The following is a 72,089-nucleotide window of genomic DNA, read 5'->3' as shown; positions in this document are numbered from 1 at the left end:
CCGCCGAGCTGCGCCGCTTCGACGGCGTCCAGGACCCGCGCATCCTCATGGCCATCAACGGCAAGGTGTTCGACGTGACCAAAGGCCGCAAGTTCTATGGGCCTGGTAAGGTGGTCGGCCCCCTGGGCCTGGAAACAAAAGAAGGGGGCCTGGCGCGGGGATGAACCCGGGACCGGGAGGGGCGAGGGGAAAGCGGGGCGCCCCCGGGGAGGAATGGCGACCGAGTCCGTGAGGGCGGGCAGGCGGAGAGGCGGGCGGCCGTGGGGGAGGGGGGGGGGGCTGAGCGGCTTCCCCTGGCTGTGGGGGGGGGAGGGTCGAGAGGTACTCTAGGGCTGCGGGCCTGTGGGGGCCAGATTCCCCGCCCCTGACAACGCCCGGGTAGGGGTGTGTGGAGAGTCTGACGCGCTTAACCTGGGGGGGGGGGGGGCCGGCAAAATTGGGGGGGGGGGCTGGAAAGGGTGTGGGGGGCACAGAACAGAACTAGTGTTAAGGGAGTTTTGAAGGTATTGGATTTGGAGATTCCTTGAAGAAGGGGACGGTGTTGTCTTAAGGGTAGCATGGGGGGTGGGGCAGTGGGAGGAGGGACGCCCGGCCTTGTACAGAATGTGAAGGCCGTTGATGCCAGGAGTAGCCATGGTGGAATGTGAGGGTGTGGGAGACTGAAAGGGAGATGGGATTAGCAGCAGGTAGAAGCTTCGTGCGTGGGGGTGTGATGTGAGTGTGCAGTGTGTGTGCATAATCAGTGTATGTGGCTTGTCCGGAGTGTGTGTGTGTGTGTGTGTGTGTGTGTGTGTGTGGGCGCGTGTGGACGCTTGGAATATGCATGTGTCAGGTATGTTTGTGCATGTGTTTGGTATGTGTGCGCACGCTGTGCTTAGCGGACAGGAAAAGGCTGGAAATGAACAAGGGAGGTTCGTTAGGAAGAAGGGAGCTGGGTGAGGGAGGAATAAAGGCTAAATGTGGTGGACAATGGGAACGTAGTAAGATGAGAAGGTAATATCGTAATCTATAGCAGGAGAGAAAGGACTAGAAGCCAAAAAAAAAAAAAATTAAAAATGGAGGGAGGGAGAAGTGGGAGGATCCTGGGAAACAAAGGGGGTAGGGCTATGAAGGCTACTGGGTGTGGGGATCCAGGAAAAGCCAACCAGAAGAGAAATGAGGGTGGAAGACGGCAGAGCTGTTTTAAGTGGCAGGCTTGAAGGGGCCTTAGAAGTGAGGCTTTTCAAGCCCAGTTGGATCAGAATCACCTGATGAGCCTGAGGAAAAATATGGATTTCTGACCTAATCACCATAACAATGAAAGGTCCCCCAGGAATCTGCATTTAACAGGCTACTTCTCCAGGCCAATTGGAGATTCAGCCTGGTTTTATAGAATACATATTTGCAGTGGAGGAAGAAGAGATTTTAGCTCCTCCAATATGGCCTCCTCTCAAACCAAGGAGCTCTGATATACACACTGAGCACACGCTCTTTCTTGCTGCCCAGGAGAGAGAAGAGTACAGAAGGCAGCAATCTGGCCATCTCCAGTCCCACTTTGTTTTACTCTCCCAGTTCAACTAATCAAAATCAGATGTGTTAAAATTCTTAAGGAAATCTCCCATTTAGCAGTTTTTCCTTGTGGGTCATTTAGATCTACTTTCTGCAGACATGTAACTATCAAAATAATTTGAAGACCACACCTATATTATTTGTCACTTATGATGGCACACCTAGAGGCATTATCAATAAACATAATCATGTACAGAACTGTTATTAATGAGCTGCACCATAAAGCAGTCAAAACACAAGCATGTGGGGCATCATCATACGATTTTAGTTTGCAAAATCATTGAGAGGAATGTAGGCCTGTACAGAAAGCACAAAACTAGGAGTCGAGCAACCTGGGTTTGAGACCTGGTTGGGTCAGCTGTGTGACCAAGTGTCAGGCATTGTTCTCTCTGGGCCTTAATTGTCCCTCTTTAAAATGATGGCCCCTGTGAGATCTCCACATCTCTACCCTGCACTGTCATCCTGTAAGTCCATGAATATGTGACATTGTGTGGAAAGGATACTTCATATTACAAAGGTTTCCTAGGAATTATTCATTCTAGCGCCTCGGCTATGCATGGCACTTTTGTAGGTGCTGGGACTATGGCAGTGAACACACATGCACACACACACGCACACGCACACATGGACACACATACACATAAACACTCCCACAAATTTCTGCTCGTGGAGCTTACATTCTAGTTAATACACGTTTTTCAGAGTTCTTTAATGCTCCTCTCAGACTGTGGTTAAATTTTCTGTGAATTTCTGAAATGGTGAGGTCCAAACCAGTACAATTGGCCTCTTTTTAACCACTAGGTGCTACTATTCCCATTAGAAAACTATGAAGGTTTTTTTTTTTTTTTTTTTTACCTTCTCTGGTGGAAATAGTAGCATATGATCATGATTTAAAATATGAATCTTATTTGCATTTCAAAGTTAACCATAAATTTCACCTAATTTGTAAAAAAAAAAAAAAAAAAAAAATCCTGGTGGATTGAGGTTTCAGCTGACCAGGCCATATTGAAACTTAACCCATACTTCTACAAACTTTAATGTCAGGTTTGCTACTCAATCAACTTTGTGAAAACATATTGTTTAAAGTACACTGGATTCTTTTCATTTATTTGTACAATATTTAAACAAGTCTAAATATCCACTTTAAGTACCTACACAATGATTCACTACTCTCTTAGATGGAATTATTTTGAGGTATTGATTCCGTCTCTATTTTCCATGAAAGTTTTAGGATTTTTAATCTTCCTTCAAACCCACCAAAAACAGAGTGACAGAGAATTATCTCTGTTCTATTGCATCTTTATTGACAGTGAAGATTATGTAACATGTGGATAGATTTCTGAACCCCTGATAATCTCATAAAAGAATTTATCCTGCAGATGCCACATGTTAATGTTTAATACATTCTTGTAACCAAAGATCTCTGTCGACATTTATAAGGATACGTTCTCATTTACTAAAACCTTAGTGTTCATTATCTTAAGAAACCATTACTTTCACTGGTGTAACTCTGGTGCCTAGAACAGAGCCAGGATCCGTTTTCAATATCCTAAAGCTGAATTATGACCCGTGTATCATCTCGTATTAGTCCCTACCAGGCCCCCCCCCCCTCGGAGGTCATCATTTATGGCTTTTTTATTAGCTATTTGAAATTCACAGGAAATGGATGATAATGTATAATATTTTAATTGTTTTACTTAAATAAGTTTAATAACAACAGGCCTTGTAGTATCCACTACATAATGATCAAAGTATCAACATCACTTACCGTTTCCAAATGAAATTGGATATCCCAAAAAGGTGCTTTCTATGTTGATGGGTAAGGAAACCATTTTCTGTGTATGAACCACAGAGAAATTGACTGTCTAATAAAGATTCTATCTTTTGTTCTGTTTTTAAAGAGGGGCCATATGGGGTCTTTGCCGGAAGAGATGCATCCAGGGGCCTCGCCACATTTTGCCTGGATAAGGAAGCTCTGAAGGATGAGTATGATGACCTTTCTGATCTCACTCCTGCCCAGCAGGAGACCCTGAGTGACTGGGACTCTCAGTTCACTTGTAAGCATTTTTTTTTTTAAACTTGTGGCTGGATCAAATTTCGAACAGTAATGGGATTCACAGCAGTCCAATAGTTATTACTAAATAACCTGAAACTTGGGAGCATTTTGATAGGCTCCTGAATCTTGGGCAGATCAGGTTCATGGCTTGAAGTAAATTCAGTAGTGCTGAGTCACTTGCCATGACTGCATACCAATTTTTAGCTTGTTCTCTATGGAATCTCGGGTTTCTGGTTTTTTTAGTTTTTGAAAGGTTTGCACAGATTCCACACTACGATTTGGTGACTGATAGGAGGGGAAAGGAGAGCGGCCATCATGGCTACAGAAAAAGGAGTTTTCATAAGCCCTCTCTCATAGAACTTGCTGTTTAAAAGCAATCCACATTTCTGCTGAAGAATAGGAGACTTGTATTCTATAAAACAGCTTCTCTTTGAATCTAACAGCCTAAATATAGGCTTCATCTACAAATAAAAGATGCTTATAATGTGCCCAGCAACAATGGTGTCTGCATTTTTAAAAAGAATAAAAAGCAGACACTTGTTTCCTGGCTTCTGCTATGGGCTGGGGTCTTTGGGGAAGAAGTAAGTTTGGAGGCTAAGTTCAAATCTTAAGCACTGAGAAATTGGTTTTTGTCAAACTTAAGTGTTTAAAGCTACCTTTAGCAATATTTCATTGCTAAGAATTTGATAATAATCTTTCCCAGCTTTGAAAGAGTATATAAAGACCATGATCATTTCTTTAAGGAAATTTTTTTTTTCATTTAAAATGTGATTTCCTATTTGCTGTTCCCTATATTCAGCTAAATATTACTGATTACATTGCTTTCTTTCCCTAAATCCAACATTTTCTTTGAAACTAATGCTGACTTCAGAGAGAGAGTTCTTCGTTAATAATTAGTCAGATAAGGTTCTACCTTTAGAGTTTGGATCCCAGTCAGATTAAGCATAGCTTTCAAGGCTAGAGGCATTAGAAAACATAATTCAGCTATCTAACATAGTCCTTCATTTTTTGCATCCTCAAGATGCCTTTGTAACAATAGATTCTTCTATATGAAACCAATGAGCTGTAATTTATAACTTACAAAGCTCTATTTTGTAGGGCTTGCCTTCATCAGTAGGATAAAAAGTGTGGTTCCCATCCCCCCTTGAACTAAGCTTAGTCCCAATTGCTGTTGTGAAACCAGCTATACTCGGGGTTGCTGTGTATTCCCCTTAAGGCATGTTTCTCAAGCACCCGCAGCTTTTATTTGTCTTGCACAGTCCCAAGCACCCTAGGAACCTTTATATGTTCAGATAGGGAAGTTCCAGTTGATCCTGGTGATTATTTCACACAAAAGCAGCTCGGATTACCTGGTTAGACAGGTTGGTACTCCTTTAATTCCTACCCATATTCGTAAAGAGGAGGCTCTGTCCTCTTACCCTCTGACATTGAGATGATTAACCCTGTGTTAGCTTGGCCACAAGGAACCAGCCATTATGGTGGTGGTGTGCCAACTCTATCTCTTCCCAAGTCTTTTATATTCCAGTTTATCCTCTTAAATCTGTTTTCTCCAACATCCCCAGCGCTATGCCTTCTTTACCACTTGCTTTAACATTATATAGCTTTTTCTTCATGCTGGGGAAAATTTTCATCTCCTGCTCTCATCTCCATCCATTAGATATTATCATTCATTCCCTCCACTGTCAACCAGTGGTTGTTCCTAAGCACTGCTTCATTTCCTCTATGTATCTCCTTATTCCCTACAATATGCTTTCTATCTCCACAATTTGATTGAACTTTATCAGAGGTTTCCAAGGATCTACTTACCAATACTATTAATAATTTATCCAGTCCTTTTAATAAATCCATCATGTTCCCCTCCCAAGTCCCCATTTCGGTCCATGGAATCTCCAATTTTCACTTCATTAACTCATGTTTGCAGTTATCCTTTAAATTGCCACATGTTCTTCCCTTTCTCCTGTCACACCAACATCCCCCTACTCCTGACTCTTGATCCTGCGCATGCTTGCCGGCCTCTTGGTCACCCTGTTTCTGGTCTCTCCTTTACTGTCATCTCCCCTCAACATGACAGTGATACCACTGCTGCCAAGGCACTATTTTCCCTTGTCAGACTTTTGTCATAAACCTGCAGTGCCCTTTGCCACATATAGGATAAGTCCAAACTCGTCAGCTGGCTTTCCACATCCTTTATAATATTCCCCCACACTGCTTAGACAACCTTGCTCCTACTCTACTCCTACCAACTTGGTCTCTTTATTGCTTCCCAGATATGTTCAGTCTCACCTGCATGCTTTTGTCTGTGGTGTTCTCATTTTCTGGAAATCCCTACCCAAATCCTTCTGCACATTTTCTAAAGCATATTCTAACTAATTCATAATGAGCCTTCTAAACATTCGTACATTCATTTGTATATTCATTGCACACTCTGTCAGACGTTGCTATCTGTTTTATATTTGTCTTCTGAACAAACCTCTAAGAAGCCCAACACATTGCTAAGTAGATTGTAGGCCTCTAATCAATACTTTACCATGAAATGTGGTAGTGATTTGACCATTTGTGTTTTTTCTATCCAGTCAAGTATCATCACGTGGGCAAACTGCTGAAGGAGGGGGAGGAGCCCACTGTGTACTCAGATGATGAAGAACCAAAAGATGAGAATGCTCGGAAAAACGATTAAAGCATTCCTGGATGTATATCTATTTTTGTATTTTGCAGAATCATTTGTAACATTCCAGTCTGTCTTTAAAATGTGGTGATTTCAATATTTAGAAAAGTTTTGAACTTGCTGTAAAATTTTTTAATTAACATCACTAGTGACACTGAAAAAATTAACTTCTTAGAGTGCATGTTTATGTGTCATAATTGCAGAAAGTGAACTGCAGTGCTGTAATACAGATGCTAGTACTGTTTTTCTTCTATCTGTAGTTAGTACAGGCTGAATTTAAATTTGTTATTCCTAAAAGATAGGTAAGAGTTGGGTATTGCCCCCAAACACGTAGAAATGCAAAATGTGCAAAGTTCTTCAAGCACTAAGAACAAAGGATCAACTTTTAGTCATGATGTTCTCTAAAGACAGCAAATTCCTTAATTGGCTTAACTGCATGGATTCCATCTCTAAGGCAAATTTGCAGTGTCCCAAAGGCTTTGATATTTATTAAAGAGAGTTGTACAGTAAGAAAATGAAATCTCAAAGCTGGGCTTAGTTGGAAGAAATACATAGTTTCTAGACAGCATCGTTTTCCTTCAGACACTTGGACACCCTCACTAACTGTTCTCTACAGTGAGGGTTAAAACATGATCTGAACATTCAGAAAGCAGCTTTGAGGAAAATCATCTGGCTTGCCTAAAAATATAAATACATGAAGAACATTATAGGGCTATCTTTCTAATCTCTATGTTCATGGTGAACCAATGGTTATTTTACATGATTTGACATGAGGGGCATGTAGGTCAGACCTTTGCTCTACTAAGAGCCTGATGAGAAAACAGTGCACATCTCTAGCCAAGTGGTTTTTGAAGTGAAGTATATTCATAAAGTGGTAACAGTTAACTCTTTTGTCACAAAACTAGAGCCACTGCAAGAGTAGTAAAGTGTCTAGGTCTTTGATATTGGTCTTATGGTTAACAGTAAACTTAGCTAAGTAGACTATACAGTTGTCTGGATTTGTAAGTGTTATGTGAACAACTAGTGAAGTTTTAAACTCTTGTAATTGTAGTTGAATAGTATTTTCCTTGTATTTTCTTGTGAACCATGTTTAATGGTTTTACCTCAAATCAAAAAAAAAAAAAAAAATGAAGTGCTTTAGTCAGTTAATAAAATAGTTTTACCCAATATGGTGTGGTGGGTTGTTTTATTTTTAAAAAAAACAAAACACAAATGTAATGAACCAGATTAATCACTTTACTTTAGCTTAAATATTAAGAGTTTCACTTTTGAGTGATTTTTGTTTTGTTTTGTATTTCAGAAGAAACAAAGGAGCAAAATATAGAAACTTCCCACTACATACCAAATATCAGCTGTTAAGAAATAGTAGATTGAATTGATTTCTTGTGACTTGTCACATTCTGCCTTTAAGAACTTTCTAAACTCAAAGGCAGACCTCTGCCTTAGGTCTATGTATAGCAAGGATATAAAGGGATAATTTTATTGAAGGGATTGCTATCAAATGCCAAGACAGACTTTTGAGGTTTTTAAAATCGATTTTTTTGTTCTACTTATTTATGAATTCATCAGTCACTCCTTGTGTGTGCCCAGACTAGGGATCAAACCAGCAAGTTTGGGGTATCGGGATGATGCTCTAACCCACTGAGCTATCCAACCAGGCAGTTTCGTTTTAATGTACCATCTGATCAGTTAAGTATCAAGAATCCTTAGAGTAGCAAAGTTCATTCACTTCATGTCAAAAAGGGGATATTAGATTTGCATATACACTGAGTGGCCGGATTATTATGATCTCTGAACAAAAGTAATCTGACCACTCAGTGTATAGCCTATATCAGGGGTCCTCAAACTTTTTAAAGTGGGGGCCAGATCACGGTCCCTCAGAGAGCTGGAGGGCCGGACTATATGAACTACTAATTCCTACTGTAACACCTCGGCTGCGCTCACTGCCCAAAAAACCTGGCGGGCCAGATCAGACTCCTCTGCGGGCCGCATGTGGCCTGCGGGCCGTAGTTTGAAGACCCCTGGCCTATATAATAAAAAGCTAATATTCAAATTGTCTCCTCGACCAGGAATTCGACCAGCAGGCAGGCTGGCCAACTGCCCATGTCTCCTCCCCCTGGCCAGGCTGGTCAGACCCCATTCTTGCACCAAGCCTCTAATATATACACATGCGCACACACACACACATGCACTGAGTGGCCAGATTATTATGCGTTCAGATAAATAATAATCTGGTCACTCAGTGTAAAATCAGTTGTATTAATGTACACAACTAATTACTCTGCATATTAGTGTTTTGGCCTTTTAATGTTTAATGTTAGCAGTTTTCTTATAAGAGATGTACTCCCTGAATGAAAGAAGATTCACAGCTTTGCATGTTTTTGTTATTAAACCATATTATTACCTGGTTTTTTATTTAAATGTGCCCTTTTCCCCAACTAGATTCATACAACAAATAAATTGCCCGTTTTGTGCCAAGCAACCTATTTTACCACTGTATGCTTTGGAGGAGTGAGTGGGAGACAAACTTGGGCCGCCTTTGCAGCCTGAAATCTCATTTAGATGTTAAGATTAGGCTACTCATTTTACAAAGTTAAATGGGTTTGTCTAATGCCAGGTTAAAGCTTCAATCCCAAATAGCCTTATTTCCCTTCATTCACAACTAAATCAACATTGTATTGACAACATGTAAAAGGATATTGTAAGTTAGGACTTGAATCTAAAGACATTACACATCCAGTTCACATATTCATAAGCCATTTTATGTAAAAGGCAATTCAAGATGAGAGAACCACTGTGGGCCAGCGGGGAAAGTGTCAGGAGAACATGTTTGCTCTCCACCTGCCTTGGTCCAACTCCTACAGAAACACTGTTCTCACAATCAGCATCTCTGGGTCTGAAGCAGCATCTTCTAAATGTTTTCACTATCTACACAAATTTATGACTTCTCTACATAGTGTCACATTCACCTTACCTCAGAGGGCAAATTTGAGATCCAGAAAAACCATCCATACAGTCCTTGCTGTTTCAGAAAGAGCTCTTGGAACCCAAAAAGGACCCTTTTAGCTCTCAAGTGCCCAGATTGGACACTCTGCCTTCCTTATATAAATAACTAGAGGCCTGGTGCACAATTCATGCATAGGTGGGGTCCCTTGGGGTGGCCTGTGGGAATTGGGCCTCAGCTCGCACCTCCAGCTTTGCAGCCCTGCAGCCCCACCTGGCACCCCACCTTGGCATGGTGCCACCCCCTCACCTGCACAACCATCCTACCTGCAGGGCAATCCATCTGGGCCAGGGCCCCCCTGCCGGGGTCCTTCAGTGCCTGGGAGCCAGGCAGCAGCCCCACCCCATGCCACTACCGCTGGTCACCATCGGGCCCTGCTTGCACCCACCTTGGCCTGGCGCTGCCCGCTCACCTGCTCCACCATCCCATCTGCTCCACCATCCCATCGGGGTCCCACTCTCATTGGGGCTCATCAGGCTGGCAATGCCTCCACTGCCACCCACTGCCAACACCATTTTGCTGACACCTACTGGTGGTCAGTGCACATCATAGCAAACGGTCAAACTCCTGGTGGCTGGAGGGGACAATTTTCATAGTATGCTTTTATTATATAGGATACTTAGAAGCAGTTTGCTTTACATTTCATGTGAAAGAACAGTTAATTCATGAATGGTCAAGGACTGATTACTAAGGGCCCAGCTTACACCCACACCTGTTTTGGGATACCGCATAACTGTCTAGACTTCGCACCAAACTAAACACCCAGCCCACACCCACACTTGTTTTTCAACATTGTATAACTTTAATACTTCCACCAACAGCTGAAGGGATGAGATGAGATTTCATGAAGTCCTTTTGCTACCTTTCCCCATCACTGGTAAAACTTTTGTTGAAGGGAGAAGAATCATAAGTTCCAATATCCCAATTTCAATTTATCCAAAAATGAAAATAAAACTGATTTCATGATCTCTGAAAGTCAATTTCCATTAACTAGCATCATAAAGGGAAAAGTTGCATAAAAACAATATTGAAACTAGAGATGTATATTTTCATAGAAAATGTTATTATAGTGTCCTGGCCAGTGAGGCTCTATTTGTTGGGTATTGTCCCATGCACCCCGAGGTCACTTGTTCAATTCCTGGTCAGAGCACATTCCTCAGTTTCAAACTTGATCCCCAGTAGGGAACATGCAGGAGGCAGCCAATCAATGTTTTTCTCTCTCCCTCTCTCTTCCTCTCTTTCTAAAATCAATAAAAACATTCGAAAAGAAGAAAATGTTATTGTAGATGTCCAACATTGCAGCCAATAATATGATAAATGAACCAAGATTCTATTCACTATAACAATTTTATTTTTAATCTATCTGAAAATTGAATGTGTATTATTTCTTTAACATTACAGATGGTTAGCAATATTAATGCAAGGCAGCATTCTATAGGTAGAAACTAACATGGAATTATCAGCATTTATTTAAAAGTTAACATTTAAACTGTATTGTAATAAATACAAATACATTTATTTGGTTCATATTTTCAAAATTACATGGCCCTCTACCTGAGCAATTCAAAGAAACTGACAAAAATACATTGACAAATTTTGAGTTTTCTTAAAACACTATCAGAAGTACATACAAAGAAAAATAGAACAGTTTTAAAGTTCAGGCCCTTCATAGGACATAGAAAAAAAGATATGAGAAAACACTTTTGTCCCAGTTAAAGAATATCACAATAAAGAATAACAATGTTAATTAGTATAAAGTAATAATAGTATTTTCAGTTCTGTTCCATTCCCTACTAAATCATTCAGTTGAAAAGTACAAATTATCTTCCACATTTAAGTCCTACACAAAAAAAGAGGTTTAGTCAAATCTAGAATGTTATAACAAGACATAAAAACCCAAGGTTGTTCCAAAGTAAACATAAAACCAGCATTTTTATTTTCTTCTAGGCCCCAGGATGGTATTTAGTTAGCAAACAAAACAAAACAAGACAGAAATTATTACACAGACCTAACTTAGCACCAGCTCTGTTATACAAAAAAATGCACATGCTGTTTTAAACATTTTTTTTATTGTTTTATGTCTTTATGAGTAGCAAATTATTTCCATGACTAAAATCTCTACAAAGAAAAATGATCAAATAACAAATTGGTGTGTGTTTTCTTTGCTTTTTTTCAGGAACATAATCTGCTTCCCATTATAAACCCATAACCTTGTTTCAATGGCATGGAACATGAGAAAATAAACAGGCAGGGTCTCATTGAAAGAGAATAATACCTGGTTGCAGAAAGTTGTCTGGCAAAATACAAGCCGTTAATAGTTTTAAAGGGCTGCTTGGACAACAGTACTTTGAACATTAATAGTCAATGCCAGTCTTCATAAGAGAAAAGGCATTCTCCACATGAGCAATTTTTCAGATCTGACAAGCCAAACCTAGTTTTGATGGTAGAATGACTGGCTTAAAAGTGAAATTGAAGAAAAGAAGACAAAACAAATAATTTGTTGGTTATCTTAATAGTAAACAACCTGCTTTGCTACATTCACTTCTGAACTTTTGCATGTACTAGCATACTTCTAATGAATGTGATTAGAAGACATCAATGAAACAACACGTGGCTCTCACTTTAGATAAATGAGATTTTCCAGCCCCTTCAGATATCAGGTTGCTCAAGAGGCTGGTTATGAACACACGATGTGCCTGATCACTCTGGGCAACCAATTGATTGGCATCCTACCTTGGCACCAGCTGGTACTGTTCTATCAAGTTAGGACTATTGCAAATGGTATGAAAATGTTGCCTTCTAATACTTCTGCAGATTAAAATCACCATTTTTCTGCTGCTGGTAGTCTGATCCTATCGATGTCTTCAGGTGCTGAGTCAAGTATAGTTTTGTTGGAGATAAAAGGTCACCTACTGGCCCTGAGGTTCTATATCCAACATAAGGCAGAATGAATCAGGTAAGCTTTCAACAGAACATGCACATTAAGATGTAAGTCTTTACGAATCTGTAAAATATCTCAATGTAAAAAAAGCATGTTCAAGAACTCCAAAAACAGTCGATGAAAGATAAATTGCTTAAGAGTTTACAAATCTGGTACACGTATTTCTACTTTCCCAGGTAGAAAACTATAGGCATTGCCATTGACTCTTCCTGACTCCTTGGCATTATTGAAGATTGAGGAGTCACTTGTTACTGTTTTTTAAAAGTCATTTTGGAGCTATCCAGTGGCTTTTTATAAATTGATATCATCCAACCCTGAAAGGATTCTGTAACCTGAAATGAAATACTGTCATGTCTTCTCTTCTCAATATCATAAGGTTCTTCAAAAAACAACTCTGCTAATAGTCCACTGTCCCTTTAAGCCTAAAGGACAAATCTGAGCCCTTAGATTTTTCCTCCAATACTTTGTTTCTAAAAGGAAAACTCTTTGAGTATTATGAACATATTAGGAAGATTAATTTCCTTCTGATGGGTGCTCATGAAAACCTCTAATGATATGAAGAAGTCTATGTTCTAGCTGTTGTCTCATTTATTTTATACATAGTTGTTTCTAGATAAAAGTTAGGAAAGTTTGTTGTACATGGTGTACTGACGAAATCAAAGAACACGTGAAAAGATCCTTATCCACTGTTGTCCTCTTTGAAGATAATTGATATTAAATGATGACCTTATGATAGCTAAAGGGTCAAAGAGGCTATCTCAATACTTCTCGATGTTAATTTGCTCTTTCAATGGCACCAAATGAAAGTTATAGTTGAACTGAAGAAATGTCTGCTCTTAGATCAGGAAGTTTTGCAAGCACATTGTTTTACCAACTTTCAGAATCTGGATGTTTTGTATTTCAAAAGCTTGCCAACACACCTGCAGTGATTTTGACCTATGTTTTATAGTTTGGCAAGAGAAACAAGATTTTTCATTTGACCTTGCTCAAGCTTTTAAATGTTTCTCTCTTGCTCTTGTTGTTGCTAACTACACAGCTATACTTAGTTTTAAATGTTTTTTGTTTTTTTTTTTGCAAATTGTTTATTGTGAATAAGGGTGTTCCTGATCTAAGAGACCTTCAAAGCATTTAAAAGTATTAAGACTTATTGTAGTTGTTTTGTAAATAGCTAGTGTGCTTCTGATTGTTACAGCTAATATAATTATCAGAAGTTGGCCTGAAATATGTAGAATTCTCATGTCCTGTGAGTCTTCTTACATTCTGGTTATATCTTGTCTTCCATGTAGTCTGTCTTCTTTGGCGAAAACGCCTTGAAGAGAAAGTATTAGTAAATTCTGATGATGTTGGGACATGAAAGGACCTGTAGTTCGCTCTCTGGTGACGTTTTTTCTTACGGGACCGCCTCCTCTTTTTTCTAGTATTGCCTCGTACGTAACCGAAACTGGACTTGTGGTAGTTGTCCTGATCAAGCATGTATTTGGGACCTAGCCTTTTCTGCATTTTGCTGTTGCTGTTCTCAACTCTCATGAAATTGTTTTCACCCTCAAGCCATGAACTTATTGGTTCATACTTGAACCTCTTGACTGGTTTCCTAAATTGGTATTCAGAGTATTTCTCCTCCCCAAAATGTTTATACTTTGAATACAAGCTCAGCTGACTTAAACTAATTTCTTGATTGTTAGATCCTCTTTCAGGTGCATTTTCATATATGGCCACATATTTCTCTTCCTCCTCTTTGTTTATGATGAGGTTTTGATTGAAGCATTCAGAATCACTACTAATTTCCTCAAGGAAATCTGCCAACTTAAACTCTGCTGACCTTTTGGGTGAGGAAAAATGGCTTTGACTTCCAGATTCTTCGATCTGGTAAGCATGGGTCTCTTTCAACAGATGGCCCTTTCTATCAGTTGGGATCAACTGATCACCAGCTTCACTGGCTGTGTACTTGAGATGATATTTAAACTCCTTAGAACATCCTTTGGCATAATATAATTTTGCTCTATTTTGTGGCTTTTGCACAGGATTCCAAGTATGCAGGTTTTGCATTTGACTCCACCTGGTTGAGTCACATTTGTACTTTCTCAATTTGATTTGAAATCCATTTCCTGTAGCATAGACAGATCTCTGCCACCGATGTGTGCTTGTTGGGTGACTTGGTTCTAGGCAGATAGAAGAATATTTTGGAATGTGATAATAATGGTTTAATAGAAAGTCAAGAAGGTCACATGTTTCACGGTTTTTCTTGCCACGGTATTGCTTAGGTAATATGGAAGGATAGTTATTAGAACTGAGGTGGTCTTTCTTCTCAAGAGATTGACCTTGATTTAATGCAATTTCCAAGGAAGTCTCGCTAAAGTCAAAAATGTCATCGCATTCATTGGTGAATAATTGTCCAGTTCCCCTTTTTCTGACTGAATTTTTTCTACAATGGAAGGAAGATTCATGTAACCAAGCCCTATTTCTTCCCTCCATTTTTTTTTTCATTTATTATCTAAACTGGCAGCCTGTATCTTGGCACTTTCTCCTGATTTTGAAGATATTAGGTATTTATCTTTTCTTTCTTTAGAGTTTCCAATGTACCGTGATTAGCTTCAGAGTGCTGCAACATTTACTTTTTGTGGGTTAAACTGTGTAGATTCCTTAAAAAAAAAAAAAAAAAAAAAAAAAAGGTTAAAAGTCTGACATAAAAAAACTAAACCGACTAAAATGTTCAAAGAAAATTTGGATTTCTGACATTTTTTGTAACAGGTTTCTAATACCATCTAGGATCAACCCAAATTAAGAACACTGTTGTACTAGGAAACAGGAGGTATAAAATTAAATGTCTCAGTCTAATATGAGCTGCTTTTACTAGATTTGTGCCCATCTTTATGTTACAAGGCACCACAATTTACATACTTTCAAAGCACATGACCCTTTTTTATTATTTGTTCACAAACTGGGGATATGAAGAAGAATAAGAAATGCTCTCTAGCCCTCCCAGAAAATCCTAGAACAAAAAAAAACACAAAAAACGGGTGGATGAAAAGTGTCTACAAGACAGTCAACTGACTTGAAAGGTAACCTATCTTTCTGTTTTTCATTCCAGTTTTTTCCTATGGATTGCAGGTGAGGGTGTCTCTGCCCGCCCTCAGTCAGAAGCAACACAGCAAGTAGAAAATGTGGCCAATGACAATAGTTCTATCTTTGGTGCTATCTGCTCTGCACAACTACAGGGCAAGTGAAAGGTGCTGCCCACAATCCCACTCTGCTGGGAGTTTGTACAGTGCTGCTACTGACAACTGGTACAAATCATGACACAGTGTTTACCCATTAACTAGGATTAGAATATGGGAATTGCATAATCAGTATAAGGTATCAATGGGGCCAAGAATTAGGCATTGCTCATATTTAAAGAAAAATTCTTCAGTGGTCATTAGGTAAATTTTTCAAGATCCAGCTATCCTTATTATAAGTGGAAATGCAATATTTTTCTCATCCTGATTTCACTAATTGTTCACATTAATGAGAAGACTGATATTTCAAATATACATTAAATCAACTCAACTAATGCCATTTACCCTTTGTACAGTATTTAAAAACACTGAATGTGGCCCAGCAAGCATGGCTCAGTGGTTGAGCATCGACCTATGAACCAGGAGATCACAGTTTGATTCCTGGTCAGGGCACATGCCTGGGTTGCGGGCTTGATCCCCAGTGTGGGGCAGCTGATGAATGATTCTCTCTTATCATTGATGTTCCTATCTTTCTCTCCCTTTCTCTTTCTCTCTGAAATCAATAAAGATATATTTTAAAAACAAACACTGAATATGGATTTTTAAATGAACAGTTTGGGAGCCTTTCTGTAATTGGAAGGAAAAGAAGTTCCAAAATTGGAACTTTCCAAATAAAACAATTGCTGTGATATGAGAAATTCTTTTTTTTTTTTAAATATATTTTTTATTGATTTTATACAGAGAGGAAGGGAGAGAGATAGAGAGTTAGAAACATCGATGAGAGAGAGTCATCGATCAGCTGCCTCCTGCACACCCCCTACCGGGGATATGCCCGCAACCAAGGTACATGCCCTTGACCGGAATCAAACCCGGGACCCTTCAGTCCCCAAGCCGACGCTCTATCCACTGAGCCAAACCGGTCCCGGCTATGAGAAATTCCTTAGCAAATACTTTTAAGACTAATTGACATGAGCTTGTTATACAAAGCTAACTGCTCAAGGCTCTTCCTTCTCATTCAAACTGTTGCAGATAAATGGACATGTAAAGTTAACGGAAGACTACAAACCCACACCATCCATTTCTTCCCCTTGGCATTTTCTGTTACATCCATTAGGAACCTAGAAAAGTAGATACAATGGCTATATTGCCCTGGGTAAAACTGTCTTGAAGTTTAGCAACACAACGTGTGTGTTACAGATGGCAAGAGCAAGACACGATTCCTGGAGAAAATTTGGGTACACCTTTTGGAAACCCATGATTGGTATTACTAGAGATCAGCCTATTGAAAAACTGCAATGTGCCTTCCATAGAATCAATTTTAAATAGGTGATAGCTTAACTGGAAGAATTGTGTCTCCTACCAAAACTGAACAACGAATGAATGGGAAAGAGCCTTACTGCAATTTTCCTCAAGAGCACCAGTAACAATCAAATGGCCTCCACCTGCCTTGAGACAGTAGGAACTTCATCTCCTCCCACCCCTCCGAAGAATTGGGCTCTCCAGGCGACTCAGCTTTGACTCTGTACCACTTCCTTTGCTGGTGTCTGTACCTTCAGGGGTCACCTCCTGACCCTGGCCTTCTTCCCCTCTTCCTCTCCTCTTTTCTTTTTCTGGACAATGATTAAAGGGCAACCATTCAGAAGGTATTTATTTGGCATCTGCTCTCTTCCCACTCCTTCCCCACTGTAGGTGAGGAGAGAAGAGAGCAATATGGACAAATAACAAATCATTTAGGTTTGCAGGAATCTCTCACTGCTAATCCCAGGGCCAGGCAGAGACAACTGAAGATAAAAGACACTGTGGTGCATCCATCAAAGGAGAAAGACACATAATTGAGTTGATTGATTAAAAGCAAGTACAGGAGACCTTACACTGAGAATACAAAAAAATATACTATAGAATTTGAAGGAGGGGCCTCTAGCCTCCACTTTCTCAAACCACAGTCAGGGTACTGGATCAGCTTTCACAATAATGATTTCCTTTTTCTTGAGATCAAAACCTTCCATGAGCTTGTTTTACATAAGCAAATAAAGGTAAGTCAAGGTACTCAGAAAACCTTTAGGGTGAGAACTGTCCTTCATATATATTACAACACAGTACACTATCATAAAAAAACATACTGGCTTAGTAGATTTGGGGCTTTTTTTTTTAACTGCTGTTTTCTGAAAATATAAACTGTTTGGGAACATGGGGAAAGAAACAGAAAAAAGGACAAGTATCTGATTGAGAACTTAGCCCAAAAGCTGGATGATTATCTACACTGCATGTCTGGTCTAGAAATTTGGGGGGAATAGTTACATTGACTAGCCACAACTTCTAGCCAAGTTTCACAGACATGACCTCAAGTAATTCATATCACTTCAACAGCTAAAAAACTGAGAGACACAAGGAAATATATCTCCCTTTTTGATTTACAGGGGAAAAAATGGAAGAATAAACACGCAAGGGGAGAGGCCAGGAGGTAAAACTGATTTTCAGAGTCCAGAAATTCTGGCCCATTTGTACCTTGGAAAATCTTTGACAATCCAATACTACTTTCTATTCTCAATCTCCTAAATAGGGAAACAATGATAAGTTCAAAGGAATAAAGGTTCACAGAAAGAACTTAGGCCAACAAGAAATACAGTCCCAATAAATCAATCCATACCTTCTTGCCTATGGGTTAGTTTGAATATTGACCATCCCGTTGAAGAAAACCTCTTCTAGACCTGAAAAGAGGTTTGTTTGTTTTTAATTAAAAAGCATTTTATATTGGCAGGATAGGTAAAAGTTGGTAAATTTTAGGTAAATTGGTATATTTTAAAAGTTTTGGTAGGCTAGAATTTTCACTATAAAAGTTCCTGGTTCTTTTTAAAAAATCATTTTAGTTTAATCAGGCTAGTCCCATTATTTCTCATTACTTGTTCTCCTAACAAGGATGTTGTCTTTTAAAGTCTCTTGTTTTCAACTGTTTTTGTCACTTTGACTTTGTAACAGCAAGGTTGAAAGAACTGTGCAGTTCTCCAATCTGAGCCAATTCCTGCCCCTCCCACCTCAGTGTAATCTTTCAATAAAGTTAGCCATTCATCCAAAGAGATAAATCCATAAATCAAAACACCTTCGTTGTTAAAGTTGGTCTCCTTACCTTATAGACTCTTCCTGGTCTCTCTTCTTTTCCTTGCTTTCTTCCTCCAATTCTTTTTCTTGGTCTCACCTCCTTACAGCTCCTGCACGGAAGTGTTTGGTTGTATCATACATAACCTGCCCCCAAATATTTCAAAGTTTCATCATAAAATGGCCAGTGTGTCTCAGGCCACAGAAATAAAACTAATTTGGGAATGGGAAATTCAAAACCAAATGAATTAAAAATATCTCTGTATCCTAGTACCCATACTCTTCTACTACTTCAGCTGAGCCTTCCTAACAGCCCTGCGGGCTTCAGGATTTTCTTTGGCAGAACCTTGAGGAGCTCATTTCATTGTCACAGGTGTCATCACAATACCACCATCAGGCACAGACTTGGATAGGCACAAACTGGGCAGTTGGGCACTGGTATATGGGTATCATTATAGTATTTGCTGCATCCTTTGTCTGACTGAGTAGTTCATAATTTTAAAATAAGTACATTTTAATGTAAGTATCTTCACAGATAACACACACATTCATACATAGGAAGCTACTTAAGCTAAAAGTTTAAATGCATGCTAAAGATTAATTTAGAGAAAAAGAAGGGGTTAGCAGCATCTTTTCCTCTGCTGGATTAAGATTTCAAGCAAGAGATGATTAAGCAGTCAGATATCAATAAAGTGACATGACTAGACAGATAAACTGAATTTAATTTGCCCAAATTTGTTGGGATTATGTTTTAGCAACTTACCTGTCAGGCATCTTGAAAATATAAATTGTGATCTCAATAATAAAGAGAGTAAATTGTTCTCCTTGTGATTTCAAACTCTCTCTCAGCAGATTGGCAAGTAGAATAAGCACATTAGATGCTTTGATAAGAGCCATGAAACACACTTTTAATGCCTTCAAGAAATTATGGCAGAACCCCAGATTATAACAACAATCACTTTAAAACCCCAGCTGGAAGCATGCCTGATAACAAAATAATGTTCAAATCAGGATTATTTTTCTTCCTAAACATCCATTTATAAATGACAACACAAATGCTTACATGAGCTATTGATCAGAGCCCAGTGGAGTCTAAGGAAATTTATTCTAGATGCTTCTTTCTAGCTTTTACTCAGGATCACCTGAAGAGTGGGAAATAAAATAAACTGACTACTTCTTATCTTAATGTTCCATGCCAGAGCTTTTCCACTGTTCCCTTTGAGCATCAGCTTCATTCCTCAAAGGGTTTCCATGGCTTTTATGAAGTCAGTTGACTCCATATACTGTACAAAGGCCTCAAATGTCTGCATGCTGAAGCTAAAAAAAAAAAAAAAACCACCCCAAAGCTTCCACCAGTCATTGCCTCTCTGTAGGGATCAAACCTAGAAATATCCACATTCTTGATCTTCTCAAAATTTTCAGTGACCACCTATAGGATCTTTTCACATGGCTTCCCCCCAGTGGAACCTTTAGGTACAAACCCCTTGCCAGGCAAGCCTTTGAAATGTGTGGAATCCAGGATCTTATTGTGGTCCAGCTCATCAGCCCTGTCATTTTATGGAGCCTCCTGTTCCTTCAGGAAGTGCTCCTACTGTCCCTGGGCATCTGTAGCCACTACCTTTTTAAAATATATATATTTTATTGATTTTTTTTTTTTTTACAGAGAGGAGGAGAGAGGGATAGAGAGTTAGAGAAATCGATGAGAGAGAACCATCAGTCAGCTGCCTCCTGCACACCCCCTACTGGGGATGTGTCCGAAACCAAGGTACATGCCCTTGACCAGAATCAAACCCGGGACCCTTCAGTCCTCAGGCCAAAGCTCTATCCACTGAGCCAAACTGGTTTCGACTATAGCCACTACTTTTAAATCTGTTTTCAATCCATTTAGCTTGATGAACTTCCTATGTAATTTTGCCTTCAGGATCTGAACTAAACTGTGTTTAAGGCTCCCCCTGGAATTGGATGAAATCCTTCGTACTCTTGGAGTCAAACTATGGTGAACTGTTCAGGGCAAATTGGGCTCTTCAGCTGGTCAAGAAGAGCTGTTTTGATCAGGGAAAATCTGACTCTTCAGCTAGTCAAGAACTTCCCAGTTCAAGGAAAGACCTCATAGGTTCTGTACTCTCTGGGAGTCATACATTGATAATTTTGCTGTGGGCATGAGGTAGAGGTGCTGATCTGCACAGAGCTCTGTTGCCTCAGAGCTATCATACACCACCGTCACTGTCATTGTATCCTCAGGCAACCTTGGATGGTGAAAGGGAACATCTTCAAACAAACAGAGCAAAACACAAATTTGGACTTTGAATAGTGCTAGCATTTGCTGGACTTAGGTCAAACAGAGGGGAAAGTATACTATGCGGATATTTAAGACAATAGCTTTCATTTGTTTAATGTGCTTTAGAGGTTTCAAAGAGTTTCCATATACTGCCTCAGCTTCCTTAACTGTGAAATCAAAATAATAAGACTTCAGGAATGATGAAATAGGAGAGTACATGTGAAATACTTGGAATAGTGCCTGGCACACAAGAGGTTCTCAATAAACATAAGCTATGGCTATTGTTTATACTACTTAATTTCATTTGATTCATGAAGCAACCTGTGAATAGGTATTTTCAATGCCTGTTTTACAGATGGGAAAATTAAATGAGTTGCCCATACATTAAGACCCTAAGATTCCAAATCTCCAATCCTATATAATAAAGAGGGAATATGCAAATTGACCATTACTCTGCCACAAAGATAATGGCGCCCACAGCAGAGGTGGGGTTTCCATGACACAAGATGGCTATACCCACAGCAGAGGCTGGGTTCCTATAACGAGCCTTAATAAGCAATTAGCAGGGACCTGAGGTTGCACTCCCCCTGCCCCATGGGGCTTGACCGGGTACCTCAGGCTGCGCCCCCCACCCTGGTGCCAGGCCAGGAGACCTCAGGCCACACTCTCTGCCCAGCAGGGCTTGATGGGGGACCTCAGGGCTCACCCCCTGCCCCGGCTTGGGCTGGGGGACGTCAGGCCATGCCCCCCAACCCGGCACCGGGCCAGGGGACCTGAGGCTGTGCCCCCTCGCCCAGTGGGGCTTGACAAGGGTGTGCCACTGGGTTTGGATCTAGCCCAATGCAGGGTGGGGGACAGCTGGGTCTGGGTCTCGTGCGATTTTGAGGCACATGTGGGTAGGCAAGGACTTGACTCTGGGTCTCATGGTGTGCCCCAGACTCTGACAGGAGGAAGATTTTAATATACATTTTACCACTTTTCTTTCATCTCTGACACTTCTATTAGAGAGAAAGGGCAAATAGCAATATTAAAATATTTCCTCTAATTAATTCCCTTTTAATGTGCACGAATTTCATGCACTGGGTCGCTAGTTTTTATAAGTCCCATAAAAACCTGCTGGAGTTGGCACAGAAAGAGGACAAAAGTAAAATACATGTAGCACCTTCGTGAACAAGCAGCTAGTTAATCATTCTAAGGTTGGTTTCTAAGTCTTATATGCCCATATCAATTCTTATCTTCCACTCTATTGACTAAATTGAACACTAAGTTCAAGTGAAGAAGAGACAACATCTTCTAATAAGTGACAAAGTGAATTTGTCCTCTACTTTGGAACTAAAAACCCCCAAAACATGACTGCTTGTGGTCATTTCACATTAACAAATTATTTAAAGCTGTCTCAAGGTGAATATTACTAATACTGGGAATTGGGGATTTCTGCTTCTATTTGCTAACTTGAAGCAGCACTTCCCAATTTAAAAAAAAAAAAAGCTTTTTATCCCCTAAAAGTAGATATATCCATAATCTATATATCACCTGGTCATCTCATTAATGTAAACTTTGGGGACAGTTAGACTCAAATGTATATAGCCAGATGATGGAAATTCTAATACAAAATTTACTACTAAATGTTGGTTAACATCATAGGTACACATTTCTTTAACAACTGTCCTTGAAGGACAATATGAGTTAACTCCATTTAGGAGACAAAGTTTGCACAAACAGTTTGTTTAAAAGTTCACCAAAAGCAATATCTAAGATATTAGGTTCTAGAAATCCTTATGATAGCAACACCTAACTGAGATCATATGAGCATAAACATATTATTTTCCAAAAACATTATCTAAATAGCAATTGGGGGAAAAAAAGTCCAGTAAGTTTGGTTCAATTTACAGCATGAGAATCAGCACTAAGCTTCTTTAGGATAAAAAATTATTTGACATTCAATTAAGATATGCTGAACCCCAAATTTAGCTATAGTGGATAGGTATCTATTTCTATGACCTAATTTAAATCAATGTTTTAAAAATTATTATAGTACAGGTACACACAAAATAATCACTTTAAATGAATCAGGTTTGTCATGTTCTCCATTTACTCCAGTGATACTGCCTTTGTTTTAAACATTTTAGAATGCTTCTCTTGAATTGTTTTCAAAGTCTGGTTACATTCTTTAAAAATAACCTTGATGAAGGTCAGTTTCAATATTCTTCTCTCCTCCTCCTCCTCCTCCTCCTCCTCCTCCTCCTCCTCCTTTCTTCTTCTTCTTCGTTGTTATTAATCCACACCCAAATTTTTAATTGATTTTTAGAGTAGAAGGGAGGGAGGGAAGAGAGAGGGAGGGAGGAGGGAAAGGGAGACAGAAACATTGATGTGAGAGAGACACATCGATTGATTCCCTCCCAGACCAGAGCCATGCAACCGAGGCACGGTGCCCTTGAGTGGAAATCAAATCCAAGACCCTTCGGTGCTCAGGCTGATGCTCTAACCACTGCACAACACTGGCCAGAGTTCAAAATTCTTTTATCATGGATTTAATTTTTAGAAATCATCAAAAATTATCTAGAATCAAGAATGTTGAATAAAATGGGTCAGAAAAAGAATGAATTTCAGCCCTAGCCCGTTTGACTCAGTGGATAGAGCATCGACCTGCAGACTGAATGGTCCCAGGTTCAATTGTGGCCAAGGGCATGTACCTTGGTTGCAGGCACAGCCTCAGTGGGAGGTGTGCAGGAGGCAGCTGATCGATGTTTCTCTCTCATTGATGTTTCTGACTCTCTCATCAATGTTTCATCCCTTACCATTCCTCTCTGTAAAAAATCAATAAAAAATATCAATATATATTTTTTTAAAAAAGAATGAATTTCGCGGAAACTGGTTTGGCTCAGTGGTAGAGCGTCGGTCTGCGGACTGAAAGGTCCCGGGTTCGATTTTGGTCAAGGACATGTACCTTGGTTGCGGGCACATCCCTGGTAGGGGGTGTGCAAGAGGCAGCTGGTCGATGTTTCTCTCTCATCGACGTTTCTAGCTCTCTATCTCTCTCCCTTTCTCTCTGTAAAAAAATCAATAAAATATATTTTTTTTAAAAAAAAAAGAATGAATTTCATTGGCTTATAACCCCCTCCTTAGAAGGAGATTCTGATAAAAAAAAAAAAAAAAAAAAAAAAAAAAAAAAACTCTAATTATCCTATCTAATAAAGAGGGGATATGCAAATTGGCCTCTCTCCATCACAAAGATGGTGGCACCCAGTCCCCTCAGCCCCACAGGAATCATCCTTTTAGCTTTCGCTGCAGTGAGGAGCAAGTAGGTCCCCACAGAGAACAGACAACAGGGCCCTGCTTACTCCTGGCCACAGCAGTGAGGGACAAGCAGGACCCCATAGAGAGCAGATAGCAAGGCCCTGCTTACCCCTTGCTGAGAGCAGACAGTAGGAACTGCTTGCCCCTGGCCACAGTGTCTAGCCAGAGAGCAAACAGCAGGGCCTGCTTGCCCCTGGCCATGGCAGCAAGGGGCAAGCAGGCCCCCACAGAGAGCAGATAGCAGGGCCTGCGGCGGTGATGAGCAGGCAGGTCCACAGAAAGCAGAGAACCACCACGGGAGCAGCCCTAAGCTGTCAGTAGGACATCCCCTGAGGGCTCCCTAATTGGAAAGGGTGCAGGTTGGGGTGAATTTCATGCACAGGGCCTCTAGTATTTTTTAATAAGTGGTACACTGTTGGAATGAGTATACAGCTTTGAAAAATGACAACTTGAAGGACACTATTCATTTGAATATTGTGGTATAGCAGTTGCAAAAATGACTCTGATTTTCCAGCCATCCCTGTAGCTACAGCCTTTGTAATGTAACTTTGAGTTATAGCTATCAAAAAATGGCCTATTTTCCCAGCCCTTGAATGTGAGCTAGTTTTTGTTTTATTTTGGTTTTCAGTATTTGTTCGTGTTTTCCCCTCAATAGAATGTAGCAGAAATGACAGAGAGTTAGACCTAAATCAATGTGTCAAGTAGTCCTTACTCCCCTGGAACCCTACCATGCCATGAGAACAAATCTGGGCTAGCCTGTTGGCCATCAATTAACACAATTTAAAAGTACTTCAAAGTGTGAATAAATATTTCTTCAGGCTTCATTGGTCTGCCAGTCCATGCCCTCTGCTCTATAGTTTATCTTTTCACAGTTATTTCTCCAGTGAGAGGACTCTACTAGTATACCTCCATTAGGAAACATTGAAGTTATTTTCCGACTTTCCCAAGAGGACCCAATTATTTTTTTTAAAACTAGCCTCCCTTAGAATTCTCAATTCAAATTCCTTATTCCCAACAGCAGCAACCATAGTTAATCAAAAATTTGTTCTTCTTGTATTTCCCTAGTTGTTCACTGGCTTTAGATCTTAAAAGTGTATTAATATTTCATCTTAAAATACTCTTCCAGAATAAAGAACTGATTTTTTAATCTTATTTTTAAAAATTATTGAGGACCTAGTATGTACCAAAAAGTAGGCTTTTTACATATGTCATGGCTTCAATACTACACAGCAATTTCTTCCAAATCACTAAAAATTAACTAGACAGTGCCTGGCATATAGGTACACAGTAATAATAATTCCCATTGTGATGCTTTTCCCTTAAAACCTCAGTCCCATATAGAATCCTATCTAATAAAAGAGTAATACTGTACGCAAATTAACCATCAAGCCCACCAGCCAATCAGGAGCAAGTATGCAAATTAAACCCAACCAAGATGGCTGTGGCCATGGAGCAAGCAGGAAGGAGGCTTGGGTTTCCCTGGCATGGAGGAAGTCAAGCTTTCCACACACCCTGACAGGCCTAGGTCTCCACTCAACGGTACAAAGTTTCAATTATAGAAAATAAATTCCAACAGAAAAGGCAGCAGCCACTGAACTTCAGAGAGGAGGCAAGGGTTGCCCCAGCAAGGGAGAAGCCAAGTGTTTGCAGCCCTGGCCTGCCTTGGCCTCTGCTCCAGGCTATAAAGTTTCAATTGTAGAATATAAATAAATTCCTGATACCAGGACCTCCACTTGGGTCTCGGGGTGTGGCCAGCCTGCAAACCACCACAGTCCTCTAGCCCAGGCTGCCCCACACCCCAAGGGAGCCCCCACCTTGATCCAGGATACCCTCAAGCAAACCAGCTGGCCCCACCCGTGCACCAGGACTCTATACTATCTAATAAAAGAATAATATGCAGATTGACCATCACTCCAACACATAAGATGGCTGCCCACATGTGGTCAAAGATCCTGCCCCCATGTGGACACAAGATGGCCACCACAAGATAGCCAGCAGGGGAGGGAAGTTAAGAGGGACCAGGCCTGCAAAGGAGGGCAGTTGGGGGTGATCAGGCCAGCAGGGGAGGGCAGTTGGTAGGGACCAGGCCTGCAAGGGAGGGCAGTTTGGGGCGATCAAGCCTTCAGGGAAGGGCATTTAGGGGTGACCAGGCCAGCAGAGGAAGGAAGTTGCGGGTGACTAGGCCTGCAGGGAAGGGCAGTTGGGGGAGACCCAGGCCTGCAGGGGAGAACATATAGAGGGGACCTGGAATGAAGGGGAGGGCAGTTAGGGACAAACAGGCTGGCAGGGGGGCAGTTAGGCATCAATCAGGCTGGCAAGGGAGTGGTTAGGGTGTGATCAGGCTGGCAGGCAGAAGCGGTTAAGGGCAATCAGAAAGGCAGGCAGGCAAGCAGTTGGAAGCCAACAGTCCTGGATTGTGAGAGGGATGTCCAACTGGGATGGGGCCTAAACAGGCAGTTGGACATCCTCCGAGGGAACCCAGATTGGAGAGGGTGCAGGCTGAGCTGAGGGACACCCCCCCCCCCCCAATGCATGAATTTAGTGCACTGGGCCTCTAGTAAAAAAATAAAAATGTATGTTAGAGAAATAAAAAACGACCTCAGTCCAAACCTAACAAAAAAAATGAAATTGATGGACTGGGAGAGGGAGGAGGAGAGGAAGGAGGAAGGGTAATTGGAAGGGTAGAAAAGAATGAAAAAGAAAAGAAGGAAGAAAAGGAAGGAGGGAAAGAAGAAAAGGTAGATCTGTGCTTATTGATAGGGAAGGGTACCAATAATACATTTTAGAGGGAAAAATAAAAGGCAAGTTGCATAATAGTAATGTGTAATACGATCTTGCTTTTGTAAAAGTAATATATTAAATATAAGCAATATATTTAATATAAGAAAGTTTTGTCACCGCAAAATGTGCCTTTGGGATATTGATTTTAAGCTGATTGTTAAGAAAAAAAAGATTCGGGAAAAAACCTTGGACCTTCTTCCCTTATCTGCCTAAATGATTTAGGTAGAAAATACTGCTTAAAGGAAGAGAGCATCATCTTAGTATCGTAACATAAACTAAGTGTGGCAGTAAGAAATCTAGCAAAGCCCTTTTGTTAGACTCTCTCTGTGTCCCATTGTTTCTGGGTGGCCCAGCAAGAATTTGTTTACCACATATTTGTTCTTTGTCTACCTATAACTGCCTGTTTTAACTTTGAAGTTCCAGACCTCTGGCCGCTTCTCCCTTATTCAAAATAGCATATAAACCTCAACTGCCCAAGGTGTCTTCTGGTCCCATAACTTATGACAGCCTCACATGTAAATCTGTTATAAAATTTGGACATTTTCTCCTGTTAATCTCTCATGTTATTTTGATTATTGGCTCAGTTAGAAGCTAGAAGGTGGGAGAAAAATTATATTTTGAACCCCTCCCCACACACATGCATGGACATGTATGCACACACACATACTTCTACATATAAAGTCTGGAAAGATGTACATCAAATTGTCAATAATATTTCCCCTGGGAAATGGATTTATGAGTATAGGACAGGAATGGACTTTCCCATTTTACCTTGAACACTTCTTGTTACTTCAATTTTTGAATGTTTACAATAAAAGTGTTAATTTGTATTACATTTTCCATTGAAAACAGTTAACTCACACAATAATATACTATTAAAAGGAAGCAATTCACAACTACTAGTATAAATTTGCCTAGAAAAGGACCAAAATTGAGTAATACCATAGCAACTCCCTCCCCCATCAGAGATTCCCCTCTCTCTGCCATCACTGTAAATGCTGAGAGGCATCTGAACCCATAACCAAAGATTGTGTGAGTCAAGGCTGAAGCCTTTGAGATTCGAATAGGATTTTCAATAATGAAAGAGCAGTTGGCCAATTCAATATTAGATGCACCATAGGCTGTAGAAGGTATTTTTTTAAAATTGCTTAAGGCAGCCGAAACCAGTTTGGCTCAGTGGATAGAGCGTCGGCCTGCGGACTGAAGGGTGCCGGGTTCGATTCCGGCCAAGGGCATGTACCTTGGTTGTGGGCACATCCCTGGTGGGGGACGTGCAAGAGGCAGCTGATCGATGGTTCTCTCTCATCGATGTTTCTGACTCTCTATTCCTCTCCCTTCTTCTCTGTAAAAAATCAATAAAATATATTTTTTAAAATAATAATAAAATTGCTTAAGACATAATTGATATATGATAACATAAGGTGCCCATGTATCAAAAGTGTACATTTTGATGAATTTTGGTATATGTATACTCACCTGTGAAACTATCACCATAGTTGAGATAGTGAAAATGCCCATCACCCCTTGTGCCCCTTTATAATCCTTCCACAACCCACAGCAACCACTGAATGGGCTGCAAAATGTTAAAGTCATAGTTGATTTATCTTATAGTAAAAACAGACAGATGCTTATGGAAAATACTGATATCCAACACTGAACTTTAACATATGCTTTCTTCTAAATCAGGATACTTTTTCAACTCCAAGCTTTAGTGTGCCAATCCCAAATCTACATAAAGCTGCATAGGGTTCTAGATTGCTCTTAAAAATAGTGTAAAAAAGTCTGTGCTCTTCCCCTTACACAATCCCTGTTTTTAAACAAAATAAACACCCCACCCTGGCAGATCAATTGGTGGGAGCCTCCTTCCAATATACCAAGTTTGTGGGTCTGATCTCTGGTCAGGGCACATATAGGACTCAATCGATGAATGATAAATAAGTGGAACAACAAATCAATGTTTCTCTCAAATCAATCAATAACATTTTAAAATTAACATATTTATTTTATAACTGTATTATTGAAAGTATTACAAATGTCTCCTTTTTTCTGGTCCCATTTGACCCTCTCCACCCTGCCCCTGCCCCTCCCCTGGCCTTCCCTTGCACTAATGTTTGTCCATGGGCTATGCAACATGCACAAAAGTTCTTCGTTTAATCTTTTTCCATTTTGGCCCCTTTATGAAATACATCAGTCTGTTGCATGTTTCAATGTCTCTATTTTTAAATAATCTATTTTAAATTAGATATTATTTAGTAGATATATAAATAAACATACACACACACACACACACACACACACACACACACATCAAAAGAGGTGAAATAACCATGATCAAGTTATTAAGCTATGAATTAAAACTGATTCTTTAGAACAACTTGATTTCCCTCTAAATTCCCTTTTAAAATGTCTATGCTTCATTTGATACCAAATGTAGAATTCATTTAAAATTTTCCCATCATTTTCACTGTCATATGCATTGATTACTTTATTCAACAAAGTTGTAAGAGTCCTGGTGGCAAAGAATGCCAAATGCCATAGTTATAGCCCCCATATATCATCAAAAAGTTAAATTAAAAATATTTTTATTGATTTCAGAGAGGAAAGGAGAGGAAGAGAGGGATCGAAACATCAATGATGAGAGAGAACCATTGATTGGCTGCCTCTTATATGCCCCCTACTGGAGATTGAGCCCACAACCTAGACATGTGCCCTTGACCAGAATTTAACTTGGGATCTTTCAATATGCAGGCCAACGCTCTATCCACTGAGCCAAACTGGTTAGGGCAAAAAGTTAAATTTTAATAAAATATTTTAACTATTCCCATGTCTTATTATGTTCCACCATGACCTCCTCAATCCTCTTCCACCACCGCATACACACATCTTTCTTCTTGCCTGATTAAAAACAACACTACTTCAAGGAGGACATAGAGATGTACAAGAAATATGATAAAATTCTCAATGTCACTAAACATCAGTGCAAATTAAAATCACAATGAGTTATCACCTCACACCTGCCAGAATGGCTGCCATCAATAAATCAACAAATGACAAGTGCTGGTGAGGATGTGGAAAAAAGGGAACCCTAGTACACTACTGGTGGGAATGCAGACTGGTGTAGCTGCATTATGAAAAAACAGTATGGGGTTTCCTCAAAAAATTAAATATGAAATTGCCATTTGACCCAGAGATCCCACTTCTGAAAATATATCCTAAGAAACCTGAAACACCTATTAAAAAGAATATATGTACACGTATGCTCATAGCAGCGTTATAGCTAAGATCTGGAAACAGCCAAAGGCACATCAGTAGATGAGTGGATAAAAAAGCTGTGGTACATATACACAATGAAATACTATAGAACTGTAAAAAAAAAAAAAAAAAAAAAAAAAAGAGGATCTCTTACTCTTTTTTATTTTATTGATTATGGTATCACATAATTGTCCTCATCCCCCATTCCCATCCCAAGCCCCTCCCCACATATGTCCCCACTCCCCTGTTGTCCATGGCCACTGACGCACACAAGCCCTTTGGTTGATCTCTCCCCCTTACCCCCACCTTCCCCTACTTTCCCTCTGAGGTTTGAGAGTCTGATCGCTGCTTCTCTTTCTCTGGGTCTGTTTTTGTTCATCAGTTTATGTTGTTCATTATTTCCTCTAGATGTGTGAGATCATGTGATCCAAGAAATACCCTTGTAAGAACCAAAACTGAGACAAGCCTTTAAGACAGCATGGATGGACCTGGAGAATATTATGCTGAGTGAAATAAGCCAGTCATAGAAAGACACTATCACATGATCTCACTTATATGTGGAATCTAATGAATAAAATAAACTAACCAAATAGTTCCAGAGGCATGGGTGCATGGATCAGACTGACATTTCTCAGAGGGAAGTGAGGTGGGAGGGACAGGAAGAGAATAACCAAAGAATTTATTTGCAAATATGAATAGCCCATGGACACAGACAATAGTGTGGTGAAGGCCCGAGGTGGAGTGGGGACTGGGTGGAGGGAAGCAAAAGGGGGGAAATGGAGGGCAACTACTTTATTGCCAACAATAAAATATAAATTTTAAAAAGCAACACTAGTGAAATCACTTATTCTTTAATACCTTTTCAGAGGCAAATGAGAGCTCTTCTAACCTTAAAAATCATAGTTATTGCATAATATTTACAGTGTGCATTCCAGCAATATCTTTGCCAAAGCATTTCACTCAACATGCTTCCCATGCCAAAACAATTATAACATATTCTCAGAGAACATGGTTGCTTTCTCTAGTCATCTATTTCCTTTTCCTTGCCTCTATATCTTGTAGTAAAGCTGACTACAAAAACTAGAATAAGAGGAGAGAAAAGGAAACAGTATTGAGATGTTCTCACAAGCCTAAAATGGTTGTTTTAACCTGCAGTGAAATTCAGTACATTCTTTAGGGTTTGCGTCCAAAGTCACTCCAATACCTCCTTTTAGTTCAGAAGATACTAGAGAAATTCCTGCTACATTCTCTGGGTTTTTATATTAGAAATATAACTTTAAAACTTTAAAAGTACTTGAGTTGTAAGCAAAGTATCCGTCATTCATCCTCTCTTACTTTTTCTCACTTTCATAAATATTTGTTGTCAGAGTGCTAGCAAAGACATTGGAATGAGGCACTTTTTTAAAAAATTTTAAAAATTAAAAAATAGGACCCTCTGCACAACTCAATATCATCTCTCAAAATAGTTCTTTTTTTCCCCAGGCTTTTGAACCTTAAAGTTAGTCATTTTGAAAGCATTTAAGATACACAAAATCATATCAACATATTTTTATTGTCAGCAGGAAGCCTAGATGTATTTGGGTCAAATCAACCTAGCCAACTGCCAAATTCCTGGCTAGTAGAGAAACCTAGTAAGTGTTGATCAAATAAACTATTGCCTGACTCTTCAGTAAAAGTTCATGGTTGAACATTCATGTGTTTTGATGCATCATTAATCTGAACTAGATTTTTTAAACTGAGGCTGATCATATGCTCTGACCTTGAAAAAATTTTAATCACCTCATTAAAATGAGTGGCCTCAGTGTTGCAATAATAGGATATAGTCACAACAGGATCCACTAAATTCTCAAATTAAGATGGTCCTACTGAGGTACTGAAGGTTTTGGGGACAGAAAGGAAGGGACTCTTAGAGATCTGCAGCTATTCAGCAATAATAAATGTATGACCATGAAATATGAGCACGTCTCTTCTACCACTGCTCAAAGAAAACCTGCTCTAAAGAAGAGTTCAGTATGGGATATTTTGATCTTGAAATGAAGAAAACCAGCTTCATGCTAATTTATCTCTTTATTTCTTCTTTCCACTTCCCTGTTTTAAAAGATCATATTAATATTTCCTTTATGTGATAATGTTTGTGAAAGCAAAGTGTTTCCAAGGCTAATAAAGATAAATTAACCTAAAGAAATCTTTGTGGGGGGCAATGGTAAGATATGCACACATATAATACCTTAATAAAAAATGGGGGGAAAAAGAAAGGTTTGTGGTAAGCCTTTGCAAATACATTTGCATAACTCAGTTAGAATGGGAGTCACTCCATGATGGCAAGGGAGGGAGTAATTTTTTTAAAATATTTTTTATTTATTTCAGAGAGGAAAGGGGAGAGAGAGAGGGGTGGGGGAGAAAGAGGGAGGGGGGAGAGAGAGATCAATGATGAGAGAGAATCACTGATCAGTTGCCTCTTGCACGCCCCCACACTGAGGATCTAGCCTGCAACCTGGGCATGTGCCCTGACCTGGAATCAAACCGTGATCTCCTGGTTCATGGATCGATGCTCATCCACTGAGCCACGCCAGCTGGTCAAGGGAACAATTTTTAAATCATGCATAGGACAATCACAAGCCCAGATGACCAGTGTTTTGATCTTTTGCCTTTTCTTTACACCAGGAACATTTTTGTTGTAAAATATATCTCTCCAGACACTTCCAATCAGGAATACTGAATTATACTTTGGATTAATTTACTATAATGATACTAAAGTAGACTCATCGCTTTCTCTTTTTCACATTAAAAACACAAAAGCTATCAGGTATTTAAAGAAATGTGGCTAAATATATCCCATACTTTGGCCTCACTCATTGAATAGTCAGAATATATTTGTGAGAAATGCATATTATGAAGTCATCAGTGTTACTTCCCTATTTAAGCTTCACAGTCTGAAAAAGTAGCAGCAAACTTCCTGCCCATGAGTCACCACCTACAGGGCAAAAGCAGCCTTTACATGGAACTGTGCTTGGCACTACTAAGTACTGTAGTTTCTTTTCCTTTTTTCTTTTTGTCAAATTCATTAACTTTTAAAGATTTTTAAATTGATTTTTAGATAGAGAGGAAGAGAGAGGGAGAGAAACATCAATGGATCTGCTGCCTCTTGCGCCCCCTCTACTGGGAATCGAGCCCGAAACCCAGGCATGTGCCCTGACCAGGAATAGAATTGGCAATCTTTCCGTGAGTGGGATGGTGCCCAACCAACTGAGCCACTCTGGCCAAGGCTCCTAAGTAGATTCTGAGAGCAGCAGTATTTCCCAACCTTTTTAAAATCCCAAGGCACGTTTATTTGAATACAATTCCTATAGAATAGGATATTACCTGGTACCTTAAGGCAAGAATGGAATCAAGGGAGAAAAGACTGGAGAAGCCACTATTCATATGAATTCTTCACCGTAGACCGCTGTGTCTTGAAATCCTGACCAGGGAACACTACCAGAGAGAAAGAGATATAATGTTAAAAGTGGATGAAATGCAATAAACAAAAAGGAAAAAAAAAAGAGAGAGAATGTAGAATGAAGAGCTAGGATATGTAGTTATATGTACCTTTTCTTTTGTGAGGGTCCCATTTATTGGAATTTTTAAGGCAGCAGAATGAGAGGAAGGCAACCTTCTCCCCCGAAACATTCCATCCTCTCTGCCCAGAGGCCAGCACTCCAGGGTGGAGGTGAGGAAGGGAAGGGGTTACTTTATCCCAGGCAAGGAGCTGGGAAAGAAGGGGAGACATGCACTCTCATCTCTTGGCTCAATCCCTCTCCCTTGGGACATGGTGTTGCCCCCTAGAGTTGATTGGCAGACAGGACTCATGCAATAGTGAGTGGGCATGAGGTGGCATGGAAACCCAGTCCTGATGCCTGTTGGCAGGGTGGGAGGGCTAGAAGGGCCATGCTAGCCACGGGGGGTCCAAATGGAAGTCTCTGCAGTGTACACACTGGAGGGCCAGAGCGGGACTTCCTCTGTCCCAGGCTGCACCCAGGAAGAGAGAGGGGAAGTTCACGTGGCACTGACATGCCAGCCAAGCCACCCGCATGTGGCCCTGCATGTGTTGAGGCTCTGGCTACTCCTTGGTGTGGCCGATGATGGTGAGGATGTACAATTCCCTAATTACACAGTAAGACGAGAAGCTAATCAGGAATTAGAATACTTCTAGGAGCATGTTGGGTATAACATTATATATATATATATATATATATATATATATATATATATATATATATGTGTGTGTGTGTGTGTGTGTGTGTGTGTGTGTGTGTGTGTGTATGTATATGTATATGTATATGTATATATATTATATATATGTGTGGATATATGTTTATATATTATATATTTGTGTGTGGATATATATATCCAAGTGAATACTAAATTAGAGAGTTGCACACATACTGTCATCCTGCCTCTGAAACAACTCAGCAAAAGTCCCTCTTCCTAGTAAAGGCAAGAATGCATGCTGGGAAGATAAGCATGTGGCCAATTGCAGGGCAGAGAGAAATATCTCTCTCTCTCTCTCTCTCTCTCTCTCTCACACACACACACACACACAAACACACACACCACTACCCACAACCATTATCTCCACATTCCCAAATTTCCATGCCTCACCTTTCCTTCTAATTCTGGAAATGACACATGAAACCAGCCAAAGGCCACTCTTGTCACATGAGTGTATGATGGGAAAGCCAGATAAATGGGCCGAATGCAGGTATGATCTTTGGCTGGAACCACATGGGAAGTGCATGACTCACCAGAGCTAAGATGGTCTCTGCTGACCCTGTCCCCCTCCCACAATGTTACTCCACCAAATCAGCCCCCTCCCCCCCATTCTGAAATGCATAGCTGTGCCAGCTGGTCTTTTCTCCTTGCCACTTTTCTCTGTGCTTAACACGAGTCAGAGTAAAAATACCTTCCTGCAAGTTACTCCATGTAAGGAGTGATTCCTTCCCAAACAAATAAACATGGCACAGACGGACTGTGACTACTGAAATGTCCTATTCTTTTAAAAGAAACAAAAAATAGCCCTAACCGGTTTGGCTCAGTGGATAGAGCTACGGACTGAAGGGTCCCAGGTTCGATTCCAGTCAAGGGCATGTACCTTGTTGCGGGCACATCCCCAGTAGAGGGCGTGCAGGAGGCAGCTGATCGATGTTTCTCCCTCTCCCTTCCCCTCTGTAAAAAATCATAAAATATATTTAAAGAATAAAAAAAATCTTCTTTATCAATTTTTATCATGAACACATATAATTCCAGTGCATTAGGATGAGGAGAATGTAAAAAAAAAAAAAAAAAAATGCCACTTCTTTCATTTGGACTTGATTGATCTTTATCCTGAAAAGTTTGTGATTGAAATCATCATTACAAATGAACTTAATTTTAGATCTTGTTAACTTAAATTTTTTAATTAACTTAATTTTTTTACAGAGAGGAAGGGAGAGGGATAGAGAGCTAGAAACATCGATGAGAGACATCGATCAGCTGCCTCCTGTGCACGCCCCCTACTGGGGATGTGCCCGCAACCAAGGTACATGTCCTTGACCAGAATCGAACCTGGGACCCTTCAGTCCGCAGGCCACGCTCTATCCACTGAGCCAAACCGGTTTTGGCAATAAAATATTTTTTTTAAAAAAAATAAAAGAAACAAAAATATAGAACTTGAGGGGTCCCAACTATATTGTCTCAAAGAGTGGTTTTCTCAGCATGGAGACCAAATGTAAAGAAGACATGGGTCCCAAGGGCTCCATGAGAACTCTGCGTTCAGCGATGGCGGTTTCCGCTACAGTGTGCGCCTCTCCAACCGGCTTCTTCCCCGCGACCCGATTTAGGACCAGCCCGTGGTTGAAACCTGCTTTCCCAGTCAGATTGGAAAAGTTCAGAACTCACCTACTGGGGAAACCTCAAGCTGAGACTCTTAGGACCCTGAAGCCAAGGACCCCGTAGCAAGGAGAGTGTCCGGGTCCCTGGCATGTGGATCAAATACGAGAGGGCGCCATTAGTTCCCACGAAGGGGTACACCGTTGCCAGCGCACTCAGGGGGTGTGGGTGCCGGAGTTACCTCAGGTGAAGCAGCGGCAGGAGCGCCCCCTAGTGTGGCGCCCGAGCCGGAGGAGGGAGGCGAGGTCTAGGGTGAAGGGAAAGGACCAACTGCATCCGTGGAAAACCTGACTCTTCAGAAGCCGGGTGTGGGGGAGTTGAGGGGGGCCCTGATATTCTGAGCATCTCCTCCCTAAATCCCACCGGTTAGCCAGAGCGGCCGGCTAGACCTGGATGTGGCCGCCCTCTCTAGGACCAGAACTGGGGACATTTACCCGGAGCCTCAGAAGCAACTGCATCTCCGCTCGGGTCACCGCTGAGGTAGCGGATCTGCCGCCGCCGCCTCTTTCCAGCCACCGAAGTCGCTTCGGCAACGCTCTCAGTCGCTCACTGAGACTGGCCCGTGAGGCCAGCTGTTGAATGGCACAAGCGTCCCCGCAGCAACCAAGTCGGCTACACAAGCTTACACTCCGATACCCAAGCCTCCGATGCCCTAGGCGGAGCAGCAGACCTGCGCTCGCCCGGGCGCCCCCTCGCGCCCCCTCGAGCCTCAATGAGACCTCGGGACCAATGGCAACGGTAAACTAGCCCCGCCCCCTCTTATCCCCCCGAGCCAATCGCGGCCTCTTGAGACCCCGTTCGAGTAGCCCCGCCCCTGTCTAGCGCGGGCCAGAGCCAAACTTTATCTCAGGGAGCGGAGCGGTTGTTCCCGGTGAAGGCCAGGCTTTGCTCCAGCTCCCTCATCTCCACCCCACGCAAAAAGTTACAATGACTGGGAGGCTGCAGCATACCTAATCTAGTGACCTCCACAGACCCATTTTCTCTGAATAAACGAATATAGACATCCCTATGTTCGTTGCAGCGTTATTAACAATAGCCAATATTTGGAAGCAGCGAAGTGTCCATCAGTAGATGAGTGAATAAAAAGCTGTGGTACATTTACACAATCAAATACTACTCGGCAATATATATATATATATATATATATATATATATATATATATATATATATATACACTTACATTTTGTGATAGTGTCCGTGAACCGGTTATAGAAAGACAATACCATATGATTTCACTTATATGTGGAATCTAACAAATAAAATAAACAAAAATATATATAAACAGGCCCATAGATGCAGAAAACAAACAGACTGGCAGCTGTCAGAGGGGAGAGGGGTTGAAGGAATTAAAAAAAAAAAAAACCTCATAAACACAGAGGCAGCATGGTGATTACAAGAGGGAAAAGGGAGTTAGTGGAGGGAGAAGAGAGTAAAGGGGGATAAACGGTGAGGGGAAAAGAGTTTTGCATGGTAAACACACAATGCAATATATGGATAATGTACTACTAGCATAAAACTGTACACTTAAACCTATATAATTTCATAAACGTCACCCAAACGAATTTTTAAAAATTTAAAAACCCCAAAGGTATCACTTCACACCTGACAGAATGGCTATCATCAAGAAATCAACACACAAGTGTTGATGAGGATGTAGAGAAAAGGAAACCCTCCCGCACTGTTCGTGGGATTGTAAATTGACGCAGCAGCTAAGGACAACAGTATTGAGGTTCTTCACAAAAAAATAACAATAAAAAAGAACATCTATATGAACCCGCAATTCACTTCCAGGTATTTATCTGAAGAAATCCAAAACACTAATTTAAAAAGATATATGTTCATTCCAGCGTTACTTACAATGGCCAAGATATGGAATCAACCCAAGTGCCTTTTAATACACAATTAGATAAAGAAGATGTACAGTACCGAGCCCGAGGCGTGGCCGCGCGTCGCGGAGGCACGGCTGTGGGGTCGTGGGTCCCAGTCGGTGGGCCTACGTCACGGGCCGCGCCGCCATCTTGTCCGGGTCAGGGGTGACTCTCGCGAGAGCGTGGCCACCAGGCTTGAGGGGGCGGTGCGGCGCCTCCTAAGTGGAAAACTATGATTCACACTGTATTTCTGTTGGACAATGCTCCTGTCCATCTTCTGCTGAGGAACACAGAAGCAACATGGCTTTCCTTCGCTCAGACGCCACCTATGGGAAGTGAGCACTTGACTTGTTAAACTGGAAGACTGAACATAACTTCAGCACTAGAATGCAGTCTGCTTGGGCTGCCATAACAAAATACCATAGACTGAATGGCTTAAACAACAGAAATAACTTTTTCACAGTTTTGGAGACTGGAGATCTGAGATCAGGGTGCCAGTGTGGTCCAATTCTGATATTCAGTGAATGGACCTGACTGGACACTTTGAACACATCAATAAACATGAGGGGTACCAAACCTGATATATTGTGGGCACCACACCAGATTGATAGATTTGTTATATGTGACTCAGAACTGAGCCTTTATCATGTGGAATCTACTGTGAATTCAGAACTCAAAGCTGGATCTTTGCATTTATCTGAAGACTCTGCAGCTACTTTATCAATAAATTCAGATACACCCTAAAAAAAAAAAAAAAAAAGATGTGATACATATGTAAAAATGGAATTTTACTCAGCCATAGAAAAAAACTGAAATCTTGCCATTTGTGACAATATGGATGGACCTAGAGGATACTATGCTAATGAAATAAGTCAGACCAAAAAAGACAAATACTATATGATTTGACTTATATGTGGAATTTAGAAAAATAAAATAAACAAACAAGCAAAACAGAAAAAACTCTTAGATACAGAGAACAGTTGATGGTTGCCAGATGGTAGGGGGGCTGGAGGGTGAGTGAAAAAGATGGCGGGATTAAGAAGTACAAATTACCAGTTATATAAATAGTCACGGGGATGTAAAATACAGTACAAGGAATATAGTCAATAATCCTATATAATAAAAGCCTAATATGCAAATTGACCATCACTCCAACACACGATGGTTGCCCTCAGGTGGTCAAAGATGGCCACCTCCATGTGGACACAAGATGGGCACACAAAATGGCCAGCAGGGGAGGGCAGTTTGAGGCAACCAGGCTTGCAGGGGAGGGCAGTTAGGGGCAATTGGGCTGGCAGGAGAGCAGTTAGACATCATCAGGCTGGCAGGGGAGTGATTAGGGGGTGATCAGGCTGACAGGCAGGCAGGCAGTTGGGTGCCAGCAGTCCTGGATTGTGAGAGGGATGTCTGACTGGGATTGAGCCTAAACAGGCAGTAGGACATCCCTTGATAGATCCCAGATTGGAGAGGGTGCAGGCTTGGCTGAGGGACACCTCCCCCCTCCCCCCAATTGCACAACATGCGCCAGGCCTCTAGTATTGTAATAACTATGTATGGAACCAGATGGTTACTGGATTTAACAGGGTGATCACTTTGTAAATTATATAAATATCAAATCACTATGTTGTACATCTGAAACTATACTGAGTGGCCACTCTAATATATATATATATATATATAGGCCCAGTGCATGAATTCATGCATGGGTGGGGTTCAGCCAGCCTGTCCAGGGGGAGGGGACATGGGCAGTTGGCCAGCCTGCCTGCTGGTCGAACTCCTGGTCAAGGGGACAATTTGCATCTTAGCTTTTTATTATATCATATAGGATATATACTGAGTGACCAGATTTTATTATGCATTCAGAGATCATAATAATCTGACCACTCAGTGTAATATAATTTTCTATGTCAACTGTAATTGAAAAAATAATTTTTAAAATACCACTTGGATAGACACATACTAACATTTACTAGTTATTAACACTTGGCATAAGGAAAGCAGCTTAGCTTAATGGGGGAAATTTTAAGGTACCTGTACCAAATTCCAGTTTTAAAAGTGTTTTCACTAATTTTGTCATATTTGATCCTCACAGTAACCTGAGTACATATATTGATTTCCATTTTCCAGGGAAGGAAGCTAAGACTCATAATAGGCTAAGCCAGTCCTCAGAATACTCAAATTCCAGCTCTGTCATTAACCTTGGGCAAGTGACCATACCTCTCGAGCTTCAGTTCTCCAGCAATAAAATCAAATGAGATTCTCTGTCTATAATTCCTCTGCTCACTGACTGAGATCAAGGCACTGGGGACCTGGGCATTTCCATGGTGGCAGGAAATAATTTGGGCACTATAGGTACTTTTTGGAAAGAACAAGCTCTCTTGGAATGTCAAAGCAGACAACATGATAACAGTGAATACTTGAAGGAGGAAAATCCAAGAAAGGAAAGAAAGAAACCCTGAACTCCCAACTTACCAATTCCCTAGGTGTTTGAACTAAAATTTCCAACTCATTTGCTTTAATTATTAAAAAAATATTTTTTAAAAAATACATTTTTATTGATTTTTTAAAATAATTTTTTATTGTTCATATTATTACAAATGTTCCTTTCCCCCCCCCCAACATTGCTCTCCTCCACCAGGTTCCCACCCCACCCTCTGCCCTTTCCCCACTCCCCATTGTCCTCATCCATAGGTGCACAGTTTATGTTCAGTCTCTTCCCACATCCCCCTCTCCCCTTTTCCCCAAGAATCGTCAGTTCACTCCCCTTCCATACCTCTGATTCTATTATATTCAACAGTTAATATTGTTCATCAGATTTTTTTTTAATTTCCTTGGTTTTTAGATTAACTTTTTGACAGTTACATATTTGTTGTTCATAATTTTTATCTTTATTTACCTTCTCTTCTGAAAGAACCCCCTTCAGCAATTCATATAATTCTGGTTTGGTGCTGATGAACACCTTTAGCTTTTTTTTATTAGTGAAGCTCTTTATCTGACCTTCAATTCTGAGTGATAGCTTTCCTGGGTAGATTATCTTTGGCTGTAGGTTCTTACTATTCATCACCTTGAATATTTCTTGCCATTCCCGTCTGGCCTGCATGGTTTCTGTTGAGAAATCAGCTGACAATCGTATAGGTGCTCCTTTATAGGTAACTACCTTCTTTGCTCTTGCTGCTTTTAATATTCTGTCTTTGTCTTTTGCTCTTGGAATTTTAATTATGATTTGTCTTGCTGTGGTCCTCTTTGGATTCCTTTTGTTTGGAGTTCTGTGCGCTTCCTAGACTTGTAAGTCTAATTCTTTCACCAGGTGGGGGAAGTTTTCTGTCACTATTTCTTTCAGTATGTTTTCGATATCTTGCTCTCTCTCATCTTCTGGGACCCCCATAATTCTGATGTTGGTTCGCTTGAAGTTGTCCCAGAGGTTTCTTACATTATCTTCAATTTTCTGGATTCTCTTGCCTTCTAGCTTCTGTGGAGGAGTGTCTTCTGGATCTTTATGTTCCAAATCTTTGACTTGATTCTTGCGATCTTCCATTCTGTTTTTAGGATTCTGTATAATATTTTTTATTTCAGACAATGTATTCTTTATTTCTTGTCGATCCCTTATCATTTCTTGTTGATTCCTTATCAATTCTAGTTGATCTCTTTTCATATCCTCATAGGTCTTATCAATCTTTTCTAGGAAATTCTTGAAAAACCTTTTAAGCGTAGATTTGAACTCTTTATCTAGTCGCTTTTTGTCCTCCATTTCTTTGGTTTGTGATCTATTTCGTTGTCGCATTTCGCAGCTACAGATGGAGCGGAGTTTCATTGTGGAGCCTAAAGGCTTGGCTTCCCTCAGCCCCGCCCTATGCGGCTCCTGGATCTCAGGGTCCTTCAGTACTCGTTGCAAGCGCCTCTGAGAGAAAGGTGCCCTCGATTTTCGCTTGCTACCAAACAGTGTAGGCTCTCCCCCAATGAGCCCGGAACTGGGGTTCAGCTCAGTTGGAAGTGGAGTTGGAGGTGGCGTTCAGAGCAGTCTGGAGCCCCTGTCTCCTTCCCGCCAGGGCAATCCCGTGGCACAGCCAACCGTCCCTTCTCTGCACGCAATGTGCGCGCCTCCGGGACCTCCTTTCCCGCTTCCCCGGGGTTCTGCCTTACAGCCCAGCTCCCTATGGATGAACCTGGGTCCCCGGGGACTGGCCTAGAACTGGGGTTCAGAGCATTCGGAACTGGGGCCCAGCACAGTCGGAGCTTTTATCTCCTTCCTGCTAGGGAACGCCAGCCAGGCACTCAGCCGCCCTCCTCTCCGGCTCCGTCCTCTCCACAAGCAGCGTGTCTCCGTACCTTAGGCTTTTATAGCTCCTCCGCACTTCCTTCTGGTTTTCTCCTTGCTTCTCATTGTAGAATTTCCAGTCAGTCAACTTTCCTGTAGTTCTGGGTAATGTCCATTTTATATTTTAGTTGTATTTTATTGAAATTGTTGTGTGCAGCTGCAGCTAAGTGTTTACCTGGGCAGCCATCTTGGATTCTCTCTAAAAAATCTTTTATACACACCTTAATTCAAGTCTGCTTTGACAAATTACTTTATCATGTTCAGACAATAATTACCACAATGAATTACATCAGGAAATATATTGCACATTCCTGCTTACTCCATACAGCAAATGGTAGATAAGAAATTGAAGCCTAAGGAAGTCATTTGGGAAAAAAAAACAAGAAAATGGATGCATTTTAATACTTTATGAAATTCCAGCAATGACACATTCCTGATTCCCATTAATTCATTTGCTGGAGGAACACTGAAAGGCAGCTAATATCATGCCTGTATTTGCTTAATTTTTTTTTTTTTTAATGGCTAGTGTAAAAGGAATTTAAGATGCCAGGTGAGAAGTGGTGATCTTTAAACTGGTTGCCAAGAAACTAAAAGCTAATTCCCAAGATGACAGGCCCACTTAATAGTTTGTTCTCCTTGGAATGATTAAAAGCATGTTTAATTGCAATAGAACCATTTTGGCTTACAGACATCTAATAACTTTTTTTCAGTAAATGGTTCTAAGTTAGAATAAATAAAGCTAACATGCTTCACTTAGTTCTTACAAGAATTAATTAATTAATTCAAAGGGTTTCAGAAGTTTTATAAAGTGGTGGCCTAGGAATCAGGAAACCTACAATTAGTCCAGACTGAATTAGAACCTGTGTGACCTATAGTGATTTGTTTTTACTCTTTGGAGCTCAGTTTCTCCATCTGTACAATTAAGGAGAATTGGACTAGATAATCTCTATACTTTGGATCTAACATTTTAATACTCTATTTGCCATTATTGTATCAGTTTTGGTAGCTTAAAAGAACAATAATTTTCTTTGGGTTTTCCTAAAATTGAATTATTGAAAATTTTTCCAAAATGGCATAATGTTCCTCAGACACAGTCACTTAGGCATACTGACCCCCAACAAAACTGTCCAAATATAAATAGGGAAAAATATAATACATATACAGAAAGAAGAAAAAAGTAGATGCTAGATTTTCAAAGTCATGAAAAATTAAATGGAAGCCATTTCTTAGTAATTGCAGAACCATACTTTTCTCTTCCAATCTTTTTCTTTTCCATGCTTTTCTTTTTCAAGGATTTTATTACTCTGCTTCTTTTCTAAAATAAATATGGGGCTATTTCTAAAAGGAATTGAACTGAAACTGGTTTGGCTCAGTGGATAAAGCGTCAGCCTGCGGACTGAAAGGTCCCGGGTTCGATTCCAGTCTAGGGCATGTATCTTGGTTGCAGGCACATCTCCAGTAGGGGGTGTGCAAGAGGCAGCTGATCGATGATCATCGGCAATTCTAACTCTCTATTCCTCTCTCTTCCTCTCTGTAAAAAAAAAAAATCAATAAAATATATATTTTTTAAAAAAATAAATAAATAAAAAATAAAAGGAGTTGAGAAAAAATATTTTAAAAGGAAAATGGCATTATGTGGAGAGGAAAAAAAAGTAGAATAAAAAATTATATGTACAGCCTGGCCAGTGTTGCTTAGTCGTTGAGCGTCGACTTCTAAACCAGCAGGTCATGGTTCTATTTCTGGTCACTGCACATGCCCAGATTGTGGGCTGGATGTTCAGTAGCCATGCAGGAGGCAGCCGATAAATTCTCCCTCATCACTGATGTTTTTATCTCTTTCTACCTCTCCCTTCCTCACTGGAATCAATAAAAACATTTTTTTAAAAAAATTATATGTGCAGTATAATCTCAACTAAGCTAGAAAATAGTGCATGACCATATGTCAAAAGAATAATAGTGGATGACCATATGTCAAAAGAATAATAGACTTGTGGTTTTTTTTAGATGAATACAGGCAATATTTTTTAATTATAAAATTTTAGGTTACAAATTTTTAAGATCAAATTTGTAGGGGTGACATTGGTTAATAGAATTATATAGGTTTCAAGTGTACAATTCTATAATACATCATCTGTATGTTGTATTGTGTGTTCATCACCCCAAGTCAAATCTCCTTCCATTACCATGTATCTCCCCTTTACAGTTCCCCCACCCCCTTTCTCTCTGGTAATCACCACACTGTTGTCTGAGTCTATGAGGTTTTGTTTTTCTTCTTTGTTCAATTATTACTTTCACTTTTATATATCACATATGAGTGAAATCATATGGTTCATAACTTTTTCTCTCGGACTTATTCTTCTTAACATGATATTCTCAAGAGTCATCCAAGTTGTAGCTTTCTTATGGTTGAGTAGTATTCCATTGTATATATGTACCATGTTCTCTTTATCCAATCAAAGGACACCAGTTGTTTCCATGTCTTAGTCACCATGAATAATGCTGTAATGAATATAGGGATGCATATATCTTTTTTTTTAAATCAATCTTTATTGTTCATATTATTACAAAAGTTCCTCATTTCTTCCCCCCTCCACCAGGTACCCACCCCTCCCTCACCCCCTCCCCACCCCCATTGTCCTCATCCATAGATGCACAGTTGATGTTCAGTCTCTTCCCGCATCCACCACTCCCCCTTTCCCTGAGAACTGTCAATCCACTCCACAACCAGCTGCTCCGGGTCGGGCCGGCTGCTTCCAGCCTAGCAGCTGCTGCTCCGGGCCTAGCTGCTCCCGACCCGGCTGCTCTGGGCCCAGCTGCTTCGGGCCCGGTCACTCCGGGCCTGGCTGCTTCCGACCTGGTTGCTCCGGGCTTGGTTGCTGCTGCCCTGGGCCCAGCTGCTCCGGGCCCGGCAGCTCCGGGCCTGGCTTCTCCCAGCCTGACAGCTGCTGCTCCAGGCCTGGCCACTCCCAGCCTGGATGCTCCGGGCCCGGCAGCTCTGGGCCTGGGTGCTTCTGGCCTGGCCACCTGGGCTTGGCCGCCTCCGCCCCAGGCCTGGCTGCCACTGCCTCAGGTCTGGCTGCTCCGGGCCTGGCTGCTGCTGCTCTGGTTCTGGCTGCTGCTGCTCTGGGACCTGGCTGCTACTGCTCCGGGCCCGGCTGCCACTGCCTTGTGCCTGGCCACTCTGGGCCTGGCTGCCGCCGTTCCAACATTATGTCCTTTTTTTTTTTAAACGCATTTATGTTGCAATGTTGGCTGCTGAGTTGAGTTCTGTCTTAGTCTTCGATTTTTCAAGATCTTCTTTGTATTCTTTCTTAAGTAATTTTACTATCTTTTGCTCTCCCTTGATTTCTTCACATTGAAAACTTCTTCGGTTTCTTCCTCCTCATCCTGGAAGCTCAGCAGTCTGGCCTGCAGCACCCCTTTGTTCTCCACAGCCTCCTGCGTGGCTTCAGCCTGTTACCGGGGTCGGCGCCACCCAGGAAGCAGCCCCTGGCCTCGGCTCCATGGCCCACAATCAGCGGTCTAGGGCCCAGCGGCACCACTCCCCCTGGGGGCCCCGTCGCCCGGCTCCTTGCTGGGCAACCCAGCTGGCCAGTGTCTGGCAGCGGCTCCTGCTCCTCATCGCATTCCTCCCAGTCTGGAGCTTTTTTCACCTTCCCGCTAGGGGAGTCTAGCATCAGAGTCAACAGACTATCCTCTGCACGCCATGTGCGCGACTCCGGGGGCTCTGCCTTTCGCTGCTCCCCTGGGACTCCGCCTCCCAGCCCCGTCTCCCTCTGCTTGAGCCTGGGTCCCCAGGGATTGGCCTAGAACTGGGGTTCAGAGCAGTCGGAACTGGGGCTCAGCACAGCCACTGAGAGGGGGCAGTGTGAGCAGCCTGGTGGAATGCTTGCCTCATCACCACAGCAAGCAGCTGGCCACGGATGAGCCTCTGGGCCAAGGGGAGCCTCTGAGCACAGGTGCAAAGTGGCCAGGTCCCACAGAGAGCTACTAGTGCAAAGATTCATGCACAGGGCTACTAGTATGCATATAAATTCTTTGGCAGATCTCTTCCCTCCCCCTCTCCTTCTGAGTATCCTCAGTATGTTGCATCTTTCCATGTCTCTGGATATATTTTGTTTATCAATTTATTCTATTCATTAGCTTCCACAGACATTTCTCCCCAAAATACATACAAATGGCCAACAGATACATGAAAAGATGTTCAACTTCCCTATTAGGGAAATTCAAATCAAAACTACAATGAGATATTACCTCACACCTGTTAGAATGACTATTATCAACAAGACAAGTAATAGCAAGTGTTGGAGAGGATGTGGAGAAAAGGAACCCTCATTCACTGCTGGTAGGCATGTAAACTGATATAGCCAGACTGTGTAGAGGCTTGTGAGCCATGATTTTACCTTATCTTCAGAACAAGAGGTGAGACACTGGAGTGTTATAAGAAGAGGAGTGACATAATCTGACGTACATTTTAATAGGGTCACTATACTAGGCCAGCATGCCCTGACATGGAATTAAGCCAGTGAGCTCTTGGTTCATGAGTCAACTCTCAACAACTAAGCCACACTGGCCAGACAATTTTGTGTTATTTTTAAAACAAGGGTCCACAAATTATATAAGCTTCAGGCCCTACATATAGAGTATGGCCCTACTCACACTCTATATTCAACCAGCAAGTCCAGATGGATATACTGTCATAATATATCCATAATTCAACCCCTTCCTCCCACTTCAACTGTTACTATTCTGGCCCTACCCACTCTCATTTGGATTACTACAATATTTCTTTACTAGTCTCCCTACCTCCTCCCATCATATTCCCTTCTATGGTCTATTCCCAACATAGCAGACAGGGGAATCTTTTCATAAAATAAATTATATTATGTAACTGTGCTTCTCAAGACTTTCCAATAGCTTCACATCTCACTCAAAGAAAGAAATAAAAAACAAGCTTCTTGACACCATATCCTACCATTCCACACCAGCCATACTATCCTCCTTGCAGTTCTTCAAACACACTTCACAAGATTCCCCTTCACAGGTTTACACTGGCTTCTGCCTCCCCCTAGAAAGTTTTTCCTTCAGATATCTACATGGCTTTTTATTTCACCTCCTTCATGTCTTTGCTTAAATATCATTGTTTCAATGGGCCTTACCTTGACCTCCCCATCAAAACCTTCACCCACTCACTGACCCATCCTCCCCTGCACCCTCAAACCCATTTACCTTGCTCCCTACTTTTTCTCTTTCCCATAGTACATATCACTTTCTAAAACACTAGGCAGTTTATTTATTAATTATATTAATTATTTTTCACTTCTCCCCTCCTTCTAGAATGCTCACAAGCACAGAAACCTTATTTTACTCACCTCTGTATTCTCAAGATTTAGAATATTGCCTGGCACCTAGTAGGCACTTAGTATTTATTGAATGAATGAATAAATGAATCAAAAGTGGCCTTAGTAGGGGGAAGAGAATATAGAAAGATCCATAAATGAGTTTATGCCTTATTCAAGCAACACAAAGACTTAAGGACAAAGAAAAAAAAAAAAAAGGGGAGAGTGGCCCAAATTGAGGCTGGCAAGGCAAACAGGAACCAGAGGAGGAAGAGCTCAGTAGAACAAAGTAATGATACTGAACTCCAGAGCAAGGAAAATCCATTATAACTATGAGAGTTGTGTGATAATAGTTGGAAGAGATCATTAGCAGTTATATAGGAAATGAACTGGTGGGGGTATGGTAGGGGAAGATGGGAGAAACTAAAGAAAGAAACCAGTTAATAAGCTATTGGACTAGTCTAGCAAGTTTGGCTCAGTTGTTGCTCTTCAACCCATGAATCAGGAGGTCATGGTTCAATTCCCGGTCAAGGCATATGCCTGGGTTGTGGGCTCGATCCCAGGAGGGGGTGTTCAGGAGGAAACCCACTGATGATTCTCTCTCATCATTGATGTTGCACTCTATCCCTCTCCCTTGATTGCTGAAATCAATAAAAACATATTTTTTAAATTTTTAAAAAGAAGCTATTAGACTATAGTTGATAACATTATATTTTATAACTAAAACTTGCTAAAAGAATAGAATTTAAATGTTCTTACAAAAAAAGGTTAATATGTGAGATAATAGATACATTAACCTGGGGGGGGAAATCCTTTCATAAAATATGTGTATATCAAATCATCATGTTGTAAATTGTTAATAGTTCACAAGTTTATTAATTATATTCCAATAAAGCTGGGGAAGATTATCATACAGTAAAATGTGTTTTTTAAAAGAGGTTATTGGGATAGTCCAGACAAGAGGTGATGGTGTCTCAAGCTAATTTGGGTGGTGGCAATGGACATACAATAAAGTGGAAAGATAATAAAAATATATAGAAAGTAGAATCTGATAGCTCTAATGATGAACCAAAAGAAGAGGGTCTTTAATGAGAAGCATGTGGTCATTTGTCTCACTGTCAAGTGAACAAAAACTAAAAAATGTCTTTGGAATTTAGTGACAGGGAAGTAATTAGCGATCTTGTCAAGAGCATCCCCAAGAAATGGAGATGGTGAAAGTCAGCCTGAGTACATTGACAAGTGAGTGCAATCTGAGGAAGTGGAGGCCACTTTGCATATCTACCATGCATCAAACACTTACAGGCTCTCAATATATGCCACTTTCTTCCCTCCTTTTCTGTGATAATGACATTGCACAACTGCAAAGGTATTACTAATTAAATGAACTCTAAGTAAAGAAAATAGATGAAATTAAAATAATACCATAAATAGTAAAATATTTACTATTTATTTGATATCAGATTAAATAAAACATCAAATTTAAAAATTGGTGAGAAAAGCAGCTGGTGTTGAATATTCAAGATCCCAGAGGAACACATTAATGAATCATTTTTAAAGCTGGACAGCTTCACACTTATTCTGTTCCAAGAATAGGAGGAACACAATCATTTCTCAATTATCACTTTATAAAATGAATATATTAGTTGTACCGGTTAATAATGCAGATTTTTTTTCAATTGATAGAGTTACACATATGTTGATATATATATGATTTGATGTGTATGCTTTTTTGTTGTATTGACAACAAGATTCAAAACTTCATATGTCAAATTTTCTGAAGCTGTTAACATCATAGATATTTTTATGCTTAAAAATGTCAAATTTTGTGCCCAAAAAAAGCATTTACTGGAAGTTTGAATTATTATTTTGAAGAAATGTGCTGCTAAAAGGTATCGTACACTTTGGAAAGCTTATGTTGAACATGCTCCATTTCAAGATACTTGTGAATGCTGGTTTAAATGCTTTAAAAGTGATGATTTTGATGTGAAAGACAAAGAGCATCCAGGTCAACTGAAAAAGTTTGAAGACCAACAATTACAAGCATTATTGGATGAAGATGCATGTCAAACTCAAAATCATCTTGCAGAAAGATTAAACATTGCTCAGCAAACAATTTCTGATCATTTACAAGCAATTGGAAAGACTTTAAAGGAAGGAAAATGGGTGCCACATCAACTGAATGAAAGACAAATGGAAAACTGAAAAGTCATCAGTAAAATGTTGCTTCAACGGCACAAACAAAAGTCTTTTTTGCATTGAATTGTGGCTGGTGATGAAAAGTGGAATTATTTTGAGAATTCCAAATGCACAAAACCATGGGTTGATCCAAGTCAACCATCAACATCGACTGCAAGGCCAAATTGCTTCAGAAAGAAGACAATGCTCTGCGTTTGGTGGGATCGGGAAGGTGTGTTGTATTATGAGCTTCTAAAACCAGGTGAAACCGCTAATACTGATCACTACCGAAAACAAATAATCAATTTGAACCACGCTTTGTTTCTTTTAATTTCTTTATTAATTAAGGTGTTACAGCCAAAACAGGTTTGGCTCAGTGATGGAGCATCGGCCTGCGGACTAAAAGGTCCCAGGTTCTATTCCGGTCAAGGACATGTACCCTGGTTGCGGGCACATCCCCAGAAGGGGGTGTGCAAGAGGCAGTTGATCAATGTTTCCCTCTCATCGATGTTTCTAACTCTCTATCCCTCTCTCTTCCTCTCTGTAAAAAATCAATAAAAATATAATTAAGGTGTTACATATGTGTCCTTATTTCCCCATTACTCCCCATACCCCCACTAATTCCCTCACCTCCCTGGTGTCTGTGTCCATTTGTTAAGCTCATATGCATGCATACAAGTCCTTTGGTTGATCTCTCCCCCTTAGCCCTCCCATCCCCTACCTTCCCTGAGGTTTAATGGTCTGATTGATGTTTCTCTGTCTCTGGATCTATTTTTGTTCATCAGTTTATGTTGTTCATTATATTCCATAAATGAGTGAGATCATGTGGTATTTATCTTTCTCTGACTGGCTTATTTCACTTAGCATAATGCTCTCCAGTTCCATCCATGCTGTTGCAAATGGTAAGAACTCCTTTTTTATTGCCGCATTGTATTCCATTGTATAGATGTCCCACAATTTTTTAATCCACTCATCTGCTGATGGGCACTTAGGCTGTTTCAAAATCTTAGCATTACTTTGAATAAAGCATTTCTGATGTTTCTCTTGAAATTATTGTGTTTTCTTTGGATTACAAAATCCTAATTATTTACCGGTTAATGCTTAATCCACATTATTAACTGGTTAATACTTAATCTGCATTATTAACCAGTTGATAATTAATCTGCATTATTAACCAGTTAATAGCTAATCCACATTATTAACTGTAATAATGTGGATTTTGTAATCACAGAAAACATTTCAAGAGAAACATCAAAAATAATGTCCACCTCTAGCTACACATTTTCCCCATCTTTCAGGTAATTGTGGATACTGTCCCAATAGAACGTTCCTTGTTTTGAGGCAGACCATTCAGAGACCCAATTTTCCATTTCTTCATATGTTTTGAAGTGCTGCTCAGAAAGTGGGTGTGCTATCTATCAGAACAAGTGGTAATCTGAAGGAGCAATACAACAAAATAGCATACATATCAAATTGCATATATATCAACATAGTAACTCCATCTAGTGGAAAAAAAATTGCATTATTAACCGGTACACCTAGTAAATTTCTGATTAGTCTGCTCCCAAAATGGAAATGGTCTTTTAACATTATAATATAATAATAGTTTATTGTAAGAAATTTAGGCATTAACCTAGTATATAAAGATGATAAGAGTTTCAGTTTGCAACATGAAAAAATGTTCTGGATAGATGTGAGTGATAGATAGCAATGTGAATGTACTTAATGCCAATCAACTCGACACTTAAAAAGGGGGCATATATGGTAATGAAAGGAGACTTGACTTGGGCTGGTGAGCACACAATACAATGTACAGATGATGTATTATAGAATTGTACTCATGAAACCTATACAATTTTATTAACTAATGTCACCTCAAAGAATTCAAATAAAAATAAAAAAAATTTAAACTCTACATTTAAAAATGGATTAAGCTGAAACCGGTTTGGCTCAGTGGATAGAGCGTCGGCCTGCAGACTGAAAGGTCCCAGGTCCGATCCCGGTTAAGGGCATGTACCTTGGTTGCGGGCTCATCCCCGGTAGGGGGTGTGCAAGAGGCAGCTGGTCGATGTTTCTCTCTCATCGACATTTATAGCTCTTTATCCCTCTTCCTTCCTCTCTGTAAAAAAATCAATAAAATATATTTTTAAAATAAATAAATAATTTTAAAAATGGATTAATTGGTACATTTTATGCTATGTATAGTTTATGCACAATTTTTAAAATAAACAATTTTTAAAATAAAAAGAAGAAAGGAGTTATTACTCTCTAATACCACTGCTTAAGTTAGCATATAAAATTCATTATTAATATATTCATTCAACAGATATTTATTGAATGTCTGCTATATGCCAAGCACATGTATGGGTGCTAAGAATACATTTGTGAGCAAAACAACATCCTCCTCCCTCCTTGTGGAGATTACTTCTAATGGGGGAGAGAGAAAAACAAATGAACAGGGAAGGATGTACAGGAGTAAGCAGAAGTAGGTTTACAGTTGTGAGTATGCAAAACAGAGTTTATTCTTTATATTATTATTTATTATTTATTGAATTATTTATTTGTATTATTTCCACATGAAGAACTATAAACCTACTTCCGCCAACTCTGTATTATGTCAGAATATGACAAACCATATAGAGGAAAATAAGGCAGAAAAATAAGGCAGAGAAGAGGGATTATGGGGAGGTTGTAATTTTATATAAGGAAGGCCTCACTGATAGTGACATATGAGCAGAGACTGACCAGGAAGAAATAAGGGAGTGAGTCATGCATATATCCAAAAGAATAGTGTTTCATGCAGGAGGAATAATCAGGCTAAAGTCCCAATGCAGAATTAGGTTTGTCATGTGCAAGGAACCACAAAATACACACACACCAAAAACAAACAAACAAACAAACAAACAAACAACAATAACAAAAACAGTGTTGCTGAAATGTAATAAATTAGGGGAGTGGAGTAAGAAAGAAGGTCAGCCAGGCTAGTGTTACTCAGTGGTTGAGCCTCAATCTATAAACCAGGAGATCACAGTTCGATTCCCAGTCAGGGCACATGCCCAGGTTTTGGGCTCCATCCTCAATAGGGTGTGCACGAGGCAGCCAACCAATGGCTCTCTGTCATCATTGATGTTTCTCTCTCTCCCTCTCCCTTCCTCTCTGTAATCAATAAAAATACATTTTTTAAAAAAGAAAGAAGATCAGAGAGGTATAGAGGAGCACAGATCAAGTAGGTCTCTGAAGGCCATAGAAAGGACTTTGGACTTTACTCTGAATAAGGATGAAAATTATTAGAATTTTAGTATTAAGCAGAGGAGGAACCTGATGTGACTTCAGTTTAAAATGATCACTTTGACTGCTGTGTTGAGATTAGACTGAAAGAGGGCAAGGCAGGAAGTAGGGAAAAAATTAGGAGGCTATTGCAATAATACAGGTGGAAAATTATGGTGGCTGAGACCAGGGTGGTGGCAGTGAAGATGGTGAGAAATGCTCAATCTTTGTACATACTTTTATTTTTTTTTATTTTTTTTTCTTGTTCTTATTTTTTATTTTATTTATTTTTAATAAATTTTTATTGTTCATATTATTACAAGTGTTCCTTTCCCCCCCCCTTCCCACCCCACCCTCTGCCCTTTCCCCACTCCCCATTGTCGTCATCCATAGGTGCACAGTTTATGTTCAGTCTCTTCCCACATTCCCCTCTCCCCTTTTCCCCAAGAATCATCAGTTCACTCCCCTTCCATACCTCTGATTCTATTATATTCAACAGTTAATATTGTTCATCAGATTTTTTTTTTAATTTCCTTGGTTTTTAGATTCACTTGTTGATAGTTACGTATTTGTTGTTCATAATTTTTATCTTTATTTACTTTCTCTTCTGAAGAACCCCCTTCAGCAATTCATATAATTCTGGTTTGGTGGTGATGAACTCCTTTAGCTTTTTTTTATTAGTGAAGCTCTTTATCTGACCTTCGATTCTGAGTGATAGCTTTGCTGGGTAGAGTATTTTTGGCTGTAGGTTCTTGCTATTCATCACCTTGAATATTTCTTGCCATTCCCGTCTGGCCTGCATGGTTTCTGTTGAGAAATCAGCTGACAATCGTATAGGTGCTCCTTTATAGGTAACCACCTGCTTAGCTCTTGCTGCTTTTAATATTCTCTCTTTGTCCTTTGCTCTTGGAATCTTAATTATGATTTGTCTTGCTGTGGTCCTCTTTGGATTCCTCTTATTTGGAGTTCTGTGTGCTTCCTGGACTTGTAAGTCCAATTCTTTCCCCAGGTGGGGGAAGTTTTCTGTCACTATTTCTTTCAGTATGTTTTCGATATCTTGCTCTCTCTCATCTTCTGGGACCCCCATGATTCTGATGTTGGATCATTTGAAGTTGTCCCAGAGGTTTCTTACATTATCTTCAATTTTCTGGATTCTCTTGCCTTCTAGCTTCTGCAGAGGAGTGTCTTCTGGCTCTTTATGTTCCAAATCTTTGACTTGATTCTTGCGATCTTCTATTCTGTTTTTAGGACTCTGTAGAATATTTTTTATTTCAGACAATGTATTCTTTATTTCTTGTTGATCCCTTAGCATTTCTTGTTGATCCCTTTTCATATCCTCATAGGTCTCATTTATTTTATCGGCCTTTTCTAGGAGTCTCTTGAAAAACCCTATAAGTGTGGTTTTGAATTCTATATCCAGTCGCTTTTTGTCCTCCATTTCTTTCGTTTGTGACCTATTTGGTTTAGGCATTTTCGCAGGCAGCTTTCCTGATGGGGGCGGAGTTTCAGGGTGGAGCCTACAGCCTTGGCTTCCGTCAGCCCCGCCCTATGCGACTCCTGAGACTCAGGGTCCTTCAGTACTTGTTGCAAGCGCCTCTGAGAGAAAGGTGCCCTCGATTTTCGCCTGCTACCAAACAGTGTAAGCTCTCCCGCAATGGGCCCGAAACTGGGGTTCAGTTCAGTTGGAAGTGGAGTTGGAGGTGGCGTTCAGAGCAGTCTGGAGCCTGTCTCCTTCCCGCCAGGGCAGTCCTACGGCACAGCCGGCCGGCCCTTCTCTGCGCGCTGTGTGCGCGCCTCTGGGACCTCCTTTCGCTGCTTCCCCGAGTACCGCCTTACAGCCCAGCTCCCTCTGGATGAGCCTGGGTCCCCAGGGTCTGGCCTAGAACGGGGGTTCAGAGCAGTTGGGGGCCCAGCACAGTCCGAGTGTTTATCTCCTTCCCGCTAGGGAACGCCAGCCAGGCACTTGGCCTCCCTCCTCTCCGGTTCTGTACTCTCCGCGCGCGCTGCGTGTCTCCGTACCTTGGGCTTTTACAGCTCCTCCGCGCTTCCTTCTGGTTTTCTCCTTGCTTCTCGTTGTAGAATTTCTAGTCAGTTGACTTTCCTGTAGTTCTGGGTAATGTCCATTTTATATTTTAGTTGTATTTTATTGAAATTGTTGCGTGCGGCTGCGGCTAGGTGCCTACCCGAGCAGCCATCTTGGATTCTCTCTTTGTACATACTTTTAAGTAGAGACAATAGCATTTGCTGAGGGACTGGATTTGAATAGGGGTAGATCTGGACTTTGTGTGGCCTTAAGCTTATACAACTTGGGGTGTTCTCTGTTAAGAAAAAGGGCTCTGCCAGGCCTGAGCGTTTCAATGATTGAACATTAACCTATGAACCAGGAGGTCGTGGCTCAATTCCAGTTCAGGGCACATGCCTGGGTTTTGGGCTTAGTCCCTAGTAGGGAGCGTGCAGGAGGCAGCTGATCAATGGTTTTCTCTTATCATTGATGTTTCTATCTCTCCCTCTCTTACTCTCTGAAATCAATAAAAATATTTTTAAAAAAGAAAAAGGATACAAAATGAGGTGCTAATGTGAAAATTTAAAATGAGAAAAAATATCACAATATAGTTTTTAAATTTTTATTTTTTTAAATATATTTTATTGATTTTTTTACAGAGAGGAAGGGAGAGAGAGATAGTTAGAAACATCGATCAGCTGCCTCCTGCACACCCCCTACTGGGGATGTGCCCGCAACCAAGGCACATGCCCCTGACTGGAATCGAACCCTGGACCTTTCAGTCCTCAGGCTGATGCTCTATCCACTGAGCCAAACTGGTTTCGGCAAGGGCAAACAATCTTGAGAAAGAAAAATAAGGTTAGAGGTATCATGTTATCTGATATCAACTATATTACAAGGTCATAGTAATTGAAACAGCATGGTGTTGTCATAAAACAGGCATATAGACCAATGGAGAAGAATAGAGAGTTCAGAAATAAACCCATGCCTATATGGTCAATTAATATTTGACAAAGGAGGCAAGACCATACAATGTGGTAAAAATAGTCTATTTAATAAATGGTGTTGGGAAAATTAGACAGATAAATGCCAAAAAAATTAAACTTAACCATCTTCTTATATCATATACAAGAATAAACTCAAAATGGATTATAAACTTATAGGATAGGATAGGAAAGTTGAAACCATAAAACTTTAGAAAGAAAACATAGGCAGTAAAATCGTGGACATTTGTCTTAGTAATATTTTGTCCAAATAGTTTACATTCATTATTATTTTGTATTAGTTTCAGGTGTACAGCATGGTGATTAGACAATCATATACTTTACAAAGTGTACCTTGGTTGCGGGAACATCCCCAGTAGGGGGTGTGCAAGAGGCAGCTGATCGATGATTCTCTCTCATCGATGTTTCTAACTCTATATCCCTCTCTCTTCCTCTCTGTAAAAAATCAATAAAATATATATTTTTTTAAAAAGATTACTTGCCCTATTTGGGGTCTTTTGTGGTTCTACATCAAATTTTGGATCATTTGTTCTAGTTCTGTGAAGTACGCCACTTGTGTTTTTTTGTTTGCTTGTTTGTTTGTTTTTTTTGGGGGGTGGGTTTTTTTGTATTGAACCTTCACAAAGGCTGGTTTGGTTTGTTTGGTTGGTTGGTTGGTTGTTTTGTTTCCTTAACCTCACTAAAGGATATTTTTCATTGATTTTTAGAGAGAGTGGAAGAGAGAGAAACATTGATGTGAGAGAAATACATCGATTGGCTGCCTCCTGCACAAGCCCTGACCAGGGCCTGGGCCAGGGAGGAGCCCGCAACCAAGGAATGTGCTCTTGACTGGAATAAAACCTGGGTCTTTTTGGTCTGCAGGCTGGTGCTCTACCCACTGAGCAAAATTGGCTAGGGCCACCATTGGTATTTTGATAGGAATTGCAATGCATCTATCTATTGCTTTGGGTAGTATGGACATTTTAACTATGCCATTTCTTCCTATCCATTAGTATGGTATATACTTCCATTTATTTGTATCTTTTTAAAATGTATTTTTATTGATTTCGGAAAGAAAGGGAAAGGGAGACAGAAACATCAAAGATGAGAGAGAACCATGGATCAGCTTCCTCCTACATGCCTCACACTGGTGACAGAGCCTGCAACCCAGGTGTGTTCCCTGATTTGGAATCCAAATGTGACCTCCCAGATCATAGATCCAAGCCCAACTACTGAGCCATGCTAGCCAGCTATTTGTATCTTTTTCTATTTCTTAATTCAGTATCTTATAATGTTCTGAGTACAGTCTTGTTTAAATTTATAGCTAGGTATTTTTTATTTTCTGATGCAATTGGACATGGGATTGTTTTCATAGTTTCCCTTTCTAAGAGTTCACTTTTGGTGTATAAAAATGCAACTGATATCTGGATTTTTTTTTTAACTAAAGTGTCCTTTATTCTATATCATCCTATTAGTTTTATTATTTTTACACCAGAACTGTAAAATGCTTAAGAGCTAGATTAGTAATTAAAAAATAAAAAAGAAATCTCAGTACAGAAATACATTTAATAAATTAAAGCAAAATTCAAGGATATGAGGAAAACCAAGAGGACAAGACAAGCCTTAACTGAAAGTTTGAAAATACCCAAGGAGCTATTCTGAGTCATATTCTCTCAGTTTCCAATGACCATATTGAAAAAGCTCAACAGCCAAGAAAGATAAGCAAAGTTTTATGTTTTAAAAGATAATCTAATTTATGAGAAACCAAGATTTCAACATAGGTAAACACCTGAACTTGCTGCCTTGCATAACAACTTTAAAACTACAATGAAAAGCCAAAACCAGTTTGGCTCAGTGGATAGAGTGTCGGCCTGTGGACTGAAAGGTCCCAGGTTTGATTCCGGTCAAGGGCATGTACCTTGGTTGCCGGCAAATCCCCAGTAGGAGTTGTGCACCAGGAGGCAGCTGATCAATGTTTCTCTCTCATTGATGTTTCTAACTCTCTATCCCTCTCTCTTCCTCGCTGTAAAAAATTTATAAAATACAAAAAAAAAAAAAAACCTACGGGAGTAGAAACCAAGATGGCAGCATAGGTAAACCCCTAACTGCAGCCTCACACAACAATTTCAAAAAATACAACTAAAATACAAATTGGACATTATCCAGAACTACAGGAAAGTTGACTGACTGGAAATTCTACAACGAGAAGGAAAGAGAAAACCAGAAGGAAAATCAGAGGAGCTGTAAAAGCCTAAGGTACATTGACATGGTGCTTGCTTGGGGAGAGGACGGAGCCAGAGAGGAGGGGACGGCTGAGGGCCTGGCTGGCATTCCCTAGCGGGAAGGAGATAAAAACTCAGAACTTTGCTGAGCCCCAGTTCTCGGCCAGACCCTGGGGTCCCAGGCTCATACAGAGGGAATCTGGGCTGTCAGGCGGAAACTCAGGGGAGCAGTGAAAGGCAGAGTCCCAGAGGTGCGCACGTTAATACACGCAGTGGACGGACTATTGACTCTGCCACTGGATTGCCCTAGAGGGAAGGAGACAAAAGCTCCAGATTGCTCTTAACCCACTTCCAACTGCACTGAACCCCAGTTCCGGGCTCACTGGGGGAGAGACTAGACTGTCTAGCAGTGGATGAAACTCGAGGGCACCTTTCTCTCAGAGGTGCTTGCAGTGAGTACTGAAGGACACAGAGGAACACTGAGACTCAGGAACCTCATCAGGCAGGGCTGACGGAAATCCAAGGCTGTAGGCTCCACCCTGAAACTCTGCCCCATCCAAGCTGAGCACAGAGGCTTTTGCAATTTTCCAAGTCTAGTCGAATAAGGCTGTCTCCTGGCATAGACACAGCTGATCATTATAGCCAATTGGCCTGGAGGTCAGTTCTTCCCAGTGATACCAGCAACAATCAAGACTTAACTACAATAAAGCTGTACACACAGTCCACAAAGGGGTGCACCAAGAGTGTCCACCTCAGGTAACTGGGAGGCTGACCCACTGAACCATATAGGACACCTCAACACACAAAGCCACTCTACCAACTCAGGGAAGCAGCTAAAATGCCGAGATGAGGAAACAAATCACAAACGAAAGAAATGGAGGACAAAAAGCAACCGGATATAGAGTTCAAAACCACGCTTATAAGGTTTTTCAAGAATTTCCTAGAAAGGGCCGATAAAATAAATGAGACCTATAAGGATATAAAAAGGGATCAACTAAAACTAAAGAATACATTGTCTGAAATAAAAATATATATATTATACAGAGTCCTAAAAACAGAATGGAAGATCGCAAGAATCCAGTCAAAGATTTGGAACACAAAGAGCCAGAAGACACTCCTCCACAGAAGCAAGAAGACAAGAGAATCCAGAAAGTTGAAGATAATGTAAGAAACCTCTGGAACAACTTTAAGCGAACCAACATCAGAATTATGGGGGTACCGAAACTGGTTTGACTCAGTGGATAGAGCATCAGCCTGCAGACAGAAAGGTCCCAGGTTTGATTCCGGTCAAGGGCATGTACCTTGGTTGCGGGCACATTACCAGTAGGGGGTGTGCAAGAGGCAGCGGATCGATGATTCTCTCTCATTGATGTTTCTAACTCTCTATCCCACTCTCTTCTGCTCTGTAAAAAATCAATAAAATATATATTTAAAAAAAAAAAGAATTATGGGGTCCCAGAAGATGACAGAGAGCAAGATAACCGAAAACATATTGAAAGAAATACTGACAGAAAACTTCCCCCATTTGGTGAAAGAAATAGACTTACAAGTCCAGGAAAGGCACAGAACCCCAAACAAAAGGAATCCAAAGAGGACCACAGCAAGACACATCATAATTAAAATTCCAAGAGCAAAGGACAAAGACAGAATATTAAAAGCAGCAAGAGAAAAGCAGGTAGTTACCTATAAAGGAGCACCCATACATTTGTCAGCTGATTTCTCAACAGAAACCATGCAGGCCAGGCGGGAATGGCAAGAAATATTCAAGGGGATGAATAGCAAGAACCTACAGCCAAAAATACTCTACCCAGCAAAGCTATCACTCAGTATCAAAGGCCAGATAAAGAGCTTCATAAATAAATAAATAAATAAATAAATAAATAAATAAATAAATAGAAAGCTAAAGGAGTTTATCACTGCCAAACCAGAATTATATGAATAGCTGAAAGGGGTTCTTTTGGAAGAGGAAGAAATAAAGATAAAAATTATGAACAACAAATGCGTAACTATCAACAAGTGAATCTAAAACCAAGGGAATTAAAAAACTTGATGAATAACATTAACTGTTGAATATAATAGAATCAGAGGTATGGAAGGGGAGTGGACTGACAATTCTTGGGGAAAGGGGGAGAGGGGGATGTGGGAAGAGACTGAACATAAACTGTGCACCTATGGATGAGGACAATGGAGGGTAGGGAAAGGGCAGAGGGTGGGATGGGAACCTGGTGGAGGTGAGCAATGGAGGGGGGGTGGAAATGAGGAATATCTGTAATAATACGAACAATAAAGATTTATTTAAAAAAAAAAAAAAAAACTACAACTAAAAGACAAAACGGACATCATCCAGAACCACAGGAAGGCTTGCTAAGTGGAAATTCTACAACTAGAAGGAAAGAGAAAAGCACACTGACACTCAGAGGAGCTGTGGAAGTAAAGTGCAGAGGTACAGAGGCACACACCAGAAAAGGGCTGGCTTTATCAATCCAGAGGGAGACACAAGCTCCTGACTGCTCTGAGCTCCTGTTCCCGGTGAGACACTGGGGACCCAGACTCATACAGGGAGAAACTGGACTGTCTGGCATCGGGCGGAACTCCAGGGTGGTTTTTTCTCAGAGGTGCTTGCAGTGATTACTGAGGAACACTGACACACAGGGGCCTCTTAGGGCAGGGCTGACAGTAAGCCATTGCTGTTTGCTCCACTCTGAGACCTCCCCCCACCCAAATGTGCAAAGGCTTTTGCATATGAATGGTCTGGTCCTTTGAAATCTAAAATTACTGAACAAATTGCAGCTGCATCAGAGAGACCCAAAACATCCAAAAGAAGGTCCAAGGCCTCACAGCAGCTTTCATTGTTTCACAGTTCTGGGCCTCCTCTGGGCAAACTCCAAAACCCAAACAAAAAAGAGGAATCTGCAGATCTCACCATAGCTCCTGCTGGGTAGCCACAGGCAGAAGTTGAATTTTCAACTCCTTGGAGATCCAAGAGCCAGTGTACCCAGGGATCAGAGTGGGACCATCCAGATTACAACTCCTCAGATCCATAAGGGACACATTCAGGGGGCAGACTCAGTGAGCACCAAAGCCCCACTGAAGCAAGTCTTAGCCTCATAAGGGTGTCTCCAGCACAAAAGTTCTCCCATCGTAGACACAGCTGATCCTCACAGCCAATTGGCCTGGAGGTCAATTCCTCCCAGTGATATCAACAACAATCAAGGTTTACCTACAATAAGACTGTACACACAGCCCACAAAGGGGTGCCAAGAGTGTCTGCCTCAGATAACTGGGGAGCCTGAGCCACTGGGCTCTATAGAACAACTAGCACACAAAGCCACTCTATCAACACAAGGAAGCAGCCAAAATGCGGAGACAAAGAGGTCACAAATGAAAGAAATAGAGGAAAGCAATATACTGGATATAGAGTTCAAAAACATGGTTATAAGGTTTTTCAAGAATTTTCTAGACACTGCTGATAAATTTAGTGAGACCCTTGAGGATATGAAAAAAGATCAACTAGAAATTAAGCATACACTGACTGAAATAAAGAATAACAGACAGAGATCCAACAGCAAACTAGAGGATCGCAAGAATCAAGTCAAAGATTTGAAATACAAAGAAACAGGAAACACCCAACCAGAAAAGCAAAAAGAAAAAAGAATCCAAAAATATGAAAATAGTATAAGAAACCTCTGGGTCAACTTAAGCGTACCAACACCCAAATTATTTGGGTGCCAGTAGAAGAGAGCAAGATACTGAAACCTATTTGAAAAAATAATGACTGAAAACTTCCCCCACCTGGTGAAAGAAATAGACTTACAAGTCCAGGAAAGGCACAGAACCCCAAACAAAAGGAATCCAAAGAGGACCACAGCAAGACACATCATAACTAAAATTCCAAGAGCAAAAGACAAAGAGAGAATATTAAAAGCAGCAAGAGAAAAACAGTTAGTTACCTACAAGGGAGTACCCATAAGACTGTCAGCTGATTTCTCAACAGAAACTATGCAGGCCAGATGGGAGTGGCAAGAAATATTCAAAGTGACGAATAGCAAGAACCTACAACCAAGATTACTCTACCCAGCAAAGCTATCATTCAGAACTGAAGGTCAGATAAAGAGCTTCATAGATAAGAAAGAGCTAAAGGAGTTCATCACCACCAAAGCAATATTATATGAAATGCTAAAAAATACTCCTTAAGAAGAGGAAGAATAAGAAAAAGGTAAAGATAAAAATTATGAATAACAAATACATATCTATCAACAAGTGGATCTAAACATCAAGTAAATAAAAAATCTGATGAACAGAATAAACTGGTGGATATAATAGAATCAGGGGCATAGAAAGGGATTGGACTGACAATTCTAGGGGGGAAAGGGGTGTGTGGGGTGTGGGAAGAGTTTGGACAAAATCATACACCTATGTATGTGGACAGTGTGTGGGGGGGAGGGAGGGTTAAGGGCATGGGGTAGGGTGGGAACCTGCTGGAGGGGAGCTCTGGTGGGGGGAGAGGAGGACCAATTGTAATAATCTGAACAATAAAGATTTATTTTTTAAAAAATCAAATATAGACTTCTTTTGTACTTCAAAGTGCTCATTTAAATAGATCCATTTAAGTAGAGAATATTAATAAAGGTTATTAATCTATCTCTGTGTCTTCTCTCTTTATTTCTAATATTTCTCAATCCCTGGGCACCTCTACTTAGAACCGGTTCGTTCATCTCTCTTTCCATGTGGGACGCAGAAAAGGGAGATCCCAGCCATCAGGCCCCCCCATTCTGGCGCCCAACGTGGGGCGTGGGCTGAAAGAGGCAACAAGAGGTAAGGCAAGGGATCACTCCCAAGAATTGCGCACGCCACAGATTGAAGGAACTGTAAGGTAGAGGGAGTGTATTGTTGTGAAATTGAATTAGCTGGGAGTAAAACATGGGTGACCCTTCTAAATGCTTTAAACTATGCTCATGGCTCAAAGAGATTCTTTTAAGCGTAGTCAGATTCTTGATTTCTTTCTTAAAGTTTGTTGATGAAACCTGTGAAAAGGTTAGAAAGCAGTTGCATGACCAATACTCGGCAGAAAGTCCAGAGAAAACTCCTATACCTACTTTATTTTTTGATTCAGCACAGGAGAGTTTAAGAATGTTTAAGTGGGATGCAGCCACGACCTTACAGCCTGGAGTGGAAGGGTGCAAATCTTTAAGAATACTATCTGCACCTCCTCTGCCTCCACGTGTAAACTATTTGTATTCAAGTGAAAAAGATTAAAGGAATTTCTTAGCAAGTGCCAATAATTCATTATCTTAAAATCTTTTTATTTCCTTAAAAATAAAAATAAATAAAAATTGAAGAAGTAATAAAATTAAAAAAATAAACAATGCCATTCCCCAAAAAAAGGCACTTTAAGAGGCCTCATATTCATCATCTTTTTTTCCAGCTAATGACTTAAAGTTTTAAGAATTCATAAATGCATTGGGGATTTCTATGCACATGTAAAGGGGAAAAGCCAGTTTAAAACAAGTGCGCATAGTTTTTGAGCTGGGCTCAACTCTTTGCTGGGTACAGAATAAAAACCGGAGACTGTTTTTAGCCTTATAAGTGGTGGAGATGAATACAGGCTAGTTTCCCAAGGCATTTAAAGCAGCACTTGAGATTCCTTCCCAAAGGCAAGTAAACACCAGAAAGGAGATAGCAAGTTTACTATGAATGACTGAGAGTTTGCCTTTTGAATCCCCCCTCCCCCGCAGGAAAATTGTCACCATTTTGAAAATCAAAGGCTGGGCCAGGCCAATTGGCTGGAAATTTAAAAGAATTTGGAAGTTACTAAATCAAATGATAAAAACTTAAATCAAAATGTGTTGAATTGTTATAATACTGGAATGTTGATCTAAGTATGCTTTGCATGAAGTCTAGAGAATTGAAGTTAGTCTATTAATTAAATATGCCTTATATTTCATTTGAAATGTATCTTTAAAAATGTAAAAGTATTATCGATTTGAGAAATGCTATGTATTTGATTTGCTACCTGAAAATTTTAAAGTTCTGAAAGTTTAAAGTGTCTTTTTTTTTTTTTTTTTTTTGCCATGATGCCTGAAACAAATCAGTTTCACTAAAAGAGAGATGTCGACAGGAAGCCAGGAAGGCTGGTCAGCAACCTTAATTGCTCTAACCACTCTCCCAGTAAGCTAAGGGAGGTGGTAATTTGCATCGAATGGCTACAAACTTCCTCCAAACTCCTGTGGCAAAAAACTTTTTTGGAAGTTGGCTCTTAATTATATAAATAAAAAAGTAAAGTTTAAATTTGCCTAATCAAAAAATCTAGAGAACAGAATTAAAACTCTTAATTATGTCTTGTGTTTTTCTTAGGAATGTAAAGTGTTAATCTAGGACATGCAAAATATATTTGACTTGCCAGCTTTAAAAGTTCAAAATGCAAATTAAATGGGGAGAAATTATATAGTTAAAATGTATTTTCTCTTATATAATTAGGAATTCAAAATATGTTACTTGTTTGGTCTGATTTAAAAGAAAGAGGATTAATTCATTGATCCAAATTAAATGTAATTGATATTCTCTAAGATAAATTAGGTATATAATCTTTAAATCATATATATAAATATATTGTATATTATATATTTGATCTTTCCAAGAGTATTTCAAGGTTTTTTAAGAATAACTTTTGCATATTTCACGGGCCCCGAAATGTTCAAAAGTTTGTTCTCTCTTAAAATATTTTTTTAATTACACAGATTGATACTTGAAATCACATGGAAAGCTTTATCAAATAAAAATTAATTCATATACTTTACTTATATACTATATATTAAATGTTATGAAAGTTTTCATCTGTAAGAAAGGCAAAAACAATATATTTCCTAAATATAGCCAAAATTTTCCACAGCAGTAGAATTTCAAGAAAGACAAAAAGGCCTCATGCAGCCTGCATTTTTGAATTGGCTGTAGGTGGGACACTTTATGCTTTTGGGTCAGACCAATAAAGTATCAAACTTATAAGTTTTACTGAATAAGTTTCTTTGCTTTTTCTTTAATTAAAGATACCTACTTAAGTTACTTTATAAATTAGCTTTTACAATATAATCAATGTCATATAAAGTAAGTTACATGAGAAGCCAATGTTTTTATAAGTAATTGAATCCTAACTTTATCTAGCCGCCTGCATTTTTTAATTACACTAGAGGCAGGACAACATTTGTAGCTTGTGAATTCAGAAGTAAATTTGCTTTATTTAAAAATGAAGATACCTACTTTAATTACTTAAATAAATTAGATTATCAAGTTATAACCAAGGTTTTCAGTTAAATGAAAAGCCAATAATTTTATAAACAATTCTAATAAAGACCAGAACAGCTAGTGATTGCTTTATCAAATAAAAATTAATATATGTTACTTATATACATATATTTTAAATTTTATGAAGGTTTTGGCCTCTTTATAAGGGCAAAACGAAGTAACTAAATATTTCTCCCAGTTTGAAATTGAATTACCATGGCTAAAGCAAAGAATATCCTTACATGATATTATTCTACAATGCCATTATAATTTTTGATATTTTATACCAGCATATACCAAACAAACTTACAAACTAATTTTTTGAATGTCAGGCAGCAGTTTAAAAAGCACATGAAAGGATTTAATCCCTTCCACTGTGTGGAAGGCCCCTTGGGAAGGCACTTGAGCATTCTATATTGGCCCTTCTGGCTCTTTTTGCCAAGAGGGACCCTCTTCTCACAATCCAATTGCCCACAGCTGTTGCCTGAGTTTTCAGCTCATGCTGAGGTTGAAGCCTCATGGTGGCTGGTACCATGGATCTGTCTCTCGCTCAGTGGGGTGAGCTGGGTCATCCCTGGAGAATAAACCTGGGTTCCCCAAGATATGTGATCAATGCCAGGGCCCCGCCAGCAGGTGAGGAGATCCCAAGGCAGGTGCTGGGCATGGAGGCCATAGGGGCATAAGCTACCAAGGAGACAGAACTGAACCTCACATCACCCTGCTTGGCCCCGGAGGATGGATGGTTAGCCAATGATGGGTAAGACTCCTCAAGGGAGGGGCAACCTAAGCCAGGCACAGCCGCAGGGTGCCATAAGAAGAGAACTTAGGGGTCAACAGAGGTGGGCCACAGATCCTCACCCCCCCCCCAACATTGCAGGAGCTTGAACCTTCACCTCTTCTGAGGGAGGTCTCCTGCCCCATGGCTGCTTCGAGCTTCCCATGCCCAGTTCAGATCGGGACCCAGGCAACAGAGAAGTGGCTGATGGCAGCTGCCCTATATCTAAATTTAACCTAATACTAGGAATGCTTAGAACTTTCTCAAGAATGCAAATAATCCTTTCCATTAATATTTACAGGGTAAACTAAAATTATAGTTAGAGTATTAAATTTTACAGTAAAATAGTAGTCAAGTTTTCAGATTAATTTAAATTGGCTAATTGAACTAAGTAAATGTTCAAGAAAATTTCATTGTACTAAAAGCTGTTTCTAAAGTATTAACTAGCCGGGACCGGTTTGGCTCAATGGATAGAGTGTCGGCTTGGGGACTGAAGGGCCCCGGGTTCGATTCCGGTCAAGGACATGTACCTTGGTTGTGGGCATATCCCCGGTAGGGGGTGTGCAAGAGGCAGCTGATCGATGACTCTCTCTCATTGATGTTTCTAACTCTCTATCTCTCTCCCTTCCTCTCTGTACAAAAATCAATAAAATATATATTTTTAAAAATAATAAAATAAAAAATAAAGTATTAACTTAAATTTCTATTAGTAGTTCATTTCATGGTAAAATTACTTAACATGCAATTAACCCTAAAGCAGTCATATTTTTGTGCAAAAAATTAAAATGTAAAGTTATCAAAACTGTGTTATAAAAATTTTCCAAAGCCTCCTAATGATTAAATTTAAAAAAGGGGGGATAGTGGGAAAATATTATGTAAGGAAACATATCCAGAAAATTTTTTCTTTAAAAAACTAATTTTCATTTGTAATTCTAACAGCAGGACGAAAAACACATATGATGTCAGAATAAGCCAAAGGAAAATCGTTTGGGCAAAAATAAAAAGGATCCCAAGTCTAATTTATAGAAAAGATTTCTTTATTAATCTTTGGCTGAGAATATGTTTATATTTCCAGAAAACTCTAAGATTCTATGGATTCCTGCAACAACAGATCCCAGAGAGGACCTGATAGGACTGTTCTAGCCACAGAATAAGTAGGAGCTCACAAGAGCCGAGGAGAAATAGTCCAGAAATAAAGATAGGGAAGATGCCTTGCCATGATAGCAGTCAGCACCTGTGCATTGCTGCAAGTTGCCCAGGACCAAGGGCAAGGAAGAAGGAACAATGCAGCCAATTCGGGTGCTGGAGCGTTATGTCCATCACCACAATGGACTCAGAGAAGCTCCTGCGTCTCTTCGGCCAAAAGGACTGAGAGTTGCCCGTTGACAGCAAAGCAGGAGAAGAAAACTGAAAGCTACTCAGGGGACTGTGGTGCCAACATGGAGTCATCTGAAGAAATTAAAGACTGAAGTGGAAGCTACTTCTTCAACCATGTACCTGCTCATGCTAGCACCTGTTAGCTTCCAGTCTTCTGCAAAGTCTTGCACAGCCAAGTCCAAGGACTCTGAGTAAATCTACACCAGCAACAAAAGAGACTTTCTTTCATTTGATAGCTAAAAATGTTAATATGTCCATAGTTCTGATTTATCATATTGTTGTTTTGTTATAATTTAATAGCCAGAGTTTTGCTCTTGACATTCAAGTTTTGAAAATGATAACATGTATGTAGTTTAGTTTTGCATTGGCATTATTTGCAATTGTTTTAATTTAGAGTCTTATTCTTAATGTTTAAATTTTAAAAAAAAAAAGAAAGAAAGAAAGAAAGAAAGGGTGAGATGTAGAGGGCCAATTGGGAAGACATCTGGACATTCTATAGATTGTTGCTGACTGGGCCCGGGATATTGACAGAATCATGTCAGTTGCACTCCCGCCCTGGGAGTGCAGAGATGTTCTTAGTTCCTGGCTTGTGTTTGTCCAGGAGGAAGGAGTGGGTGGAACCTGGGCTCTCCTAGGCTCCTTGTTTTCCTGTGAAACCCCTTGTTGGATTCGAGTATAAATAGATGTGCTGTGTGGCTTACGAGGTCGTCCGTCAGTCTCTCCAGCAGAGGAGGTCTGCGGCCCTCCCAGCTCCCAGCTTAAAATCTATCTCTGTGTCTTCTCTATTTCTTTTTTTTTTTTTAATATATTTTATTGATTTTTTACAGAGAGGAAGAGAGAGTGATAGAGAGCTAGAAACATCGATGAGAGAGAACCATCGATCAGCTGCCTCTTGCACACCCCCTACTGGGGATGTGCCCGCAACCAAGGTACATGCCCCTGACAGGAATCGAACCTGGGACCTTTCAGTCCGCAGGCCGACGCTCTATCCACTGAGCCAAACCGGTTTCGGCTTCTCTCTTTATTTCTAATATTTCTCAGTCCCTGGCCACCTCCACTTAGAACCGGTTTGTTCATCTCTCTTTCCGTGCCGGACAAGAAAAGGGAGATCCCAGCCATCAGGCCCCCACAAGGGTCAGTTACTGTCATGTTTTTATCCAATGGTAGAGAGACTCCTACATCACAGATTTTAATTGTTTCAAAATCACCTTTAATTACAGCATTTGAGGACTTTATGTCTCCATGAAACAACTTATCTTGGTGCAGATACTTTAACCCTCTTGCCATGTTCAAAGTAACTTTTAAAATCGTGGCTGCTGGAAAAGGATTGTGGCTGTCTTTATTTCGTTCTTCGATTAAGTCATTTAGAGACTTTTTACCCCCATATTCCATAGCAAGACACAGACTACTATCACTGGCTTCAGTGAAAGCACGATAACCCATAATATTTGGATGATGAAGGCTTTTCAAAATCTTAGCTTCATTAGTTAATCTCTTTTGATACATACTTTTATAATCACCATTACATCTAAAATTAATCTTTTTCACAGCCCAAGGAGAATGAGACAAGCCTCTTGGAGATCTTTTCATAAGATAGACATTTACCCCTGTGCCATAGCCAAGCTTCTGCATAAACAGAGAGGCAGGAATTTTTATACATGGAGTTGAACATAACACATATTTTCTTTTTTCAGATAATTTGCTTGGTGTCTTAAAATTATTGATTTCTTCCATTGTAATAATCACTTTAGGTCCCCAGCCGCACAGTGCAGCAGCCACACTCCAGGTAGAAGAGGAGCCGGCTGAGGAGAGGTCCAGGCCAAGGCTATCTTAAAAACTGGTCCCAAGGGCAGTTGGGAGGGACCCAGGCCTGCAGGGAAGAGCAGTTAGGGGGACCAGGCCTGCAGGGGAGGGCAGTTAGGGGCAAACAGGCTGGCAGGGGAGCAGTTAGGCATCAATAAGGCTGGCAGGGGAGTAGTTAGGGGGTGATCAGTCTGGCAGGCATAAGTGGTTAGGGACAATCAGGAAGGCAGGCAGGCGAGCAGTTGGGAGCCAGCAGTCCTGGATTGTGAGAGGGATGTCCCAGATTGGAGAGGGTGCAGGCTGGGCTGAGGGACAACCCACCCCTGTGCACAAATTTCATGCACCAGGCCTCTAGTGTTAAATAAGAGTGGTGAAAGTGGACATCTTTGTCTTTTCCCTGATCGTAAGGCAAATGTTTTTAGCTTTTCCCCATTGAGTATGACATTAGCTGTGGTTTTGTCAGATATGGCTTTTATTATGTTGATATATGGTCCCTCTATTCCCACTGTGCTGGGAGTTTATAACATAAATGGATGCTGAGTTTTGTCGAAAGCTTTTTCTGCACCTATTGATATGATTATATGATTTTTATCCTTCATTTTGTTTATGTGGTGTATCACATTTATTGATTTGCAGATATTGTATCAACCTTGCATCCCCAGAATAAATATCACTTGATCATGATGTATGATCTTTTAAATGTATTGCTGAATTTGGTTTGCTATTCAAACAAAATACTATTTTGTTGAGAATTTTTCATTTATGTTCATCAGGGATATTATCCTATAATTTTCTTTCTTTGCAATGTCTTTATCTGGTTTTGGAATTAAGATAATGATGGCCTTGTAAAATGAATAAAAGAGCTTTTCCTCCTCTTGAGTTTTTTGGAATAGTTTGAGAAGAATAGGTGTTAGTTCTTCTTTAAATGTTTGGTAAAAATTTGTTCCAGGACTTTTCTATCTTTTTTTTTTAAGTGTATATTTTCCCTTTTATTGGGTTTATTGGTCTTTTCATTGAAGTTTTTTATTATTATTGCTTCAACTTTATGTTATAATTGGTCTGTTCAGATTTTTTGTTTCTTCTTGATTCAGTTTTGGGAGATTATATGGTTCTAGGAATTTACCCATTTCTTCCAGAATGTCAAATTTGTTTATATATACTTGTTTCTAATGTTTTCTTACAATTCTTTGTGTTTCTGTGGTGTTATCTGTTACTTCTAATCTTTCATTTTTTATTTTATTTAATTGGGTCTTTCTTTTTTTCTTGATTAGTCTGGTTAAAGGTTTATCAATCTTATCTTTTCAATGAACTAACTCTTGGTTTCATTGATCTTTTGTATTTTTTAGACACTTATACTAAAATTTTATAAAAGCTGACAAATACAATACTATAAACATCAGAAAAACTAGAAAAATAACTCAATATTAGCTTTCTGGCACACCCCTGTAAAGCCTTTTCCCTATATTGTTGGTTGTGTACTATTTATTCACCTGCCCATATAATTATTTTATATTATTTTCTATAAAAGAATAGAAAGAGCCAGGCTGGTGTGGCTCAGTGGTTGAGCATCAACCTAAGAACCAAGAAGTCAATGGTTCAATTCTGGTCAGGGCACATGCCCAGGCTGTAAGCTCCATCCCCAGCAGGGGGCGTACAGGAGGCAGCTGATCTATTATGATGTTTCTCTCTTATCAATGTTTCTATCTCTCTGTTTCTCTCTCTCTCTCTCTCAAATTAATAAGACACATTTTTTTAAAAAATAAGATTAAAAGAATAGAAAGAATCCTTTCTAGCATAGTTGATAAAAATTTGTACTTTATTATTGATGCTTTTATTTCATTTTTATCATTAATAGAGGTTTTTAAAAAATATATATTTTATTGATTTCTTACAGAGAAGAAGAGAGAGGGATAGAGAGTTAGAAACATCGATGAGAGAGAATAATTGATCAGCTGCCTCTTGCACACCCCCAACTGGGGATGTACCCGCAACCAAGGTACATGCCCTTGACTGGAATCGAATCCGGGACCTTTCAGTCTGCAGACCGACGCTCTATCCACTGAGCCAAACCGGTTTCGGCTGGTAGAGTTTTTAATTGTTATTGTGATAATATTAAAACAAATTTTGACAGGCTAACCATCTTTGTTTCAGTTAATATATTTAGCTTCCTTCCTATCATATTTAAATTCTTGTTCATCAAAAATTCCCAAAAACAAATATAAAATTAATCTGGAAATAATTCATTTAAATAGACAATGCAAATGTATTTAAAAATTGCTACTCTTGTATTGTTATGTGATTACATAATTAAGTAACTCAATATCTCATACACTGAGTTATTGATTAATATGTTTGAGCTTTTTGTAACTAGAAAACTTGTGTGGTTTTTTTTTCAGGCTAGTTCACTGTGTCTGTGATACTTTTATGTGCCAAGTCATCTGAAACTAACAAGCTTCGTCAGAACAAGATGAGTCAAATACACTAAAACATGGTTCAATATGTTAAAGTGGATAAAACATAGAAATTCATACATAGACAAAATCATAATTTGTAGTATTGCTGAAGGGTTGTGTTCTGCAAATATAGCATTTCTGATAAATTCTATTTCACAAGAGTCCCATAAAAACATGCTGCAGGCACTATGAAA

General features: G+C 40.1%; 3 protein-coding genes and 1 pseudogene across 4 annotated transcripts in view; 1 reads left to right on the top strand and 3 right to left on the bottom strand.

Moving 5' to 3' along the window:
• PGRMC1 (progesterone receptor membrane component 1) overlaps nucleotides 1-7,436 on the top strand; it is a 7,754-nt gene extending 318 nt beyond the window's left edge. The window contains exons 1-3 of the mRNA XM_084871247.1: nucleotides 1-105; nucleotides 3,450-3,605; nucleotides 6,178-7,436. The exon at nucleotides 1-105 is cut by the window's left edge and continues 318 nt beyond it. Coding sequence (XP_084727373.1) covers nucleotides 1-105; nucleotides 3,450-3,605; nucleotides 6,178-6,281 — 365 coding nt within the window. The 3' untranslated portion in view covers nucleotides 6,282-7,436. The remainder of the gene's footprint in view (nucleotides 106-3,449; nucleotides 3,606-6,177) is intronic.
• Nucleotides 7,437-13,117: 5,681 nt separating this feature from the next.
• Nucleotides 13,118-14,840, bottom strand: LOC311615136 (A-kinase anchor protein 17B-like). Its single transcript, XM_084870384.1, has one exon. The coding sequence runs from the start codon at nucleotides 14,696-14,698 to the stop codon at nucleotides 13,352-13,354; it is 1,347 nt and encodes a 448-aa protein (XP_084726510.1). The 5' UTR covers nucleotides 14,699-14,840; the 3' UTR covers nucleotides 13,118-13,351.
• Nucleotides 14,841-17,615: 2,775 nt separating this feature from the next.
• LOC311615159 (A-kinase anchor protein 17B-like) lies at nucleotides 17,616-22,904 on the bottom strand (annotated as a pseudogene). Its single transcript has 3 exons — nucleotides 20,609-22,904; nucleotides 20,384-20,564; nucleotides 17,616-20,140 (listed from the first exon to the last, which is right to left on the bottom strand). The product of its transcript is annotated as an A-kinase anchor protein 17B-like (transcript).
• A 13,516-nt stretch (nucleotides 22,905-36,420) lies between these two features.
• LOC311615420 (lymphokine-activated killer T-cell-originated protein kinase-like) lies at nucleotides 36,421-69,389 on the bottom strand (the record flags this gene model as incomplete). Its single annotated transcript, XM_084870836.1, has 2 exons — nucleotides 68,705-69,389; nucleotides 36,421-36,609 (listed from the first exon to the last, which is right to left on the bottom strand). Exons 1-2 carry the CDS (start codon nucleotides 69,371-69,373, stop codon nucleotides 36,421-36,423), a joined length of 858 nt encoding a protein of 285 aa, XP_084726962.1. The 5' UTR covers nucleotides 69,374-69,389.
• Between the last annotated feature and the right edge of the window lie 2,700 nt (nucleotides 69,390-72,089).

This window comes from Pipistrellus hanaki (genome assembly GCF_964339955.1).
Source record: "Pipistrellus hanaki genome assembly, chromosome: X".
NCBI lineage: Eukaryota > Metazoa > Chordata > Mammalia > Chiroptera > Vespertilionidae > Pipistrellus > Pipistrellus hanaki.
Note: the sequence above shows the minus strand (reverse complement) of the source record. Positions and strands in the feature narration are given on the sequence as shown.

Bases quoted from the DNA above. Each gene is read 5' to 3' on its own strand.
- LOC311615136 (XM_084870384.1), bottom strand. From the start codon at position 14,698: ATGAAAAAAAAAATGGAGGGAAGAAATAGGGCTTGGTTACATGAATCT.